The sequence below is a fragment of the Branchiostoma belcheri genome, unplaced genomic scaffold (genome assembly GCF_001625305.1).
Source record: "Branchiostoma belcheri isolate BF01 breed outbred unplaced genomic scaffold, Haploidv18h27 scaffold168, whole genome shotgun sequence".
In the NCBI taxonomy this organism is placed as follows: domain Eukaryota; kingdom Metazoa; phylum Chordata; class Leptocardii; order Amphioxiformes; family Branchiostomatidae; genus Branchiostoma; species Branchiostoma belcheri.
This window is the reverse complement of record NW_017803135.1, coordinates 4,790-76,878: the sequence shown is the minus strand read 5'-3', so window position 1 is coordinate 76,878 and position 72,089 is coordinate 4,790. Positions and strand designations below refer to the sequence as shown.

The window sequence follows — 72,089 nt, the reverse complement described above, 5'->3', positions numbered from 1 at the left end:
TCAAATGTGTGATCATAGTATACATGATATTCTTGGAATCTAAGTGCCAGAAATTTTTTTATCTTTGTTGTAGTACTTGTTTAAGATTTTGAAGTTAGCCCCTATTTCAGATTTAAGCTCAGAAGAGGAGCATTCAGATCTGTCATTAGGGTTTGTTTTATATGGTACACCCAAAAAGTTTTTTCTGCACCTAATTTTTTAGGTTGGGTGCACCAGAGCACCTATTCTCAAAAATGAATTTCGAGCCCTGAAACTGCCTCTGATTCTATTACTATGACTGCCTGCGAAAATGTCAGGTCTTCACCTGTGGCCGTGCATATCAATAAGCTCCTTTCCGGTTGGCTGGCTGAAAGCTGTTGGTCCAAAATGGGTCCCAAGTGGACCAATCAGGGCGTTCGGCACACCTGCTCTTGAGTGAATTTTGAAACCTGATCTGCCATCTCCATATTGCAATTTTATTGAAAACTGGTATAGAATGAAATTGAATGTATTATTTATGCTTTCCCTGTCAATTGGAGAATTCTGTAATATCATAACTTACAGTAAAATATGTACATCTCACAATGTGATTGATGCTTTATGAATATGATTTTTAAACAGTGATAATTTTTATCTAATGCTGGACAATCCTTAAGTGAAACAGTGAAAAAAAATCAAGACTTCAAGACATTGTCTTGCAACAAAATAAGGGAAAACACGAAAAAAAGTACAAACTATACTGAAAAACCATAAAAGGATTAAATGATAAAATTTTCTTGAAGCTCCAAGGAGCAAAACCTTACTGTGGACCCTTTCTTCAAGGTCAGTGAATTGGCAGGTTCAAGGTCGAGTGTTTGTTTCTATCTGAGTGCAAACGGAATCGTAGCAGCCTATTGTAGATGACTCCTAGAGTCTTATAGCTGCACTTACCCTTCCTTACAGCTTACATTGAATGATCTTTATCGGCATCAAAGCTACTGTAAATTCAGAAACATTTCGGATGATTTTATTTTGCAGAAGGAGAGGAAGTTTTTAATTTCCAGTTGAAACATAACCTTAAATATGATAATTAACAATAAAAAGACAAAACACTAGCATTACCTATACATACTATAAATGATACAATAATAGTAATATAATGATACTATTTCAAATGAACATGTTACGTTAGTAATACAAGGAAGGCATGTTCATGGTGTCATTAATTTTCGGTGGGGAGGTCATGACGAAAATAAGTCCTCAGCAAAAGTTAAACGATTTACAGTAGTAATATATTTTCCCGCTGCAGCTTTTGCATCACTGATCTAACACACACACTCAATATTGCAGTACTTTACTTGGATTTACTAGTACATTGTAGTTTACCACAGAAATTCACTCACGTCTTCGTCTTAACCTATTTTCCACGTTGCCCGACCATAAATCTACCCGCTCCTTCCTAATTGTGGTAAAAAAAAACTAACCCATTAAAACAACCACATAACGACGTTGATAACGAAGATCGTTTCTCGGGAGGCATAACCGAAAACGATTGCCTTGTAATGCCGCGATCATAATTGACTTTCCATCGAAGCATCTGTGGGCATTCTGCCAAAGTGCATGGTCCAGTGTAGGAGTGCAGCTAGCAGTCTTTCTTGGGGCAATTATTAGACTAACCCTCCTGCTTTGTCTGGACAGAGTAGGTTGACAGCACATGGGGGGTAGATTGACTGGCAGAGTGACAGAAAAGTCCTATGCGTTTGTGGGCATCCTGCCAAAGTACATGGTCCAGTATGAGAGTGCAGCATTTACTAAAAGAAAATTTGGCTAACCCTCTTGCCTTGGAGGTATTGTTTTGGGTGGCTATACTGTGTATTTGTTTGTCTGGCAGAGTAGGTTGACAGCACATGGGTGGGTAAAATTGGTCAGACACAGGAAATAGGGTGAACTAAAAAGTCACAAAAATCTAAAATGCTCGCCAGAAGTCTGGAATCTCCGATTGAATACAGAAAGACACAAAATACATGTACATGTACCACAATAACATAATACAAGAAGAACAGTGAACAAAATTTTTTTTACTAACTTAAGATGGCAAGCTCTCTTCAAAATTTGATCAGCACTTAAGCAAAGAAGGAAATTGAAGAGCTTTAATCTGTGGAACAGTTCAGCTTTTTCTCTACCACACATTATGTAGAAGTGATTTTTGATAGGCCATTACCTGCAAAGGAGCATCATGGGAATTTAATGTTTTTCCCATTATATTAATGACCACTAACCTTTTTGACCCGTATACAGACTGCATCGAAAACCTCTCACTAAAGTTTCAAGCACAACCAAGAGAACTGTTGTGTGATAATTTTATGATTTGCACCTTTATCAAAATATACAATACTGTAAATCACAAGTTTTTTTGTGGTAATTTTATATTCACGTTTTTCGCCATCACTTATTGCTGTACCTGCAAAATTTAATGTTGTTCCTTGAACATGTCCATTTTTCTCAGACCGCAAACTTTTGCTACTGCAAACATATAGTGATTTACAGTACCGGTATATAATTATGCAGAATAATTATTTTTCTGGGAAGAATTTGACCTTTCGAAAGTTTAACGCTGTCCACCGCCAACAGTAGACACGGTATAATTATAGTGATGCTGCACATCTAAGAAGGATGGATACCTTTTATCAGATACAATGTGAAGTGCATAATAATTATTTTTCTGGGTATAGAACTTGACCTTTCGAACGTTGACGCTGCCCATTGCCTATGATTTGCCAACAGCAGACACAGTAATAGTGAAGCTGCATCATCTTGAGATCCCAGAAAGGCCTGTTATACTGCATGTTGCCTGGTCCTGCATATTAAAGACATGTTCACCATGTTTTATGGCGTTGTCAGCCTCCTGTAGGCTCCTGCTGGGGTACAAGGAGGGGGTTTCTTGTCGGCCAAGAACGGACGGAAAATTTATGGTCTTGGATGAAATCTGAGACTCAATTTTCTTTCGTTAAATCAAGTAAAATATTTGGACAAAATTTCTGTATCGTAACATTTTGGGATCAGTAACGATTTTGCATCGTCTGGCATTTCAGCGCTGATATCACATTTCAAAATTGCTACCTCTTACATGCATGCTGGGGCCTGACCATAGATCAAAATGATTCTTGTCTCTTAATGTTAAGAGTCAAATTGTGTATACCAAATAATTTTCAAGTTTCACATTTTTTACGTTTGAATTTGAGAACATTTACAATCATCTAATTCAGTAAAAAGATTATTATAAATTATTAAGATATCATTTTGGAAAGTATGAGTTTTTTTGTGTGTAACTTGAGAAATTTGAGATGGAAAGAATCACTTGAGGCACTACCAGCATCGCCGGTGCAATTTGACCCCAACTTGCATACAGAGTAGACCTGCCGCCCTGCGCAGCATACTAAACGGTTTATAGCCTCCTTCGCAGACTTGTTGGGCTGCAGTTTTATTTTTTTTTTGGTGAGTGACGCAAGTTATTCTGCGGAGGGATAATTTTGCCGCCGGGGGAGTTTTGCCACCAAACCTTCTCTCCGCAGCAAAACTCCTTAATTGGCAGCAAAATCGTCCCTCCACGGAATAACTCATGTTGCTCACAAAAAATAAAACAAGCTATATCAGATTTCTGTATCTGTATAGCCGGTATAACCACCCTTCGGCGCAACACACCAGCTTCTGTATCTGTATAGCCGGTATAACCACCCTTCGGTGCAACACACCAGCTTCTGTATCTGTATAGCCGGTATAACCGCCCTTCAACGTAACATACCAGCTTCGCGGGCACGCGGCGCGGCGGCAGCTGGCTATATCACACCGATCGACTTGTTACACCTAACCCGTGAACATCTAAATCTAGACATTGTTTAAAGCTATCTAATGACAATGCCCCTACTGCCTGCGAAGGAGGCTAGCAGCTTCCGTGTCTTACAGGTTTTCTGCATTGATCCTTTGACAGCAAGACGAAATGTCAGGCCTCTTAGGGAACCTTGTTCTTAAAGCCCTCAGCAACAATGAATATACACGAATATAGAAACCCAAACAAATTATAGGGCCACACTAGTATTATAATAATTCTTTGTATCTCGCGTTTCTGTCTAAGAGAAAAAATTACCTAACCCAACCAAAATTTGCCAATATGTACTGATGTACGATCATGTATATCATGTAAGCTCTCCATAAACACTATACACCTTGAAGAAAACAATGTAAAATTCTATTTTATCTATTTCAGAGTAAAGAGGGGAGTATCTAGCAGGTAATGTTTTACATCAAACTAGGTTCAAAATTCTGTGTCAGGAGTAATATAACATAAAGAAATTTTCTTTTGAACACTGCAATTTCAAAATCCAGAACTGGTTAGTCAGCAAACCAACCATACAAAAAATTATACACTGCCGAGGCTTGAGTAATATACACATTATGTTATTCCTCCGGTATTAGGGAATTATTTTCTTTTATATACTTCAATTTCATGATTTAGAACTGGATAGTCTGCGAACCAACCATAGAAAAATTATATAGTGCCGAGGCTTGAGTAATATACACATTACGTTATTCAAAAGCCTGTGCCAGGATTAAGAAAGAATTTGTTTTCTTTCATATACTTCAATTTCATAATTTAGAACTGGATGATCTCGGAACCAACCATAAAAAAATTATATACTGCCGAGGCTTGAGTAATATACACATTATGTTATTCCTCAGGTATCAGAAGCAGTGAGGGTTTAAACCACAGCGGTGGACAGGATAATACAGCATATTGATTGCACCTCTGACCCCACTAGTGGTTAATATGCTGTCAGAGTCATTCCATGTATGTGGCAGCAGCACTGGGCATAATATATAGCCAGCATAGAGGGCCCTTGCGGATGTTTTGATGTTGCCAGTTTTTTTCCGGCTTACTGTTTTCAAAACTGAAGACCATTGCTCATCGAATTTTGTGGTCATACTTGATGAACATATTTACTAGGCACAAACATCTAGAATCTAGTTAATAGATCTTTAATTTTCAGTTTTGTACTGTAAAATCAAAGGAAAACAGCAGTAAGGAAGGAATAAAAAGTACAAAGAAGAGAAAAAAATTGATTAAAATGTTTGGATAGGTTTCCAAATTTGTAACTTTTCAGGTATTTGCTATTCTTCTAGAAGCACTTTGTTAGGAAATTTACTCAGATAATCCAAACCCTGACCTGAAAATAGGGTGTTCCACAACTTCTTTGAACCATATATTATATTATATTTACATCTAAAATTAGCTAACTTGCACTTGACTCGCTGAAAAATCATTTATTATCCAATCCTGCTGAACTAATATACTTGCAAAATACTGATAAACCGCAATGGGTCTATGCCACATGCATACACCCATTCTAGAGTGTTAGTGAACCATCCCTAATAAAGGACTTCCCCAGATTAATAACAGTTACACAGTTCTGTGCGGTCCCTTGTGAATATCATTGTTCCATATCCCTGGTTTATATTAGCAAAAGTTATGCCACACTATCAACAATATGTCACAATATGGAGATGGCAGGTAGAATTGATCATAAAATTTAATATACATAAAAAGAACAAATTGTTGCCGCAACATTGTAGCAAAACAAAACAAAATATTGCAGCAGTTGTAATTTGTAGCAATAACCTGTTACAGTCGGAAAATACAACCACTGTAGTTGGAAATTGATGGCAAAAACAAAGATTGGTGCCTCGACATTGTAGCAAAAAGTGTTGCAACAGTTGTAATTTGTAATATTAAAACCTGATACAGTCGGAAAATACAGAGACACTGTTGCAAAATGGTGTCAAAGAGAAAATTAGTCTCCTAAGGTTGAAGAGTTTATTGCCTTTTTTTTGCGCATTTTTGTGCACCCAATTTTTCAGGTTGGGTGCACCAGTGCACCTGTTCCCAAAAATGAATTTGGAGCCCTAAAAGCTGTGCTCGGTGTACAAGTCTTATCTCCCATGTGCAGCCCCTAACTACGTTACTACAGGAACGTCCAATTCAATACATCTCCGGAGCAAAGCAGGTCTAGAGGGAGCATTTTAAAGACAGGGGAAACATGCTATAACTGTTAGATAGTGGAGTACAAAATAAACCTCTCTGCAGGAGTTCTATAAACACTATGCTGATTATTTACTACAAAAGGTGGCTGGGGACCTCGACAACTCATTACAATATGAGATATGTGGCATATTCTGGCATGGGATCAGAGGCTGAAATATTCACAGCGACTTTGAAAATGAAACATTTTTGGAAGTGCTCAGTAACCAAAATTGGTCTGTAATGATGTATGGACAAGATGGTTTTATTTTTTAAACATTGACGATACAAAAAAAGGATACAATTAAACCAATGGTGAATTGTGCTATATACTATATGTATTTGAATTCTTATAGAATTTTGGTACAAAGACAACGTTACTGATATTTTCATGAATGTGTACGATGTTGGAGAGGTTCTGGGCATTGCAAAAAAGGCAAAAATAACCAATGGTGAATTGTGCTATCTATAATATATGTATTTAAATTCTTATAGAATTTTGGTACAAATATGACACTACTGATTTCCATGGTTCACACTGAGTGTATGTTGTGGGAGAGGTTGGGCATACAAAAGCATGTTTATTGTTGTTTATGTTGGAATATTTTATGAGGTACGTTATGAAATCTACATGTACCGTGCCCAGCGGGGGACTCTCGACTGCGCCATTAAAATCATATTTCATGAACCATAAAAAGCGGCTGTGCGACGTTGTGACATTACGGAGCCGTGCGGATATCCCCTGCGGAGGCCACACCAAGTTAATTTGTTGGTTCTCGGATTCGCCTCTTCATTTTTTTCTGATTAGCAAAAAAAGAAAAAAGAAAGATTCTGGTTCTGAATCAACTCAAAAATGCTCATATTTTGCCCCCAACAGTTGAGTCTTTTTCTTCCAAGCTGTACAGTTTGTCTTTTCCATCTATCAATGCAGTGGTTTGATTAGAAGTTCAAAATTCACTGTTTAAATGAAATGAACCCAGCCTTTTGTGTTGACTTCATGGCTCCTATCATAGCATTTGAGGGTATAATAGGATGCCTAGACTTGTTACTATTATTTTTTTTTTCTTTGCCTTGTCGCTTCATATTTATTTTTGAAACATTGACATTACAACAAAATAGCAGCACTTTCTGAAATATTCACAAAGACTTTGACACATGAAACATTTTTGGAGGTGCTCGGTAAATTGGTCTGTGAAGATCTATGGGTCTATGTGAAGATTTTCTGTGAAAAAATCCAAGAATCAACAAATTGAATTGTTGTGACATTACGGAGCGGTGCGGATATCCCCCGCGGATCGAGAGGCAAAAGAAGTCTTATTTATCATGTTGGGAACGTTATGTTTCATTCTGCTGGTAGATTGCTCCGTACGTGTGAGCTGAATAAACAAGTGAGACTCACTGAAGGAAGAATTTTTCTCTATTTTCTTGTTTCTTCTTTTCTTTGAATTGCTAAAATAATGCTGAAATATACAGGTTTAGGTCACACTTGATTTAATTTGTGTGTTTCTCTGATTCATTTTTATGATTTTTTTGCAACAACAATAAAAAAACCATGTATTACCAAGGAACATTACCATTACCATTCAAGCTCTGAATTAACCACAAAATGCTCATATTTTGGTACCAATAGTAAAAGTTCAGTCCTCATCTTTCCACTTGTTACAGACCCTATTTTTTTCAGGACTGAAAAAATAAAAATAAAAAACATTTTCCCCCAGGCCATCATATTCCAACCATAACCATTTCTCCATGGAGGATGAAAGACAGACCTGCCCACCCCAGCATTGCATTTCAGATTTACCTACCGACCCTCCCTATTTTTTTCCAGGACTGTCAACTACCAACGCTCCCTATTTTTTTTTTCAGGACCAAAATCGAAAACACAACAATTTTTTTTCCTAGGCCATATCATATTCCAACCATAATCATCCTGCCATGACTGACAGGCAGAACTGACCCAGCGATGCATTTCACTTTTTACCCTCCCTATTTTTTCAGGACGGCACCTACCAACCCTCCTTACTTTTTTCATTTTTTTCCCAGGCCATATCATATTCCAACCATAATCATCCTGCCATGCAGTATGACAGACAGCCGAGCCCGACCCAGCGAGCGTGACACGTCCCTCATGATAACTACACCTTCTCCCATCTGTTTCTCCTGTCAGTCCCACAGGTATTACCCATCATCCTCATAAATCATGCACTCTGGCCGGCCCAACAGGCTGACAGCCAAATTCTCCTCTTCTCCATACGCTTTAGCCAGCAACCGTTTTCCCGTCAATTGCTTTTCGGCGTGCATGACGGCAAAATTTGAAAACCAATCCGTCAACCTAGATGGACAAAATTGATAAAAAAATTTGGGTAAACATATATTTATAACATCCGAAGGCCAACCACTTTCAACTCCATGATTTGCCTCGGAAAATGTGGGAAGTTTTAAGGTTTGGAAATCTAAAATTTGTCTCCGGATCCCCCTAGACTGCAAGCAATCATGAACCTGGCCTGGAAAAAAAATTTGAGTTGGCTAGAGCCCTGGTCTGGTCCAACAGTCTGACAGCCAAATTCTCCTCCTCTCTGTGCCATTAAGCATGGCACTTGTGTTTGTGTGGCCATCTGGCCATGAACGCATTTTAATGTTGTCGTTACACCTATAGCATGCTGATACTTGCACAGATTTTTTAAAGCTTTAGGCTATATCAATTTGATTTGTTGGTTCTTGGATTTCTAATTCTATATTATACATGCAAATGAGGCTTATATTTACATCATCACAGAGAAAAATGTGATCGAACGGTTAACATGATTTGGCAAAGGTTTGAGATCGTGGAACTCTTGTTTTTTTCTGATTTGCCAAAAAGAAAAAAAAATGTCCTTGTGACATCTTACCATCTTGGCCCTCCTGAATTTAGCATTAAGCATTGCCAGCCCTTCTAAATTTACCATTAAACATTGCGAGGATCCCCCCATGCAGACCTCCACACCACAGTGGTAAGTAAAGATGGATGATGTTTCATGATAGTTGGGAATTGAATGGTCTGGAAGTCCCTTTGAACCTCCTCGCTGAAGTCATTCATTCTCCCTCTCTTGAAGCTGCCCGGCTCTTGAAGCTTGAAAGGAAACTCTACACAAAGGCATCCCCTATCCCGGGAATTCATGAATACCAAAGGAAAAAAAATCGGCAATTCCAGGTCCTCACAAACTCAAACCTTCGGGGAAGCTTGAGGCATCTATATCTGTATAGCCGGTACTGTATAACTGCCCTTCGGCGTAACACACCAGCTTCTGACTGTATCTGTATAGCCAGTATAACCGTCCTTCGGCGTAACACACCAGCTTCTGTATCTGTGTAGCCGGTATAACCGCCCTTTGGTGTAACACACCAGCTTCTGTATCTGTATAGCCGGTATAACCGCCCTTCGGCGTAACACACCAGCTTCTGTATCTGTATAGCCGGTATAACCGCCCTTCGGCGTAACACACCAGCTTCTGTATCTGTATAGCCGGTATAACCGCCCTTTAGCATAACACACCAGTTTGGCAGGCACATGGCACGGCGGCAGCTAGCTATATCACACTGAATGACCTGTTACACCCAATCTTTGCATTTTTAAATTAAATAATTTAATTGCAGGAGTTGTTTAAAGCTTTCTAATTTTTGTAATGATGCCCCAACTATGCTTGGTGGCAATGAGTTTTTGGTTGATAACTCTGATATATGAGGGCACGACTGTTTCTTGTCATTTTCAGGGATGGTATTAGATAATTAGTGATTGGTATGTCCACCAGATTATTAGCCATATTGTACATCAGTCAAGTCACATCACACAAAGGCATCCCTGTCCCACGAATTCATGAATACCAATGGGAAAAAAAATCAGCAATTCCAAATGCAAGTCCTTTCAAACCTTTGGGGAGTCCTGAGGCTTCCTCGCTGCAATCAAACCATTGCTCTGGGGAATCAGCGCATGTCGTAAAACTGCTGGCCCATTTGTGCTTCGTATCAAGCCGTTTATCATCCGATGTTTCCACCAATCATAACACACCTGTCATGTGTGACTGGGTTAATTGGGCTGGTCCATTTCTCAGACTTCAGGGGGTTAAAAACTTGAGAAGACAACCCTTTGTGGACATTATTCATCATTATGCAGTGGCAGAGGGGGGACAAGGGGGGCGGCCGCCATCCCCCCAAAAAAAATTATGATGGGGGGGCAACTTTTCTTTTGTTAGGCAGGATACCAGAATAAAAGCCACCAAAATTGAAAGTTTGATTGAATCGCCTTTGTCCAACAAAACGTCTGAAAAAAGTAAATACAAGCTTTTAAAAAAAAGTATCAAAGCATGCCTAACCACTGCTTGGAGCTTAAGTGGTCTGACCCTTACTTAAATTTCCCCATTCATTTTTAATGGCTGCTCCCATTCCCCCTTTTCGATATAAAAGTTGTAGTATTTTTAAGGTATCTTATTTCTTTTTCATGAAACCACCAACCACCTTTGGGAGGGAATTTAGCAACAGCCACCAACATTAGCTTCCTGTGACCCGACACTAGATGCTCACATGCTGCGAATTCTTCTCAGAGTAAAGGTTCATCAAAAATTCATGAGTCATTATCGATCATTAGCCCGGACAAAAGCCGCTGGCGGGATGAGCTGTGGGAAGGAAATGTTAGGCCACACCATTTCAATTTGTTGTTTCTCGGATTCGCCCTGTCCATTTTTTTCTGATTTGCAAAAAAAACAAAACATTTTTTTGTCCTAAATCATCTGCAAAATGCTCAATGAAAGGCCTAATTTTTGTTGTTGTTTTTTTCGTCCTATAGCTTCATATTTTTCCTGAAAAAATCCGAGAAACAACAAATTAAATTGTTGTGGCCTTATGAATGACATCCTCCACAGACACCAAATCTTATGCAATAGGGGCCAAGGTGAGCCAAAAAAACAAGATTTCTATATTTTCAAATTTTGAGATCATAAACCTTGTTAAACAATAATTTTTTTTTTATTCAGCAGCAACATCACATATGAAGGAATGAAATACAGCACTGTAAACAAAGTAAAAGACAAAACAATAAATCAGAGCCTTGTCTTGTCTCTTAACATTTATCTGCCATCCAAGTAGTTCCAGCATGGCAACAGACATATTTGCCCATTTTTGGCATGTTGACCACTGTCAACGGGCAACAAAATTTCTATTTTTCCAAAATCAGGCAAAAATTAATACGCGAACTGATGTCATCCATAAAAATTACTTGCTGTGGCCTTAGCTTGGACAAAAGCCCCTGGCAGAACGAGTTGTGGGATTCAGGAATCGGGATGCGCGGTCTTCTCCTTGTCTGGGACTACCGTAAATTGGTACCCGGGAGTCCCTTATCAGTTTTCAGTTCGCTAATCAATTTCAGACACGGTTTGTTGAAGAGGATAATGACGATGATTGTAAGAGGAGAGAGGCATGTGGGAAGGCCACCCAGGACAGTCTACTCTCCAAGCAGAGGTTTAGGTTTGGCTTATTTTTAGTATCTGCATTGTGACATTGATAGTGACACCTTTTTTTTTTACAAAGATACCAATGCAAAAAAGAAAGCCCGATAAAAAAAGCCTAAAAATAAGGCAAAACCCAAACCTCTGCTTGTAGGGTATTAAAGGACACTCCTCATTTTTGAGGAGGACAGACTTGTCCAGTTTTTAGATTTAGTCTCTACCAGGATAACAGCTCGGATTCAAAAACAGTAAAATTTAGCTGGTCAACCTTTTCTAGCTCCATGATCTGACACCTGAGTGATAAAACGTTGTACAATTGGTTTCCTAACATTGACATTGAAAATAAAAGTGTTCTCATGCAAGTTTTACTTTGATAAACTGTATTATATAAGTTGGACCCCTATATAGATATCACTGAAGTCTAAAAAGAAAAAAAAGATAATCCCTACCTACCGACCCTAATTTTTTCAGGACGAAACAGGAAACAATATTTTCCCCTAGACCCTGCCCACTTTCCCTTTTTCGCGAAGGTAAACAAACACACTATATCGGGGGAATCCCCCGCACAGGTATTCAAAAACATATTAAATAAAAGTCTTATAAATCTATAGACAGATTATTTATTATTTATTTATTTATAAGACAGATTAACACAGAATGACTATTAAGTCAGAGATATCCTGAACTGTTGGCAAATGTTTTTTTTTTTTTACTCGCCCACTTTCCCTTTTTCGCGAAGGTAAACAAACACACTATATCGGGGGAATCCCCTTCATGCACATTCAAATTTCCCGCCGCGGTGACGTCACGACTAAATTTGCATACGAAAGCCAGCCCGAAGCTCGCCCGCTTGTTGTGGAGCGGGTGTGGTTGTTCCGCTGAGCGGTGGCCGTGACAAAATTCCGGTTGGACCACGACGAAAAAAAGAGAGAAACCCAAGCCCCAGCCTTGTGCCAACAACGCGTGGAAGGTTTTCCTCGACTCTGGGATTTTTTTAGGAGGTGGAGGTGATTTTAGGAGCGAGAGAGGAGCTAGGAAGAAGGAGCGAAAATGGGTAGGTGGCTGCTATGGCTGTTTTCGGTAGAGAAAAATGGATAACATGTTTATGTAGCGCTTGCAGAAAAAAAACGATCGGTGCTTCTTCGTTCTTCCCACGGCCTTGCCGACATTACTTCGCCCCCTTTCTCGGCGTCTTCGGCAAATTTACGTTCCGTAGAATATTCTTGATGTTTTTGTCGTGTTTTGTACCCCAGAAATGATCGCAAACATGACCCTAAAATAGGACACAACGATCAAAATAAAGGCCAACAACGTCTACAGATGTGCAAGATCTGGTCAGTATGCAAGCTCAGTCATAGTCGCAAGCAAGCTGTAGGTCCGGTAGCCATTTTTTCTCTGCTTTAGGGTGGCTTCTTTACCGGATATTTTTCACCTGTATCGTGTATGGTATCATCTAGACGGCCACTGATTTGGGGAGAGCTAGATATGACTTATTAGTAAGATAGCGGCGCCCTGAATATTGATGAAATTGACTCCCTCTGTTACAACACAGATCCAGTGCTAATCAAAATCAAAACATATCCTCAACAGGTTGCCTTTGTAATGGTTTGATTGCGCTTTTTATTATATTTTCATGCATCCCGATCATTTTTATGGGGTTAGAAGCTGATTGTTCTGTTTTTGTGGTGTTTTAAGGTAGGGGGAGGAACCTTAATTTGTCCGTACATGAATATGAATAGTGTGGGATCAAGGCTACTGTGTGTGTGTGATGTGTATTGGTATGCAAACAAGTGGGGAGTTTCATTGTTGAACATGGTGAGAGGGTGTGAAAGAGGGGTCCTATTGTGAGGGTTCCTAACACTTGTTCAACCACCAGCTAGCCAAGGATATGCTCTGATTCTCTAACAAAAGGACGAATAAAAATAGGGAATTTTTGAAATTGTAGAACCGAAAAATAATGCAATGTCAGTTGCTGTCTGTCCCAACATGTGCAGCTGCTAGTAATCCAATGTTAATTGGGCTTAGCAGTACTTAAGATGACTAGATATTTGAAGAATTAGAAATACTGCAATGTTATATAGTGCCAACAAAATTGCTGATTGATAATGCTAATTTTCTTTTTAGCAAAAACTGTCCCAAAGATTTGGACACAGTCCTTGAAAATAATTATTCATGTTGCCCCTTTCGCCCATTATTTTCACTCGGCTAGCAAACCTACGTACCCCTCCCCTATTCCACATTACAATATTGTTGCGCCCCAAAAGAATGGATTTCAGAAATTGTAGGTATGAGAAAAGTTCAGGAATAGACCATAGTAGATTTCTAGCCTTTCGACCAGCCGCATTCAATCAAAATCTGTCCAGAGCTGTAGATAATCCTCAACCTAGAAAACATGAGTGATAGGGACTGGACTTTCCGTGATCTTTCTTGTGAATGCAGCCCCCCCCCCCCTTCTCCAGCAGTTAGTGGAACATCCTAGAATATGGATTGATGTTGTCCTCCATCTTTGATTTAGAGAAGGCCTAAGAAAAAAGATGTTGTGGTTCCCATTTCAGTCCCGAAAAAAAATAGTGACGTTAGGAAAGGATTTTCGTGATTAACCCAAATACTAATGGCTAGGGTTGGCAGGTTTTTTGCTGTCTGGAAACCTAGATGGAAACACAATCATCATGACAATGTTTTTTTTCCAAGGCTATGCATGGTTCATATTTCCTGTTAGTCCAGGATATTTCCAGTTAATACAGGAAATGTCCATTGTTCCTATACAGAGTAAGTTACCAGTAATTTTTCAGAAATGTCTGCAAGATAGCTAATATCAATGGAAAATATTAGTTTAATTCCTGATTTTTTTTACCGTACTGTTATGTTGACTGTTTTCACTGTCACTGCTGTACCGTGAACTTATCATTACAGTTAACATATAATTCCTGGACTTTCTTTTCCCTGCACCTGTGGCCACCATGAATATGTAGTTCTGTGAACATGTCCATTTTTCTCAGACAGTGAACTTTTGCTAGCATGAACATAAAATGAATTACAGTATTTATCATGTTTTCTCGTGTTGTATATTGACCTTTTGTAATGCCAAAGAAGTAATAAATTACTACCCCTATACAGGGTATATTACCACTATTACCAAGTGTATTTATATCTAACACATGCCATACAAAGACTAATTATGGAGAGCTATTTTGATCACGATAGCCGTATATTAAATGACTATACCAGTGGTGAAAGGCAGTGGGTAACGTGATATGTTTTTCTGTCAATCAATCATTGGGTCGAGAATTTGAAATGCAGCCAATGTTAATAATATGCTTTCCAATGGTTTCACCTTTGGTCTACTGATGGTTGACCTTTTACTAGTGGTAGACACAATAGTGTGGGAACGACAAGTTACTGTAACTCAGAAAACTTTTGTGTATGTGATAGTTTTATTTCACTTAGGAGGGAAAGGGTTGTTTTTGACAGTGTTATAGATTCACAGTTGAAACAATTCTAACATTAACATATAGTTATACAAGGAATCTGTATCTGTAAAGTCGGTATAACCACCCTTTGGCATAACACACCAGCTTCGCAGGCAAGCGGCGCGGCAGCAGCTGGCTACATTACACCGAAGAGGAAGATAGTTGCGACGTCATGAATTCATGTTTTCCGCAAAAAATTTAACTGTTACAGTTTCATGATTCACATAACTGAATTTCATGATAAATAGATACAAAATACAAAGTTGAGTTTAAGCAATGGGAATTTCAGATGGAAAGATATGAGAAAATAATTTCCAACACCATATATATATATGAATGCACATACTGTTTAAATTACGCAACACAAACACAAGATTTGTCCCCTTGCCAATCCAGTGTGTCCTCCATGTTTTGACCCGGCGTTGATTGATTTCGGAAGCCGGTATTACTGAGGTTTGGAGGTCAAGGTCAGCCGTGATGAATGCCCTTGGCAGCACGGTTGTCATGGTGATAGATGATGGTTCTACTGCTCCCTCCCTGCCCTGGCCTGTGTCTGTTTCTGTCAGCAGATTGCAGGCAGATATGAAAGATGTCAGCTGCTATGAAAGGTTTCGGGATGGCCTTTGATGTCAGTGAAGAACCAACTTTTCCATGAGAAACTGGAAATGTCTGGGAAAAAAAAAGGAAATTCAGCATTGATTGACATAATTTCGATATAATTTCAACTCATATAGTGTCAGAGCCCATTCAAACCTGGCTGGTATATTAATTTTATAATAGTTGACACTGGAATGTTGTGGTTGGCTGGCATAGTCAAATTTCTTACATATACATAAATGATTCAACAAACATTTTATGAATTATGACACCTTTGTTTGACTCTGGTCTTAGGTGGGTTTATATTATTCTGGACAAATCTGACAACACTCTGTTAAGACTTCTCCCTTCTATTTCACCTGCCATCAGAAATCAGTACGCTTACCTGAAGGGTTCCTCCACTGTTTTAGCCGCCGTCAGGATGGTTCACACTTGGCTGACAGCTTTAGACTCAAGACGTCATGCAGCAGTCCATGCTTTGTTCGCAGATATGAGTAAAGCATTTGATAGAGTGAACCATGCAATTCTCCTACAACGTGTGAACGATGTGGTGACCAACCCACGCATGGTAGCCTGGATACAGAACTATCTGCAAGGTCGCACTCAGAGAGTTGTTGCCAACGGCAAAGTCAGCGAGTGGAGGGTACTTACCTCGGGTGTACCACAGGGAGGAGTACTATCGCCATACCTTTTCCTCCTGTTCATGGGTTCTCGAGACACAGTCCACAGTGACACCCTTGATGTCGGCTACGCGGACGATGTGGGTTTGTCCAGGTTAATTCCCCTGGGGAAGGGTGACGCCGACAACAGTATGAGAGAGGAAGCGCAACAGCTTGACTCTTGGGCAGAGTGTAATGACATGTTGCTGAACGGCAAGAAAAGCCAGTCTCTGTTGATATGCTTCAGCAGAAACACTCCACCATTACCACTACTGTCTCTTGGTGGTGAACCTGTACCTTTCACAAGCGTCGCAAAGGGCCTTGGGTTCACCTTCGACTGCAAGCTGTCATGGCACGACCATGTACAATCCCTCGTCTCAAGAGCCTCGAGCAGGCTGCACTATCTTCGACTACTGACTAGACAGGGGATGAGTGTTGTTGACCTTGTTCAGATTTACCTGTCACTTATTCGCAGCGTTCTTGAATACGGCCACGTACTGCTGGTAGGTTGCAGCAAGGAACAATCGGACAGCATCGAACGTGTACAGAAACGGGCCCTCCGTATCATCTCTCTTGGCGGTAGACGATCAGTTCCTAACCTACCCTCCTTGAAGGAAAGAAGAGATGCAGCAGCTGTAAAACTCTTCAAGGACATGTTAAAACCGGAACATCCTTTGCATGACCTTGTGCCGCCCCAGAGATGTACAGCCACTGGCAGGCAATTAAGGAACAATCAGGAGTTTACGCTTCCGAAGGCCAGAACTGAACGTTTAAGGGGATCATTCCTACACATTGCAGTCAAACTACACAATAAGTCTGTTTCCTAGACTGAGCTTTGGATTCAGTGCTCTGTTTAATGTTGTAGCTAGCATTTGTGGTAGCCGCCTGCATTTTGTTATCCAGCATACTGCATAAGTGTTGTAAAAAATGTACGCAATTCAGGGTATATGTATGATTGTATGTATCCCTGCTGATTGTATGTTTTGAGGAAGAAAAAATAAAAATAAAAAAAAATAAAAATAAAAAAAACTGTTCACTTCTCATAAAAACATTTACCTTTTCACCTATAGAACACTATGTAAAGTACAGGTCGAAATAAATGCAACCCAGTTCTCACTTCTTCTTCCTTGGGGGTAGGTTTAACATATAAACAAGATTCAAAAGGCTCAGAACAAGATGGCCACACCTGCAGTAAGAAAACTCACCTGTCGTAAACCTGCGCGAGGGTTGGGTGTGTCCCACAGCTGTTCCAATACTCACCTTGCATACCCAAACATACACTCATGGAATAAGCATTTCCTATCCAGAGAATCAATGAATGCTTCAGTGCTTTCCGGACTTTGCTCGTAGGTATGACCATCTGCCCTTTGAAAGTTATCATTATAATTCTTGAAAAATACAGCCATCTCACAAGCAGCCTATTCTGCAAGCAGGTCTTTTTCTAAACATATCTCTTTACGTTCCAATCCTACTGGTACCAGTTGAATGGTGAGTCAAATTGTAGTGTGGGAAAGAAGAATAAAGAAAAACTAGGTGTGGCTGTAGCCTTGAAATTCCACTGCCATTATCCTGTTTTGAGCTAGGAATTTAGGTATGCTAAATCCGGGACATAGGATTTTTTGTGAAATCACAGCTGTCCAATATTATATTATAGATACTTAAGTTAGTTATTTCTCAGAACTTGGTTATTCGAGACTTTTGCCATAACCAGTGGATGCATAAATTACATGGTGCATGGTAGGGTTATTATGATTTGTATATCCAGGTGTAATCTTTCAGTATTGAATGAATTTTGAGGGAAGCAACATTTTTACCATTTTTTGGTATATAATAGTTTTTACCATATAACATTATTTGTTTATTTGGATTTTTCACAAAGTGAAAGGGAGGGCAAAACAGGTGCATACACACCTTTGCAAGTTGCCCTCCCCCATACAAAAACACATATACAACCGAAAATCATAAGACTGTCGGCTTTAGGGTTAGTTCTAGCTTCAAGAAAGACATCCGTTAACTAGCAGTAAGTAGTTTTCAAGCTGCTGTAGCTTACAGCAGTGTAAGCAGCCTCTAGCCTCCATAGCATGCCAAAAACTGGGGGTTTGGGGGGTCTTTGAGATCTTTTAATAAGTTTCATGTGCTATTTTGTGATTGCATATAGACAACATAGCTGGCCTGGTTGAATTACCCCCGTTTTTTTAGAACTGGGTTAATCAGAAAACAGCCGAAGACCACCAAACCCCCAGTTCTATAAGCCTGCTACGGAGGCTAATCAGAAAACAGCAGAAGACCACCAAACCCCCAGTTCTATAAGCCTGCTACGGAGGCTAATCAGAAAACAGCCGAAGACCACCGAACTCCCAGTTCTATAAGCCTGCTACGGGGGCTAAGCAGCCTCATCCATAGTGATTTTATCACCTGAGGAAGTGAACTTCCCAACATGAGAGCTGAGTTAATTGAAAGCCGCAGAAATCAACCACAGAAATGAAAATTTCATGACAAACGATAACGTTACCGGACTGAGCTACGGAGATAAGGGACTAATCAGTAATGATCCATTAGGGGGGAGGGTTACTCCCCTGCCTGGAGGCATGTTTAATTATTCATCCCTCTCACCAAATCTTGCAGCAATTGCAGATAACGTCCTAAATTAGTGGTTCTCGCGGAAGATTATAACTTACCAAATTAGTGGCTCAAAATTGGTGTGTTATCGTGAGGACTGTTTTAATTATTAATCTTTACAGCAAATTATTTTGCAGTGATTTACACCATAAAATACTTCTATTTATTTCAACTTTATTACATACAGGTAAAAGGCCAAGGGAAAACAGGAGTGTCCTTTTAAACTCCTTGACCAAATTAAGATAAAAATGACAGAAGGACTTAACAACTTATAAGAAATGATAAATATCAACAGAATTACAATGATAATTCCGATTTATTATATTGCGTGAAGTCTAGACTCTGAATCAATAATAACATTCAATTTGAACGTGATTTGTGTGCAAAATGATGTATGTTATTTTGATCACCATGTTTTTAAGGAAATTATGGCTCACGTAAAGTGATTTATTGTCTAACTGCATGGCTTGCCGAGGAAGCGTTATATTTGTCTGTGTGGACTGTGGAATAATAACCCCTCCATTGTACAGGGCTCGAAATTCATTTTTGGGAATAGGTGCACTGGTGCACCTAACCTAAAAAATTAGGTGCACCAAAAATTTTTTAGGTGCACCATATGAAACAAAACCTATGCACAGATCTTACTGCTCCTCATCTGAGCTTGAATCTGAAATGGGAGCTAACTTCAAAATCTAGTACTACAACAAAGATTTTATTATTTTTCTGACACTTACATGCCAAGAATATCCTGTATACTATATTTCATTTCATATGAACAAAATACCTACAAAAATATTTGGGTGCACTGCTGCACCCACAGAAAAAAATTAGGTGCACAGCTCCAATTTTGGGTGCATTAAGGTGCACATGTACCCAGTATTTTGAGCCCTGAATAATAGCGTCTCTGCTGTATCACTGAGGCTGATTAATGACTTCCCAGGGCTATTTTCGATTCCATTAACTAAAGCAGCTACTGAAAAATCAATTGTTATTGTAATCTGCCGTATTATCCAAGGATTTTTGTCGCTTATGTTGGTACAATAATGACGGCAACACCGGTTGGTTAGGTGGACAATAGGCATTGATGGTGTATAGTTAAAGCCTTGCTAATGGTACCAAGTGGATCAATACACAATAAAGCGAGAGGTAAGGGAGTTATAACATTTTGAGACAGGCGCCAGAGAAGTTGGATCATTAAATGGTATATTGTGCATCAATATCTGCATACAAAGGAGAAGAGTACTAAATTATAGCTACAGTCAAAGACTCAAACCTGTATATTAGTGACCACCTCTACATAAGGACCGCCTGGCCATTCCATTATGAAAACTTTTTCGTAGTCCATTTGTTACTGGTAGATAATTTTTCCCGTTGAATTTGATACAACCTTTAAGAATCCTGTATATAATGACCACCTGTCCAAATAGACCAGATTTTTACCTTCGCCAAGAAGGTTATGTTTTCAGGGGCGTTCGTGTATGTGTGTGTGTGTGTGTGTGTCAACACGATAACTTGAGAAGGTCTCGATGGATTGTCTTGATACTTGGTAGGTGGGTAGGTCTTGATGAGACCTCAAAATGATTAGATTTTAGGCCACCTGGCGGCTTGTCATGGTACTGCAGCAGAACTTCCGGTTTTGATATCTCATGATCCAGACATGCTAGGGTGATGAAATTTAGATGGTAGATAGCTCTTGTGCTGGGGATAAAATCACATGAGATTGAGCCCCCTAGTTGCTTGCTCTAGAACTGCAGGGGGTTTAATGGACAAATGTTTAAAGGGGGATAACTCAAGAACCGATTGATGGATCATCGTGATTTTTGGTATGTAGGTAGCTTGAGTGGAGCTTGACATAATGATATTACAATTATGCAAATATGGATGTAATTTGCATAATTAATGAGGAAATTCTATTTATCAGCTGCATTCCATAATAGGAAGTTCAAGCTTGTGACATATGTTATTAAGAATGAGAGAAACACAGGCAGATATCGATTATGCAAATGAAGACTTAATTTGCATAATTAATGAGAAAATATTATAATTGCATAGTGGTAACTGCCTGGAATTTTATACTTGGGGTGTTTGAAAGTTAAGTTAAGGTGAACATAATTAAACATAACTTATTCAAATAAGGACCTCATTTGCATAATTTATGAGAAAATGTCATTGTGGCATTCTTTGTTAAGATAAGACTGTCTTTTGGTGGAGAATATGATCAACAGATATAATTCATGCAATTGAGGATCCTATTTGCATAATTAGGGGGACTAATATATAATTTCTTAATCATAAAAGCTAACATCATTTGGCGAAGGTATGAGATCGTGGAACTCTAGTATCAGTCTGAAATGGTCTTCTTGGCAGTTTTGACAGCAAAGTATTTTGCATATGTTTCCAATCTTGAAAACCCATTTCATAGGCTTGAACTTGCAAGAGCTAGAACTTGATTTCATCTGTGAAAACTGCTTTTCAGTAAATGTGAGGTCTATCAATTGGATTGGTTTACTGTAAAGTGTTATGTAGGTTTATCCTTTTTACTGCTATCTCAGAACTGTAACAACAACAAATTTGCCTAATTTAAACCAAACAGAAACCTTAGCAGTGGTTAACAGGTTAACAGTGTCATTTAACTGGCTTCAAGTGTACTACTAGTGTACTAGTTAGTTGCAGATGTTTACCACCACTATGTGCATGTTTCTACTTTACAGTCTAGGAAGCCATGCATTCACACAGTGATGTGTTACAGACCTCTGGGTCCTTTAGCCTCCGTAGCAGGCTTATAGAACTGGGGGTTTGGTGGTCTTCGGCTGTTTTCTGATTAGCCCAGGTCTAAAACGGGGGTAATTCAACCAGGCCGGCTATGTTGTCTATATGCAATCAGAAAATAGCACATAAAAGCTCCCAAAGACCCCAAAGACCCCCAAAACCCTGAGGTTTTGGCATGCTATGGAGGCTATGGGTGCTTTACCTACTCGAGCTAACCCTGTTTTCCAAACATGTAAACACAATTACACATGAGACAAGCCTGTAGCCCTGTCAGGGAGTAAACAGTGGTGTTGAGGGATGTAAACCATTTACCCAGTCCCACTTTGTCGTTATCAACTGATAGTTTGTTCTTAAAGGGATGCCAGGCCTTTAAAACTGTGCACACAAAAGCATACTACCTCCCTGAATGTATCGAAAACTGTCAGCAGGTTAGAACTGGTTTTTTTCTTAGGCAAAGGCCAGGAAATATCTCTTAAGTGTGATTTTTAAGTGCACCCCAATCCTTTCGATTTTTCTTACAGAAACTTTTCCTAGTGGAAACCAGGCCAGACAATCATAACAACATAATTGGCAAACGAATAACTAATATAATGGAAGTTTAACTACATGTACATGTATTTTGTAACAACAAAGCTAACTCTAGATTGAAAACAGGCATATAAATCTTTGCCCTTGACTAACTTGAGATTGTGACCAGTTGTGAGGTGTACTCTTATACTTTGTTCCTATTACCTGGTCACATATTGTATATCTACTTTTTACCCTGTATGTATTTCAACGTTATTAGGTTTAAGTAGAGATAGTAGGTTCGATAAGTATATCGTACACGTAGAAGTTGTTAGCAAATAGTCTTATATCACCACATTTTTCTTGTTAATGTCTGTATGCAATTAGCCCTCGGGCATGAATTTGCAATAAACATCAACAATATATAAACCTGGTTTTCCATATACTGGACTTCCTCCTTAGGTTCTATTTAAAATGAAAGTAAGTCAAGATTTAAAATTGCTAAAATAACAATTAGACATTTAATGTACCACCAAATGTGTCCCCAGACACGCACCCAGAGGTTATTAAACAGGGATCAAACAAGTCCATCCTGTTTAAGTGTTTCCACACACACCACAGGAGCATGTCAAACATAAGCTACTGATAAATAATGTCAACACAGCAGTCTCAGGGGACAGGGGGGACCATCTTGCTTCTGCAAGTAAACTGAGTGAAGGGCACAGGAACATAGAAATTATATCCAGACAGCTATGTTGAAGCCATATATGCAATTATTGAAGGTTTATCATGAAAAGGAAATCTACATGTAGCTGACCAGGTTTATTATCAAAATCTATGTTTAAGACTTAAGTTTGTTAATGTGTATTTCTAAACCCACTAGGCCAGAGTGTAAAGTAACAGGTGCATTTGATTTTTACCTCAGCCTAGATAGCTTAGTTAGCAAGGAGGTGAGGTTTTTGACCAAGGCTTCTTTTTCTTCTTGCAACATCAGGATAGCTAATCACTTTCTAGTTGGTTAATCTGCTCCCCCCCCCCCCAAGACTTGATACCAGTTAAGTCTTTCAGTTTTAAGTGTGGCAGAGAAATTTAAAGTCTTAATGGCTCTACAGCCCATCTGGCTTGGAGCCATGCATGTTGGCAAGAAGTATTCATCCATGGGGGCCCGCATTCCTTTTTTCGTAAGGCGTAATCAGGCCTTTCTAGTCTTTGTAATCTGTATGCAGCCTCCAAAAATATCAACGTAATTCGTAATAGTACATTATAATCAGCTGCAAAGCATTAAGTCGTAATCAGCTCTGAGACTTAAATGTAATTCGTAATCGGCAGCGAAAATTTTGCGTAATTCGTAATCACTACCCCCCCCCCTGCAGACCCTCATTCAGACATGTCTAGAATGTCTGGTAGACTCTATTAAGACGTTACGTAGCCTGTGTGTTATGGGAGAGAATTTTACACTATTTCAGATATGTCAGAGGAACCTAGTTAACAACACTGTTATCAGTTGGTTTTATCAATGATAAGATAGCTTGGATTTAGTTATCGATTTTTATAATCATTATGTGGGTAAGCCTTGATGATAAGGATAAGGTGGTTGAAATTTTTGGGAAAGATTACTATAAATACAAGTGTGGTTTTTCTTTTTGCTTTTTTTCTGGTGACCTGTCCCCTGCAAATTTATGACACCCCAAATATATCTTCCTTGTATGACAACTATACTACAGAATTGTTACAACTGTGAATTTAGAATACTGTGAAAACCACTAGTACTGCTTCCCTCCTACCTTGAAAGAAGGCCTGCATGGGGGGGAGTGATTATGAATTACGTAAAATTTTCGCCACCGATTATGAATTACGTTAAATTCTCAGCTGATTACAACTTTACGCTTTGTGGCTAATACAATATTACAAATTACGTAGATTTTTGGGGAGGCTGCCTACGGATTACGAAGACTAAACAGGCCTGATTACGCCGTATGAAAAAGGTTATTCGGTCCCTCTTGAAATGACTAAAACCACTGCCAACATAACGTTCTAATTTGTACTGCAGTTGGAAAGACCTGGGTCCAATTCTTGGCATTATCCTGAAAAGCTTCCTTTTGAAATGTGATTACAAGTGTGTAAATCCTACAGAGGAAACTGTGATGCCTTGGGGACGATCTGGCTTATGCTGACTGTGTGTAGTTGGAAGGCCACACCAATTTGGTTTATTGTTGCTCAGAATTTTTCAGAAAAAATCTGAAGTGACAGGAAAAAATCGAAAAAATGAAAACAGATCTTGGCATCCTATGAAAGCCCAAACCACTGCATTGATAGAAAAACTGTAGCAACTCTGAAGAGAAGGGATTTTCTTAAACTGTTGGGGCCAAAATATAAGCATTTTTTTTTTTGATTTTGGAGTTCATTCAGAGGCTGAAATTTTTTTTTTATTTTTTGCAAATCAGTAAAAAATGAAACAGGCGAATTGGTGAACAAACAAATTGAGTTGTTGTGGCCTAAAGATGTAAATCCTACAAAGGAAGCTGTGATACCTCCGGGACACCCAGGCTTACGCTGACTCCTCGCATGTAAGATTAAGGTTCAATGTAACACATCTGTTGTGTAGTGCATGTTGCAAACTTAGCAACTTTACTGTCTTTGTGTGTTTAGTCAGCAGATGTTTCCTACTGTCACTTCAGAGCAACGAAGGACTCTCGAATAGATGTGCTGTTGACAATGTGATATTAAGAAAAATCTTCTTTTCTTTGGATGTAAGCATAGGTGTAGAGTGATAAATATACAGTTTGAAATATGTTAAGCTTGACACTGATGACAGTGCCTAACATCTAAGTTTGCTTAGTTAAATGTTTTGAGCAATTTACTCGTTTATTTCTGTTTTGTATTTAGATGAGTAAGAGTAGAAGACTACAAGTTCATTGAATAGACATAGTTTCATTGTTTAGAATATTGTTATATCAATTGCAGTTCTTTCTCTCCGAAGCTCAGATGGCAATTTTAATAACAAGAAAGAAGCATATTCATTCCACACATGTGTGACCTGTAAGCTACTTTTGAGATTAACACTAAGACTTAATCCTTCCTGTTCAAATCTCCTTTGAAAGGCAAAAAGCTCTGTCTCCCAGCTTGATTAAACCCTCGTAATGGATTAAATCCAGTGTAATTATCTTTCTGAGGCCAGAGTTTGCCACCCTAGCCATTTATTGACCTATTTATGACAGTTTTCATTATATCTTTGTAGCCTGCAACTTTGAACATTCATAATTGGCACCCACTTTCATAAAGACTATTTTTGTCATCTCTCTTCTATACTATTTATTACACATTAAAGACATATAATTAGGTCACAGCAAGTAACTTTATGGATTACATCAGCGTGCGCATTAATTTGTACCTGATTTTAGGGGAAAACATATGCCGCAAATGCTGTTGTGATGCCAGATTTACAGAATTCAGTGTTAGAAATACCTGTCTGCAGTCTGCATTTAAAAGAGACATAGTTTTAGTTTCAATATTGCAGCACACTGGAAAAAAAGTATTGCGAACACTGGAATTAAATCCAGACATCCCGTTTATTTGTCTAATAAGGTCATGCATTTGGATGTCAAGCAGGTCACTGAACTTTGCGCAGAAATGGAGGCATAGAAATGCCACCAATGTCGGGGGACCGCCCGGTAGCATCACGCAGGTATTGAAGTTTTGAACATCTTACTTTAGTTAGCAAATATATGACCAAGGGCACCAGTGTGTTTGGATATCGTAAAAATGGATTTTGGGCAGCAGCTCATGGATTTTATTCTGATAATTCCCAAGCTATTTATGCCTGCCTAGGGTTACAACTACCAAATGTGACATAACTGGCAAGAAAGTCAGTAGTGATGTAGTTTTTCTCTAAATTGTATTAGGACAAAAGACCTTTGAATGGAAGTAAAATGGGGTGGAAAGTAAAGTATAGTTTTAGCCTCTAGTTTATTGACTCAATGCATCTGTATCTGTATTAGTATAGCCGGTATAACCGCCCATCGGCGCAACACACCAGCTTTGCAGGCACGTGGCGCGGTGGCAGCTAGCTGTATCACACCGAACGACTTGTTACACTCAATCTTTGCACATTTAATTGCAGTCTAGTGATGATGCCCCAATTGTGCTTGGTGGCAATGAGTCTGTAATGATATTGATAATAGTAATAGTGAGTTGTTGGCATTGTATAGCCTTATGTGCATTAACCTCATAGCCTCTGTAGTACTGTCGGTAACAGGTGCAGGATAGAGTACAGGACCCCCTGCCCAGAGCTGGTGGTTTTATGTTCAAAGGAAAAACATTTGTGTTATGATTTATGGTTATAAAGCCACATTTGGGGCGCGCCAATCAAAATTTGATCGGACCAAAATCGTTTATCAAGTATCTAGCATATAGAGGCAGCTTGTCAACTGATGATAGATTGTCCTTAATCATTGTATTAATAGGTTTGGTGAGAGGGTGTCGTATAACTGTTAACTGCTTCATTTACATTTCTAAAAAGGACAAATATTAATTTTTGGATTGTGGATTGGTAGAAGAAGGGATGTATCAATATTAGTGTTGATTTTTTTTCAACTCAGAGTTTGACAAGTCTTTTTTTCGAGGATGGCAAATGATTGTATTCCAGTTAGGCCACCCAAAACTGTTGTGAGCATGCAAAAAAAAAGTGGTCCAAAAAAGTTAAACTTGCCTTCAAGTTCATTTGAAATCTAAGGGTTCAGGAAGGTTGAACAAATGGCTGAAAACACAAGCATGGTATACAATACAATGAATTCTTTATTTTTGGTCTTTCATATCTTATTTGACACCATTCTCTCTCTCTCTATTTGGTTTATCGTCTGTTGTTCCCCGTAACGAGGGTTAGACGTGCTTGCACACTGATGCTGGGGCTTGATGGTAGCTCGCCATTTGCCTCTGTCCTGTGGGTTCTTGGGCCGCGAGTCAGCAAATTTCAATACGCCTGTGGGTTAGAGTCTCAAGAACCACTATTACACATCACAAACCAGAAGCCGCTAACAGAGTGACAAACACTTGACAACTGTGAACATCTGTCGCCACCAGGCTGGCTCCTCTCAGCTGTTCACTCCTTCCACTTGTCAGCGTGACCTTGTGTTGAAGGTCGCGCTAATGTTGTGGTTTTGCAAGTCCATATTGTAATCCGAGAACTCCCTCCAGAGAAATTGCCCGGTCCTAAGTGGCTCAATTTGAGTTGTGGGCTGTTGCATCATAAACACAGCTAAAATATTGGAGTCATGTATCGTTACTGTAAATTGTGAAATGTTTGTGGTGGTTGTTATTTTTGCCATCCTCTTAATGTGAAATCGTGACACCACGAATATGTATTTTGTATTTTTACTGTATGAACTTCAGACACCACAAAAAACTTACATATTCCTATAAAAACCACTATGCATTGATGTCGTCCATAAAATATTGATAACAATCATCATGGAAGATTGGTTGAAAAATTTTACTAGTATAACCATAATAAAGATTTGCCATATACTCAATATATCAAGAAAATTGAGATGTAGATTTGTTTTTACAAGAAATTTCAGGATACTGTATTCTATTTCAAATGTCTCATTCTGTGTTTCAAGAATCAAACAATAAAACATGTCAGCTATTCATGAAGAGAAGACAATAGGACTGCAGTGTTATGATATATGGAATCATCAGACCATTTTCCCCATATAGCGCATACTCTATCCATCATCTGATTCATTTGGTTTGCTTCGTTGCCTCAAGAGAAAGAACCCGAAATATAACCTTACAGGGTCATATATCATGAGAAAAGAACATACACAAGAGCTTTCTATGACAAAGTGTATATATATATGTACAGTCATGTTTGCGTTACATTTGACGGACTTAGATAACGCAACGCTGTCGCAACGCAGCGATAACGCTGACGCAACGCAGCGGCAACGCTGACGCAACGCGATAGCGCAACTTGCGGTAATTGACCCCGGCCGCACGAATGCGTTACAGCGTTATTTATCCTGCTACCGAGTGCGCCATCGCGCTATTGACGCAACTATAATGAGCTGGATAGGGTTTCATGTTTGTTTGTCTACTTTGTCATTTAAATTTAGAAACAATACTGAGTGTTATGGCCCCCTTTCAGCGGTCATAGACATGCATGAGTGTTGGAATTGGATGGCAGGAATTAGTTTGAGCACGTCCTTGGTTTGAGCATGGATGTAAAAATGGTTTGAGGCATTTCCAATGAGGTTATTCATCAGCCTGTCTAAACATGTAACGCCCCAAAAATACGTTAGATATAGCAATAATTTCAACTACACTTCACCCCAACATGTCGCAAACAAAATATAGCAACTCCTCCTCCGCTACTTTTCAACACGGCAAGGTCAGACAATGTTTGGTGTTGCCCCGGCGGCCCGGAATCTTACTTGTGCAGTCAAGAGCGTAATGAGCCGGCGCATGTTGGCGATGATTTTTTAAAACCATAGAACGCATAATTCAGCAATCAAAATTGAATTGTCAAAAGCTTAGGATATATCCCGCCAGCGAAATGGATCTTGTAAAGAAGCTGTCTTGTTTACCGTCGGTAAGCTCTGGGGTACTTTGTCGGATCGCTACCAGTCTGTAGCGAGTACGTGGAGAGGACTGTTTGTATTCGGCTGACGAAATGATCTTCGTTTCACATTCGTTTCTTTTCGGTTCTTGTCGTCAGCGAATGAGTGTGTTTGGTATGCTCACGAGATTTGCCGATCAATTCACCAGTAATTTTCTAAGGGGAGGAAAGATCACGATTGCAGTAATGGAAAACATCACATGATTGACTGCAGTCCCTTGCACTTGGCACAAAAACAACAACTTGTTGGGAAACAAAAAATAAAATAAAATTTTTGATCGTAGTAATTTTTTTTAAATTTTGAATTCATGTATGTAACCATGGAGTTAGAAGGAACCTCCCAGGTGTAACACAGGAGATCTTTTCTCCTTAGAGTCAGACAGCTTGGCGCGACAGACCTGTCAACATTGATTGATAACGTCCGCCCGACACAACCTAGATCAAAGGCGGCGGCGGCGGTCAGTTTGAATGTAGCAAACTCGTTTCACCAGAAATTCTCACGCTGGTGGATTCACAAAATCACGCTGATAAAGAATCCAGAGCTGTATGAATCTGACCAGATCGTCTGTATTTCTGCCGAGATTTCACGCTGTACAAGCTTTTTCAATGCATTCCTTTCTTTTGACAAAATATTGACGGCGCGGAGTTGCAGCAGCTCTACGTACATATTTATAAGATGACGGGTAACGTCATATGGCTCCTTGATCAGTTTCAGCGACATTTTTCTACACGTGACTTTTCTTCGTTGAATGGGCTAAGCATTTCTGGGATAAGCTCGCATAATGTGTATTGTAAACGAAACAGATAATAGGCTATTCAGCCAACAATGAACAAAAGGTGTGAAATAAACACTAATCCATTCGCCCATCCTTGCCACTACGATGTTGTTGATTAACTATTTTGCAAATGAAAGCGCCAAATTCCACGATCTAATCTCTAAATAACCCAACAGTTCAGTCAATAAACGAAATGGCGAAGCTGTATCAGTCCCGCCCCTGACAAAGTACTTCTCTTTTTTTGCAATATATAAATGTTCTTTTGATGTGTTTTCAGGTTCATCCTCTAGTCTTTGATTGAGTTACGAGACTGTGCTGCGTGAAACATGTGCGGACTTTGCAGGATCAACAGGATTACATTTAAGTTTTTTCTTTAGTTTTGGCGTTCGGTTGACTAGAAAGTTACGTTTGGTTTTGACGTTGAACTTCCTTTGTTGACTAGAAAGTTCTTTTTCTTTGTTTTGACGTTTTTTCTTTCGTTTTGACGTTAGGTCGTTGACTGCGTTTTTTTTTTCGTTTGAAGTCGATTGAAGTTCCCCAGTTTAGACGTTCGTTTGTTGACGTCTGTTGACTCAGTTTGATATGTTATTATTACGTTTTGGTCTTCTCAATTCCATTGAAGTTTTTGCTAACCACACTTTACTAACTGATTTCGCACAACTAATAACTCATATCATTGGATATTTTAGGATACGTACACAGGTAATGTGATTAACGAGTAAGTGCTATTATATTTTATCAAAGAAAACGAGGGAATTGTTAGGAAATCTTCTTGTGGGAAGTGTTCTTGTCTATTTTATTACCGGAAGCAAACGGAAGAAATGTTGCGAATGAATGTAATTACGTAACATCTGAAAAATGCCGCACCGAACCCTTTCGGCCGAGATGTAATATAACAACGGATGGTTCGTATGCCTAACTCAAAATAGATACATCACAAAAGTTTTTAAAGATTTGCAACGGGACGAAAAGATATTGAGGAATATAGTAACTGTTTACTCACCTTAGACAATACCAAAAGGACGATCACGAAGTAAACGATGGTCTAACTACATTATACCGGTAGTCTGCTGGAAGATTGTCCAACTTGGCAAAATATGTCAGTTCAAGACATATGGCGCACGTTTGTCCGACGTATAATCTTGTATTATATTTTCAGCTAAGGGTGAGGTGTATGGTGTTTGATGTCCAAACAAAAACATTGACACATGAACATGTGAAGAAAACGCCGTTAAACAGTAGTTTGTTGGGAAATCAATAGTTCCGTGGTGTTTTCTAAAGCCGACACACTTTAGATTGTTGGAAAAGCTTTCTGTAATATGTCAGAGTGTATAACATTCCAGTGTGTCATTACAGACAGCGGGTAAGTTGTAGAACGTTTAAAAATAACGTCCAATCAGAAATAATGATAACGCAGATTTGATACAATGCATTGGGAGCGTCTATTGAATTGTCTTTCATCGGAAAATCGAGAGTTCCGTATCATTCTTGAAAACTGAGAACACGACAGATCCCTATAAATGCATATTGTTATACAAGAAATATAACATCCTAGTAATGTATATAACTAAAACAAAGAGTATTTTGTGGAGGAGTTAAAAAATGACGTCTACATAAAAAGATTGGCAGCGCAGTTGAATTGACGTCCTGATAGATTTGTATTCCAAATGGTCTCGTATTGGAAAATTTATGGTTCCGTGTTGCTTACTAAAGTTTACAACATTGTAGGGGGATGTAAAACTTGTTGTACCATCACTAGATAAACAGAATTTTAGTGTTATATTTCACGCTAAGGGTGAGTTGCAAAGCGTTTAAAATTTCCGTCCAAACTGAAGCATTGACAGCGCGGGTTTACTAGAACACGTAAGGAAACGTTCGTTTTCAATAGTTCCGTGTTGTTTTATTAAACCGAGACCATTTTAGGACTTTTCAAGAAGCCTTCTTTAATATGGCAATAATAGTACTCTAGTAAATCGTTTTAAAACGGGTGGTGTGGAGGATTTTAAAAAATACTAGAAGTAGGAAGATTCACATACATGCAGCGCAATGGAAAGGGGTGAAATGCAATGGGCCGAAACACGTTACCTGAATGAACGGTCTCATACTGGAAAGTTGATGAGTCCGTGTGTTTTCTGAAGTTAAGAACACAGCTGGCAGTAGCAAAAAACATCTTCTACTATCGAAAGATAAACATGATTCTAGTACCATAAAATACGGGGGTATTGTAGAGCGTTTGAAAATATAGTCAGAAGAAAAATATTGACAGCTCGGGTTTATAGAACACGTACTGAAAATTTCTGTTGACCAGCTTCTTCGCAAAAGTGATGGTTCCGTGTTGTTTTTTAAAAGCAGGAACATCGGTTCCTCAGACCCTCGAAAGAAGCATTCTGTAATATGGCATGGTATTGTCGTATATAATGATAGACAACGTGTGACTGGTAATGCGTCTGTAAATGATGTCGAACCGGAATATTGACAGTGCGGGTTTCATTCACAGCATGGAAACGTCCATTGACCTGCCTTTTGTTTGAAAATTGATGGGTTCGTGTTGTTTTCTTAAACTGAGAACACTGTGGACCCCTCAAAAACCTTGGTCTAACATGACAAGATATATAGCATTCTAGTAAATCGGATGGTGTGTGGAGGATTTGAAAAGAAAAGACTAGAAATAGGAAGCTTTACATGTATACCCCGCAATGCGAACGGAATGAATACGCGCGCCGGAACAGTTTTGTAGGATAAATAGTCTCGCATTGGAAAGTTGATGGTTCCGTGTATTTTTCTGAAGTTAAAGACGCATTGATAGAAAAAAGGAATTGTTGTAGCATGAAGAGCTATACGGAATTCTTGCATAATAAAGTTGGCTACGGAGAAATTATAGACGGTTTGGAAATAAAATCCGAACATCGGAACAAAAATATTGACAGCGTGGGTTTCATGGAACGCGTACGAAAACGTGTCGAATAGCCTTTTTTTTTGCAAAAATGAAAGTTCCGTGTTGTTTTCTCAAACCGACAACGCCGTAGGGCCTTACAAAGCTTTCTGTAATATGACATGGTAAGTAGGAAGTTAGTATATTATTATAGGCAACGGGCGACTTGTAATGTGCTTGTAAATGATGTCCGAACTAAAATATTTACGGCTACATGAATACGCCTATTGAACAGCCTTTTTGCAAACAGACTAGTTCCGTGTTGTTTTCCAAAACACCTTATGCTCTTGAAAAGGCTGTCTGTAATATGGCATGGTAAGTATCAAACAATTACTAGTTAGTATATCATAGGGAAAGGATGACTTGTAATGTGCTTGAAATTGACGAACGAACCGAAATGTTGACAGCGCTAGTTTCATACATGGCATAAGCACGCCTGTTGAAATTTTTTTTGCTAAAATTTTAGTTCCGTGTTGTTTTCTAAAACCGAAAACGCCTAACGTCCGTAAAACAAGTATTTCTGTAATATGCATAATATATAGGATTTTAGTATATCATCATAGGTAACTGTTGACTTGTAAAACTTTGGTACATGGCGTCCGAACCGAAATATGGACAGCGCGGGTTTCATTCACAGCGTATGAAAACGTCCATTGACGTCCTGCCTTATATGAAAATTGATGGTTTCGTGTTGTTTTCCAAAACCGAGAACACCTTATGCCCCTGAAAATGCTTTCTGTAATATGGCATGGTAAGTAGCATACAAGTATATTATAGGCAAAGGATGACTTGTGTATAAAGGTACTTGAAATTGACGACCGAACTGAAATACTGACGGAGCAGGTTTCATACATGGCATAAGCACGCCTGTTGACCTTTTTTTGCAGAAATTGTAGTTCCGTATTGTTTTCTAAAGCCGACAACGCCTTAATCCCTTGAAAAGTTTTCTGTAATATGGCATAATATGTAGAATTCTAGTATGTCATCATAGGCAACTGTTGACTTGTACATGGCGTCCGAGAGAGAGAGAGAGAGAGAGAGACCGCTGAAAGGGAGCTGGTGTGGTATGGTGTACATCTTAGCCGAACGGTCCCGCATTGGGAAGTTGTTGCTTGCGAGTTTTTTTTCCAACGTTAGGGACAGTTGGAAGTAGAAAAAACTTGTAACAACGCAAGTCATCGTCAGCAAGTCCCGGACCTCTGGCATGAGGATGGAACAAGGTAAAGGTTACAACACAAGATTGTCAGGCTATACAGGTGAGTTGTAGAGCGTTTGTCAATAGTGACAATTCACGAATTCCCGAACTCCCCGCAACCATGCTTTATTAGGTGTAGGTTGGCACGAAGTCGGCTTGGTCTTTGGCGAATTCGGCTACGAAATGTTTCAAAATGTTCTGGATAGCTGTCGTATTTAACCCTCTTTGGTCAAGAATACTGTCATTAATTTTCAGACCGAAAACCAAAACAAAGGTCCCAAGCATTATGCAAATTGACATGGTAATTGACACCTCAACGTGATATTGGAACTTCACACCTGAAGTGAATATCGCAAAACGAAGAAGACGCGAGAAGCCCCGAAAGTTATTCCCAGTCCGGTCTGCTGGCATTTTCATATGTACTAGACTACTAATACATGTAGTATATTTGAGGTGGAAATTCTGAAAGGTAGTAACGGATGTAGATAAGTTTAAATTAAGCAGTGAAAATAAAAGTATGGGTTACGTGTAAGGATTTTTTTGTAAAGATCACATACATGCAGTCATTTCTAGTACAATGTATACCGTTTGATAGATATTTAAAAACTTTTTTTACAATCAATCAATCATCCGCGGGGTCAGGTTCAGCAGTGACCAGTTTACAATCTTCTAGTTCATTTGTCCGATGTGTACTATGTATAGCTTTTTTCGTTTCTTGTATGTATCATACTTAAGAATATCGTTAACATCGTTTCGAGCTTCAATGTTATGAAATTGTTAGTTGTGTGAAAGCCAGTTACTAGTAGTAAAGTTTCGTTAGTAAAAACTTATATGGAATATAATATCAATAGATAATACAAAAACGTAACAAATACATAACAAATCGGTGTCAACAGACGTCAACAAACCAACGTCAAACGAAATAAAAAATCTAGTCCACAACCGAACGTCAAACCAAACGGAACAAAAAACTTGCTAGCCAACAACCGAACGTCAAACCATGGAGGTAAAAGAGAGAAATTAAGCTAAGGCACCTTTTCCAAATACTATGCAGCACATTGTTAGCCAAAAATTGTTACAAATTCATGTAACCAACGACCTTTATGGACCGGCAATGGTATACACTAGACAGGGTACAAAACAAAATACATGTAATAGAAATTAATTTGATGGCCGTTGTAGCGTTGTCTGCACATACATAACCAAAAATTCAGGTCTATCTTTGGCGCGAAAGTTAGTCCAGGCTTGGAGGGACATGGTTAAGAAAGTACAACTAACTTTAAGTTAACCTACGGAGACGATCTGACCAAGGACATTATACAATGTCTCTGATCTGACTCAGGAAAATAGGGCGATGGGTATGTAATCATATTCAGCTTCAAGTAAATATGGCCGGTATGAAGCGCTGCTTACAGAAATGGTACAAAAAGTACCAAAGCAGGGTCTAGGTTCCGAAACGCGGGGTCTAGGTTCCGAAACGTTGAAACGTACTTTAATGACCTTTGACCCATTATACCGCCGGCGGTGCGGGGCTGGCAGGCGGGCTGCCGTGCCGCTGATCTGCCAAGCTCTAAGCTCCCGGCCCGGGTCGGGCTTCCACTGGAAGCAGTTCTGTTCACGGCCGCGATTGCCGGATTGGGGATTTATCCCGCTAATTAGCAGACAATGTACCGACGTGCTTCACCGTGCATAACAATACTGCATAAATTACGGATTTTCTAAAGTGTTGCACTTTAGTAGACCATAATGGTAACAGCAACAGACATCTGCGGTTAAAATTTAGAAGACTAGTTAAACGTTTTACACATGATTTTACTGGTTCACGTGGAGATCTGATTTATACCGAACGTCGAAAAAATTTGATACGTGGTTCTTTGCTCACCAAACAAAGAAACAAGTAATATGCGCTTAATCGAGATTTGAATAAGATTTGAGATTTGAAGCGAGCTGAGCTATTTGTTTTTGCAAAAATTCCAGCAAAGCATAATTTTTTTTATTTACGATTGCAACAGTAAAGCGACACAGACGACTCTAGTAACGCAAAGTAATGCAAATAAACAGTCATGGACTTGATATAAGATCGGGCCGGGAATCTACACGTGTATGAAGCATTTATGTCCGGACATGTTACCGGTGCGTGATTCGAGTACGGTCTGATGGTATAGTACTGGTATAATGCCCTTGTTCCCAGGATATAAATTGTCCTCTTTTTTTGCCAAAATCATTTTCCACATACGTCAGTGGCGTCAATCTTAGAAAAAAATAAAAGCCCTATTTTGCTGGGATCGTAATTTCATATACCCTTCAGCGTGACGCTGTCGGTAAAATTTACAGTAACAAAGGACCTTGGTTAGACGTATTTTTACCGAAAAAGTGAGTGTGGCCAAGGACAATATTATGATAAGTAAAGTGTCGGGCTAGGTTGTGCCGCTACCTTTGATCTGAAACTCAGACCGCCCTGTCGGCGCGCATTTGGGTCGGAGTTCATCAATCAATTTTGACAGGCTTGCGCCGCCGCGCGCAGTGCCTGTCGCGAGATTTGTGTGAATTTTGACTTTAATTATCGTCATTAGTAGTCCATTCCTCAAGACTTCTGATTTGACTTAACATTCGAAACTACTGTTTTGATTTACAGAGTTTTGGTGGATGCAATTAATCATGAGATGTTTGTTCAATACTTATATTTCGCGTTGCCTTTCCTCCCCGTAAGCAAATGTGTATTCCGCTACCGAATTTTCCCGGTCGGTCCGCGTGGCTTTGCTGATCGGGGCACACGTCCTAGTGTGCTCTAAAACTTACGTTTTCAAAGTTCTCTTATCCTATACCTAATCTTATCTGTAACATTAAACGTCTTGATTTTGACAAACGTCAGTAAAACCTAGGGAAAAAAACAAGGTATGAATATGCTTATTTCAGTACCGAAAACACGGGAATAGCTGAATATAATTGGTTACTTCGGCACGCTGTGTAGGCGGGGCACTAATCAACTCATGACGCCCCCCGTGCATATGAATGGATAACGCGACCGATCACTCGAGAAATAACGCGGGTGACGCGGGGCTACCTATGAGGCTCCGGCCATACAAACTGCGTTACCGTAACGCGGTATCGTCGCGATATCGTCGCGACGTTATCGCGCCGAGGGCGCGCCAGTATCGCGCCGCTAACGCAACATCCGTCAAATGTAACGCAGACATGACTGTAGGAATGCTGCCTTGAAATTAAACATGACAACATTCTTGGCAGAGTCTAGCAGTACATTTCCACCAAATTGCTTCCTGAATTTCCCTATGTCAACTTCTAATACCTCCCTGCCTGATCTGAGACCTCTTGACCTCCAGTCATTCTGCCTGTCAATCTTCCCTCCACCCATGTGCTGTCAACCAACTCTGGACAAACAGACACACAAACCCACACCTCGGCCACCCAAAACAATACCTCCATACTTGGAAGTAGAGAGGAAATCCCAAATTTCATAGTGTACAAACAAGGTACACAGCCCGGATTCAAGAAATTGTGTACAGTAATTTTTGTGCCATCATTTCTATGACGCTCAAGTTTTGTATTTTACAGTATAAAGTATATATTATGCACTATGCACACAACCCCTCAGACATTGTGGAATTAATGATGCTTAACGTGACAATACTGTCTAGAGGTATTTAGGTACCGTGTCTGGAGATATTACCATTGAATTGTCATTCTGCAAGCGTTGCAAAGCGGAACTTTATGTCTGGGAGCATGAAGCCTTAATATATCAGTAACCCATCCTTAGTTAATTGCCTGACATTTACAATCCCCAGAATGACACTACGGGTGTACGGTTCGGTACTGATTCGGTACTGATGCTTAGAAAGAAATGAGCGCGAGTTGAAAAATTTATATGATATGCACATGAAACATTTTCCAATTGATCATATCAGCTTCGTTAGCGTTGCAAGTTAGGGAATATGCCAGTTGGAAACCTGCTTGGGAGGTGATTAATTTTCATGAAAGAGTTTCAATGATCTAACTTAAGAAATATATTCAGAGAAAAGTTGCAAAGAAGATGTGAAAGTACGAAAAGAAAGAATTTAAATATGGTTGGTATACCTGGCCCTCTGTGTTCAGTCATTCGTCAATCCTCCTGACCACTGAGATTTCATCATCAACTTTTTTTTGCCTGCTTTTTTTGCATGTGTAACAGTGGGGGGTTTATAGGTGCTACCAACTGACCTTTTGAGGGGACTAGACCTTTTAGCCAAATCGTTAGAGCGTCGGTGTCTGAAGCTGGTGCACGGGTTTGGCGACTGGGTTCGATCCCCGGCCCAGGACCAGGCTAGGAGTGTCTTTCTGTTTCTTTTCTCCTAATTCTTACACATGCTTTGGGGTACCAAGAGGATGTCCTGCATATCATATAAAGTCAGTCTGGCCTCACCTACTGTTGATTTCGTGCTGTGGGGCAAAATTGGGGCAATATACAATCTCCTAAACACAACGCCATCCTGTCTCAAGTCATTGGGGCTTGACATGGAATAATATATATAATGATTAGGGCATAGAAACACCTTTCTGTCTTGCAAATTTTTAGCCTGGTTACCAGTCCTATTATAGCTCCTAAGTCCTACATTTGCGGAGAGGATGTGGGACTCGGGAGCTATAATAATAGGTCTGGTAACCAGGCTAGCAAATTTCTGGTTGCACAACCCTAGAATATTCAACCTTCTCACTGCTGCCTAACCTCATAATCAATATAAATTTGATGCCAAACAGCTACCTTAGCGGGCTGAAGGTTAAAGGCTGTAGTAACTCTCAGTAATTTTTGTTGACAACAGAAAAAAAATCGATGAAAACAAGTTGTGATGGATTCGGTTCATCACATATCCTGGACCTCAGAGGCTCATATGCATACTGTAAGTCACAAAACATTTGCAGTGGTTTAATTTGGCTGTATGATTGAAATGGCGATTTCTACAGTGTTTTAAATTCGCACTGTTGAAACAATTCTACAGTACAGTAGTTATACAAGAAAGACATACATCGCAGTGCCATGATTTTGCAAATCTCCAAGCAGATCCCTAGGCTTTCAGTGGCAAAAAGACAGTATCAAACTGGCCAGGCAGTATCCATTAGCCAGAGAAGGTCGCCAGCGGGGGTTAGCGACAAAAAAAAAACGGCCATATATAAAAAGCTAACGATCATTCCCCCACAACCTCTGCTTGGAGAAAATAAAACTACTGCAAAAGCTTTGACATTTACAGTAACACTTGTGGGCTGTCGCCAGTCTAGATGGTATTTCATTACACAGAAGTGGATTAGAATAAGGCCATCGGGTCATCTTATTGCCTCTTGGGGCTCACATTACTGCTTTATTGACATATTTAAAAGTCCATTGCGTACTATTATATTGACTTTGTTAATGTACCATTATGGCTGTCATATAAAGAGAAGTTAAGTTGTATTATCATATAATGTTTTTTTAATAGCCACTCATTAAATGTAAGGCACGTATAACATATAACACTAGTAATTGCCTCCAAAAAAGAAGTCAGGTCCCTCATAATATATGATTGTGCTATAATGTAGAAACACCAGTTATATTTTAAAAAGAAACTAAACGTTATTGTACCTCTTTACAATAAAATTGTTCCTCAGACTTGATTCTTTTGCCTTCTTCCATTAAGACCTACCTCCTTTCTTCCCTGAATCACTACCAGTCCCTGTGGACCACTCTTAAGACCCATTAAGGTCCCTGCTGTTTTGTTTTTCTAAGGCGTTAATTTCCCTAATGGCACTTCTTTGGGAAAGACTGGTAACAGGTTGCCTGTGCATTTATTAGCCTCTACCAGGCTTCAGAAGCAGCTGGAAAGAGCAGAAATTGGCCCAATAGAGAGATAAGATGCCAGCCAGAGGATGTTGGTCTGCTAAAGGAGTTCAGTTTAGACCAACATCCTGATATGTTATCTGTCTATTTGGCCAATTTTTGCCTTTCCAGCTGCTTCTGAAACCTGGTAGACCAGGCTATGCATTTATGTGACTCTAATTTAACACAGAACACTCGTAGTCGTTTTATCTCATTACTCTGCCCTTTCAGACACACAGGTAACAGTAAAGTTCTAACAGTAAAGAGTACAGTTTGCCACTCTGAATTTTAAAACTGCACTATTTGGCCAATTTCTATTCTATTCTAAAGCCTGATATAAAGGCTATGTATTTAGATGTGACTCTAATGTAACACAGTCCTTTCCTCAGATTCTCATTATTCCGCACACACCACGGACACACAGGAAACATTAGTGCGCCCCTGACAGTTGGAGTCTGTTCACAGCTCGTTCCCTTAAACCCTTCCTGACAACCTCTGCACAGCTCTAACGCCAAAGCGTCTCCTTGTTTATTCAACCTTTGCTAACCCTCCGGCACAGGCCAATTTCCTGGGGCTGTTTGCCTGCAGCGGAAACGCAGACAGAGGCACAATCTCCTCCCATCAACCTTTGCTTAGGAGATGCCCCAGACTTCGCAGAATTCTGCTGATGTGTCGCTGTGACAGGAAATGCAGCAAAAAAAGCACTTGTGGATTCTTAGGTCAGAGTATTAATGCTGCTTGGCAACTTCTCAAAGACTTTACCATCCTTGTTTCAGATTTTGAATTTTGAATTATAAGTGAGTGAATAAAGAGATGTTTCTTCTGACTTTGCCAGAAGTATTTGACTTAGCATGAAAGATTATACTATTTTATAGCGCATATATAGGGGTAATTTAGTAGAAGTTATGACAGAAGTTATGACAGAAGTTATGACAGAAGAACAAGGGAGAGAATCTCCTCCCATCAACCTTTGCTTAGGAGATGCCCCAGACTTCGCAGAATTCTGCTGATGTGTGGCTGCGACAGGAAATGCAGCAAAAAAAGCACTTGTGGATTCTTAGGTCACAGCACAAATGCTGCTTGGCAACTTGGCTTCTTAATTTAAAGACTTTTCTGTCCCTGTTTCAGAAATGATTGAATAAAGAAATCTTTCATCTGAAGCACTTTGCCGGAAGTCTTCAATCTAACATGAAAGATTCTAGCGAATAGGTAGCTAGGAGAAGATGTATGAAACGACAAACCTGCTTTCAATCCGATAGCGAATAGGAGGGCCTGCTTCATGCCCTTTTTGTAGGGTGTAATCAGGCCTTTTTAGTCTTCATAATCCGTAGGCAGCCTCCCCAAATCATCGCAATTCGTAATCAGTACGTTAGCCGTAACGTGTAACTGTCCGTAATCATCTCTGAGAATTTAACGTAATTGTTAATCGGTGGCAAAAATTTTACATAATTCACAATCACTATATATGTAGACACCCCCCCTCCCCCCATGCGGGCCCTCGAATAGGTAGCTAGAAGATACAGGCATGACAACAAAGCTACTTTCAACCTGCCGCCATGATCCGAAGCGAGTCTTGCAGAAGGAGCTGCCCTGATAAGAGACAGGACAGATCATTTGTCAAACGATTTGCGAGGAAATGCAACACCGACCACGGCTCGGCACCGCGCACTGATGTTGCTTCTGATTTGCATGAGACTCAGCCAGAAGATAAATTAGCCCCATTTGTGCATCTTGCTTCATGCTTTTATTGTTTGTCCTCTTATTCAGAGCTAAGAATCATTATAGATGAGGTATTATACTGTATTACATATTACCAGTTATACATTTCGAGGGATGTCAGTGAGCTCAATTTCCATAATAATGTCAGTGCATCAGTGCAGGTAACATTAAAATTCATCTGCACCAGACAAATTTTACCTGGACCACTCTTGCACAGTTTGGAGGGTATGGATCATGCTAATAACTGTTCAAAAAGCATTGCCACTATTCCTTTGCACTTCACACACAGGCAATTAAACGTTTGAATGGGAATTGGTATCAGGTCTTAATCAGTCCAAAGAAAAAGTACTTGACGATTGAAAATGGGTATGTTAATAATGGGTACTACCGTACTAGTTACTGCAGCAATATTTTACAGTAACCATTCGCTGTGAGAATGTTGGCAGGGAACATCTTTATTCAAACAGTATATAAATCCCCAGCAGGTCATTTATACTCGACCTTCTCCTATAAGGAACACAAATCATGTGCAGCAGCTTAAGCCCCTCTCCCATAGAGCCTGGCATCTCAGACAGATTCTGACAAGCAAAGAGCTGACGTGATATTTTCGGAGCGGAGGGAAGGGCAGGTTCTCTTGATTGAGTGACCTTGAGGTTGGAGTAGAGGAGACCTCAAACGTTCAGACGTCTTTAATCTTCTGTCAGTTGCTGATAGCAGAGGCAGGGATCAGCAAGAAACGTAAGGAGATTTTGTCTGGGACTGGCACTGCACACTATGACTATATACATATGTAAGGGTTGGGTACTGTAAATATGTTAACTTTTGCAGTGGGTTTTTTTTCAGTAGGAGGAAAAATTATGTTTGTATCTTCACCTAGAATTCAAAGGTTATGTTTTTGTTAGTATTAATGTTTTTGGTTTAGTAGTACTAGTAGGTGGATGGTATGGATGGATGGATTGTCGTGAAATTTGGTAGGTCTTGGCTGATCAAAGAAATGATTAGATTTTAGGCCCCCTGGCAGCTTTCCTTGATACTGCAGCAGAATTTACAGGTTGCATAACTCGTGTTTTTGACTGGCACACTGTATAAGGCCTGCATACTGTAAATGTATTTACTTTTTCAGTGGTTTTATTTTGTGGTATCATAAGGTATGATTAAGGTTTCAGTGGTGTTTTAAGATTAGATGTTGGACCCCCTGGCAGCTTTCCTTGGTACTGAAGGGATGTCCTATGCTGTGTTTTTTACAAGCTATGGACACAATTTCTAGGGGGTTTGTTGTTTTTTTCCTATTGTTTATTGCCTTGAAGTTCTGCACTGCAAGAGAAGTCCAGTCTCCTGCACTTCTGTTGATAGATAGAGATGAAGGTTGCCCCTGATTGGTGTTGGACATGAGGCAGGACCAAGAAAAACCATGAAAAATCTGTGTTTTTGACAGGTGCAGTACATTCTGTGGGCATGCTTGCTCCCCTGGCAGCTTCCCTTGATACTGCAGCAGAACTTGGGGGGGGGGGTCCTATGTCCTATGCCAGTGGGGTTTTTTTTTGCGCTGTATGAGAAAGTCCAGTCTAGAGCTGAACCCTGTTGATAGATGGAGATGAGGGGTCTCCCTGATTGGAGTTGGACATGAGGCAGTTGAAAGGTTGCCAGGGTTAATGGTACTGTAAGGTGCACCATCAACTGCCAGCCCAACACATGGTAGATATTCCTTCATCTTCTAAAATTTATAGACCAGCAGTGGGGGAAGTCATAAATTTCATCAGATCCTGAATGTGTAGTTGTGGACTTCAGGAAACAATGGTAGTCTTCGTGTAATGCCCCTTAAGATATTCTATTAAAGCCTGCAGACCACATGGTAGATATTACTTCATCTTCGTTTATAGTGGAGGGAAGTCATGAATTTTATCAGATATCCAGTAGATGTGTAAACATCTAGACTTCAGAATACAATGCAAGTCCTTGTGTAAGGTCCTTAGCAGCATCCATGTACCAGGCTCCATGTACAGCATATCACATAAAAGACTAGTATGAGAGCCTGCATCTGCTGAGCTTAACAGTTCAGGAATAAAGTCTTTTACTATATGTGTGTGAAATCAAAACTGTCCAAGGAGACAACCAAGAAAATCTGGTCTACATTTATGTGGACAGGTGGTCACTATAAACACTGTGTCAATGGGGAAAATTATCTTGCACCAAAAAGTGGTTACATTGGCCAGGTGGTTCTTATGTACATGTAGAGGTGGTTACTTGTACCATACTTTGCTGTATGTGCGTGTTTGTTTGTTTGTGTGTGTGTATGTATGTATGTGTACCATCCTGTATACTTTCTCAAATACTGCATCTAAGTATCCTTCAACCTTTGGTCATTAACTTTTTTTTCATTAGGCCATGTTGATTTGATTATATGGATGACATCCGCGCGCGCATGAATTTTCGGCCGTTTCCAAAAAAAAAAAAAGTTTTCAACCATACTGTAAATCGTGCAAAACAGTTGCTAAATGAGCAAAAATATACCATAAGTTGCAAGGAAAACATTTAGAAACGATACCAATGTCGTAGAATGCCAAAATCAAAGGAAAAAAGACAAAAATGTAAAGAAATGAATTCGAAGAGTAGAGTATTCGCCATAACATATTCTGTGCCATTTGTTCAACCTTCATGACCACGTAGATTTCATAGTGAAAGCAACTTTTTTTTTTGCAAAACTTTTTTTTTTTATTCGCACGCGCGCATTACTTTTGGGGTTCCCAGAGGATGTCATCCATATAATCAAATCAACATGGCCTTAACTCTAATGTCTAAAGAGACTGTCTCTTAGTATTTATCAATCAAACTTCCCTGGCCTAAATGCTCGTCTACATCTGATCTTGTTGTTGCCGAACTGGAAAAAACGATCAATATTTATACCATCAGGGGCTTCATAATATCCAAATTCTATTCTCGGGAGGATGATAATACTGAAATCAATGGATAGATCAATAATTTCTGCATTATAGTGTGGTCATCCTGTGGTCAAGGTATGAGAATCGTATGTGACAGTTAGGCCAAAACAGTTCAGTTTCCTGGTTTTGATGTCTATTCAAGAAAATGAGGGAACTAAATTTTAAACTGGGACTTAGATAGCTAACTTAAGTATTTTTTCTATCACTATAACGCATTCTATGATTTGATATTTTGATACACACATTTGAAAAAATATATTTTCATTTGACTGTTGCCTAGACATTGATTTTTCAACCCTCATTTGTAGTCATTTACTGGCAATAAGATTTCGAAATCAGTACTACTTTTGACTGTGTAATCGGAATGATTCAGTTGATATGGTAAATTACCGTATATTGGTTTCTTCAGCCTATTATTAAAAGGTTGTGGTTCAAAGTTGTAGTTAGGCTATCCGTGCTGTGAGGACCCCTAGCAGACAAGAGTGGCAGTGCAGCCATGTCCTGCAAATCTTTAGCATGTACGTGTACGTGTCCATCATAAAATTTTCTGCTATTTGCAAGAGACATATTGAGTTGAAAAGTGCAGTCATACAAGAAGGACATATTTGTGGTGTTAGTGACAAATTAATGGTGGTCCCTTAAACAGGGACAGGGGTGTCACTACCTAAAACCTCTATATGACTGTCTCTTGTCACGTGATTATCCCATCATGATCAAGTCACGTGACAAGAGAATTCCAAGACGAGATCTTAACCGGGTTGAAGAGGAGACAGAGTGCATCTCGAAAGTGTGTTAAGGTATAAATATTTGTCAAAAAAAAAGGTGGAGAGGTTACCAGGAAAAATGCAGAAATCAAGCTACGATTCACGAAAGCTTCACAGTACCCCGGCTAATATGTAAAATTACAGTATGACGTGACTATTAGACTATTATATGTCTACAAATGTATATGAGCCTATATATCTAGAACACAAATTTGTATTGGCTCAAGACGGTGACCAGACTGTGTTGTCAAAAAAATCAATGGCGTTATGTAGGAGTAGGCTAAAGTGGGTTTTACATAGAGATGGCTTCAACTTCCATAACCGATACATTCTCAGCGCTTTCAATTTCATGCCAGAAATGTCGCAATGCGCCGGGAAATTGCAGTTGCCCAAAGCAAATCATTATTAGGCCACACCAATTTATTTTCTTGGTTAACGGATTTTTGTTGAAAAAAAATGGAGCGGGCGGGCGAAAAAAAAATAAAAATAAAAATTTGATACTACCTGCCATACAGCCATGTAGTGTGAAATCCAGACTGCTTTAGTTACGAAAATACTGGGAAAGAAACAAAAGACAAGAGAGGATGTACCGTATTGTGTTTTATTTGCTATCCACACCATTGGGTTGATAATCTTTTCGTACACGAGCAAAATGCAGAAAACAAGTTTTAGCATGTTACTTCCAAGTTCCACCATCATCATATGTACTCTAAAACATGACACGAATGTTAACTCTCACAAGCAATTTTAACTTTAAAGGGGACAAAATTTATTCAATTTTACATGTACTGTACCTAGATTCTGCCTTGATCCAAAGTTCCAGCTTTCTCAAACAATTTAAGCTTCCGCCACAAATTTTGTCCGCCATGAGGCTCCCGCCAGGCAGGAGAACAAAACAAATGACTGAGCCAACATGGTTCCAGAACATCGCATCTGATTGGTCAGAAAGTAAAACAATCCACGATTGGCTACTTTACGTCATGTGACTACGTGTGCAGGAGCGCCTCTAGCGACATTGGTATGAACTGCAGCAATTTCATTGGAGTCTCCCTGTTACCGGCCTGTGGGGTCTAAACTATGACGTTTTTTATTTTTATTTTCATTCGGCAAAAAAAGCAAGCGGCGAATCCGTTAACCAAGGAAATAAATTGGTGTGGCCTTATGTTTACCAAAGGAAAACATATTGTTTTTGCTCTATTTCTTCTTCTTCTGTTCCAAGCACTAACCTCTGACCTGGCCAATGGCCTCTTTTGTTGACGTCTGTCACCATAGTAACTGGTGTTGGGTTACATAATGTTGCAATTTCATAGTAGGCATTTAGACTTGTATGTGAATGTGTTTGAGTAAGAATTAACAGAGCAAACCATATCTGAAGGTAAACATTATGCATTTGCTTTGCATAATGTTTACCTTCAGTTTCTAGTTTTTGTATTTCTAGTTTTTCTAGTTTCTGTATATGTTTTATTGTCGAAAGACACAGTCTGCACCAATTTGATATTTCATCGATTTTTTTTCTCTCGAATGATGAGAAAGGAAGAAAATGTTCAGCATCATTTATGAAACAGGGCGTTAAAAAAAGAACGAACTGGCTACTCTTACCTCATTTTCACTTATTTATGTCCCTTTCTTGTGCACTTTAGTATAAATTTTGAAGCATTGAAGCTTCTTATCCACTTTGGGGTTCTGCTACATTCAATTAAGGTATTTGGGTTAATTTGAATCCCTCAGTAACACATTCCACAGTTCTTTTGTGGCATCGCTGGGGCAGACCCGCTCTTGAGGTTAGGAGAACAACTCTGAACCGCCCCCCTCACACTCACACTCTGTGCCCAATTTGCCGAAAACAACTGAAGGACCCTCAGTGACAAAGCCCCACAAGTTTCCTACTATTTGTGAGGAGCACAGCTGTGAGATCGTGGTACAAGCAGGAACAGGTAGTTGTGATTGGCCCATAGCTTGAAAAGAGAATTCTCCAAAGATTTTAGTTGTATCTATTTAGATTTAGTATACAGATCTGGTATTTCATAACAGTTGCCTCATAGTAAAAATTCCTTTTTCCAAGATTTTTTGTTAGATCTTTTTTTCTTGCTTTTTTTTTAATTCAAAAGCATGTATCATACCACTTGTTCCCACCTTCAGGGATCATTAAGAGAAAAGTGTTTTGATTTTTATGTCTCTTTTGAAATTCCCATGCACATAGATCTGATTTGCTTGGAAATTTTAAGGCTGTAGCCATCTTGACACTTTACTTGAAAGTCAGCAGAAATCTTTCAGAACAGAAGAATTTGTTATTTTATTACCATTGGTGATAGTATTGTTGACAAAGGCTTAAAACATAACGTACACAGGTGGTCTAGCTACCACCTTGTAGCAGCAGTGGGACGTCTTAAATTGGAAAATGACTAAAGTGAAAAAAAATCCACTGAAGCGGAGGAGAGACTTCGCGGCATTAACATGAGCTCTTCTGCACATACCCGTAGAAAACCTCGGGGAGCCCCAGACCATGAATATGTAAGACTACTGCCTAGCAAAGAGGCTTCTCGTGCAGTAGAGCGTGGCAGTATCCACAGTCAGGGGCTGGGAGTGAGTGAGTATGCATGCGAGAAGAACTGATTTAGACACGACAAGGAAAGACAGGCTCTAGTTGTTTTCAGTCGGAAGTAAAAAATGACGCGTTACGAGTTGCAAACTGGGGAGACAGAAGGTGAGAATTTTTCTCTCGTACTCCTCTCACTTCTCGAAGTAGTTTCAAGAAACTTGGAAGAGTGAATTGCCTCCTTTGTTGGCATACTTGTTCTTGTTCTGTGTTTTTGTCTTTCAAGGAATTCTCAAGGTCAACATTGGTATGTTGAGGTTACTTATCCTGAGAGGGTCACAGAAGGCACCTGTTGTTTTAGCTTAAATTTTTGAGACATTTTCCAATTTTTGTCCAATTGTAAGGACTCCTGTCACAAAGTGAGAGTAAAATGTTTTTCTGGTCCTTCCTAAAAAGTTGTGTGTCGTGTTGTTTTTATTTAAACTTATATGCTATTTCCTCAAATTCCTGATGAATATCTTCTACGTAGTTGGGAAAGAATTTTTCAGAGCTCATCAAATGGGATTGATGTTCTTTAAGGTACTTCAAAACTTTAATCCAGAAGAAGGCTTTGTAACTGACAGTTAATGTGTTGTTAGAGCTAGCATTTTGCTGTCAGGGCGTGTAGAATATAAAGGCAGAGTCTTGTAGTGTTTCCCAAAATAAACAGAAGAATTCAAACATGGTGACAACATAGCTAGCTGCCCTGCCCAGGTTCTTAGAGGATGAGTCCATTTTGAAGACAAAAGGGGTGTGAGCATCACAAATTTTGTCTTTTTCTTGATCAAGAGATTGTCATTCATGCTATTAACTCGATAGATTCAAAAGAGTAGAATCTAAGAACAGTACTGTAATAGAATTTAAGTATTTCAGATAAATATTCTATCCTATTTTTCAACAATAGACCACCTGACTGTATAGCGGCAAGTGTTTTTTTATAACTTAAAGATTTGAGACGAATTGTAAGAAAGCATATACCTCATAATTACATCAATAAACTGATTATTTGATCCTTATTAAATTTTTTACGTAAGAAACGATACATGTTGTTGACCTAGATGTTTCCAGTGGTGCAGCCCCGTGCCTTAAGGTGTTGGGCGGTGTTGTTTTCCTAGAGCTGTTTTCTTCTTTGCAAGGCATGACATGCAACTGGTGTCAGGAGACCTGTACTGAATGGGCTACTGGGTTACAAGATCAGGACGTGTTGTTAGCTTTTAAGGTGTTGTTTCTGTTTCTTGTCTCAAACTCAAACCCAGACAAGGAAGACCAGGGCTCAAAATACTGGGTGCATGTGCACCTTAGTACTAAATTTGGAGCTCAGGTGCACCCAGTTTTTTTCTGTGGGTGCACTCAAATATTTTGGTAGGCTTACGTATGTAAAAATGTCAAATGGTATACAGCATATCCTTAACATCTGTGTGTCAGAAAAAAAGTTTTTGATGACCTTCTATACTAAGTTTTTTGTGTACCTAATTTTTAGGTTGGGTGCACCAGTGCACCTATTCCCAAAAATGAATTTCGAGCCCTGAAGACCACTTGAAGGTCTCAGCAGCCTTGTCGACGACTGTAAACTGTATCATTCTATAGAACAGAATTCTTACCAAGTTTCTTATTTTTCCTCTCCAGGGTGCTGTGACGCATGCATCATGTGTTTAGGGCCAATCCCCTACGTCTCGCTCATCCCCACTATCATACAATACAGTTACAGAAGATCTCAAAACACCTCCTGGAAGTCTAAAATCTCTGAAAACTTACCGATTTCCTTGTTTTTCTGTCTCCAGGGTGCTGTGACACGTGCATCAGGTGTTTTTATGCGGATCCCGTATGCCTTTCTCATTGCCATGGTCATACAATACATCTCAAAACACCCCCAGAAGTCTGAAATTAGTTTTTTTTTTTTTTATTTATTTATGACGATTTACCACATTTGTGGAAGGATTGACATAACAGGTGACTATCACCTCTTCAAAGATGTCAACCCCGAGACCAGACTGTAAGGTCTGAACCACTCACACCGGGAAGGTCCCCTACTCTTTTCGATAAGTGCGGTGGGTTCTTTAACGTGCGTGGGGTGTGGCTCTCCCAAACACGGGACCTCCATTTAACGTCCTATCCGAGGGACGTCCCTAGCCGAAGCTAGGTACTCATTTACACCTGAGTGAAGTGAGGAAAGTCGTGTTGTTGATTTCTTACCGATTTCCCCATTTTTCCTCTCCAGGGTGCTGTGACGCGTGCATCAGGTGTTTAGGGCGGATTCCGTACGCCTCACTCATCGCCACAATCATACAAAACATCTGAAAACACCTCCTGGAAGTCTGAAATCTAAGATTTGTTGTTGTTTCTTACCGATTCCCTATTTTCTCCCTCCAGGGTGCTGTGACGCGTGCATCAGGTGTTTAGGGCGGATTCCCTACGCCTCCCTCATCGCCACGATTCTTCTGGCGGCCGGAATCGCCGTGTTCTGCGGATCCTTCTACACCGCCGTCATCCAGACACGGACGCTCTTCAGCTTCGGTGATGCTAGAGCCGTTACAGACAATTTCAACAACCTGTGAGTAGTTTTTTGTTTCCAGGCTCTATGTTCTAATTCTTGTATAAATACAGTTTTCCATGTTATGTTACAGATGATTTATAAGTACAGTTCTCCATGTTACAATATGTAGAAAGACTCTTTTCAGTTTCGATTTTAGATCCGTTACAGATGAATTTGTTTCCGTGTTGGTAGTTGTAAAAAAAAAGTGGGTTAACTTATGGCAGGAATATTTGCGGACTTCAACAATCAATTGTGCTACCAAACATATAAACAGATGGTAGCTCTCCTTGGTGCTGAAAGTCATTCTATCTATGATATTTCAAGCCAGCAATGTATGATTTCCTTATGATAGCAAATGCTGTCAGAACAACAACACATTAACTCACTGTTGTTTTCCTTTTCGCCCCCTAGTGTTGAAGCCCTGAAATGGAGTGCCGTGGGCATCACTGCGTTTATGGGCGTGTACGCCTTTATCCTGCTCCTGATCGGTTTCCTGGCAACCGGCGCCAGCAAAGAGAAGAAGTACTGCGGCTTCGGCACCGGCCTGGGCAGCAGGATAACTGTCGCATTCGTAAGGCTTCATTCTCTTTTTCTTACACTAGTGTCGTTGTTGTAGTTGTAAGCAACCTTACATGTAAATTTTGATTTATGGATTAGTGTGGCTCTCAGTTCATTCAGTGACGGATGTCACATGAACTGTCTGAAAGTTACCCCCGTTATTTATCCAGTAGCAGACTTTGATAATTGTCTTTGAATAATTGTTTCATAATTTTTCGTTAGAAAATCCTTTTCTCTTAAAATTTGGGAGGTTAGAGAACATGGAGTTCTATTGTTCTTGGAGCTAGAGAGATATCCTTCATTCCCATATGAAGTGCTTTTGCTTCAGAATTATTTCCTGAACGAGACGGTCGCTTAAGTTGAGGGTGTGCAGAATCAAATTGAGACCCAAAATAAACTGGGGTGTGCCCCTCTTAACTGGTAAATAGCTGGTATTGCCTTTGATCTTTGACCTTCAACCATTCCCGCAGTTTGACCTTTGCTCCTTGACCTTTCCCACAGTTCCTTGTGCTGACGTACATCATCTTCATCGGCTGGCTGCTGATGTCCTGCATGGGGGTCATCCCCTCCCTCTTCTTTTACCTCACCGTCATCGTGAAAGCCAAACCCTACACCGTCAATGGCAACAACTGCCTCAATCTGCAGCAGTTTGGTAAGTCTCTTCCACATCTTGGAAGTATTGGTTTGAGGGGCCGAAAGTTTGTGTGTTTTGTGCCATCCCATCGCTGTTCTTTTACCTCACCGTCATCGTGAAAGCCAAACCCTACACCGTCAACGGCAACAACTGCCTCAATCTGCAGCAGTTCGGTAAGTCCAGATCCCTTCTGCATCATTACTTCCGTATCCAGAAGTAACAATGAGCTGGAAGTATTGTTTTGGGTGGCTGTGTTGTTTGTGTGTTTTGTGTCATTGTGAAAGCCAAACCCTACACCGTCAATGGCAACAACTGCCTCAATCTGCAGCAGTTCGGTAAGTCTCTTCCACATCTTGGAAGTATTGGTTTGGGTGGCTGAGAGTATATGTGTTTTGTGTCAACCTGCAGCATCATTAGTTTAGAGTATTGTTTTGCAGGGTGTACAGAAAATGCAACATGGAAATGTGAAGTAGATTGCAAATAGTGAAAAGTAAGGAAAGGGAACTGAGTAGAAACCTTTCGAGTACTAACCATGTGAGAGACAACAGCCAGGACCCTAAACTCATGACTGCTTAGTACAAAAGCAGGGTCACTAACCACTGGAAGCTTCATTCTCTTAGATTTAAGTGCAGTATTGATTTGTAACGCCCTATACTTCTTCTTCTAGGCTTGGATGTGGTTTTCAACACCACCGGCACACCAACCGTACCGGCTAATACCAATCTTGGTACCAACATGTGGGAGTATTGCGGCAATGACTACAACAAATTCCAGGCCGACGTAAGTCCAGCTAAGATTCTGTTTCAGAAAAAACAGGAGTTCTGCATTGCCATACGTTGTACTAGTTACAATTGTTCCTCAATAAAGATGGTTAAAGATATCAAGTAATGATGTCTCTTTTGTACTGGTGGCAGAAAGTCTACGATAGCAGCCTGACTCTGCGATAGTCCTACCAAAAATCTCCAAGCAGATCTTTGGCATAAAAAAAGATACCAGTACTAAAAACACTTAAAAACATTTAAAAAATAGCTTGAGCCTAAACCTCTGCTTAGAGAGTACCAAAAAAAAAAACAACACTTCAACGCAATGTCGATAAAAATATTGAAATTGAAAAATTGAAAATTGTTATTTCCAGGGATTCCAGCTGTTCAACTTGTACATCGTGGCCTTGGTTGGCGCCCTGGTCGTCACCATCAGCCTGGTACGTTCTCTCACATGTTTCCCCTCTCTCTCTCTTCTACGCTCTTAACACTGCTCCAACAATGGCTCACAGTTACTCTGCTGTGCTGTGTTAAGCCTGGTCATTTTTGAGCTTGAAATAAAAAGGTTTGAAAATGGCCAGTGTTGGATTAATTTGAAGCACGTCGGCAAAATGTACTGTGCCTGTACAAAACCTGTAACAGTAGAATGTTTTGGTCGCATTTGTATACTAAGGATGACAGCTACAGACGGGATGTGTCGCAAAAGATGTGGTCTACAATGTCTACAAGGTTCTCATGCAATATTGACCAAACATCCAATGAAAATCATCAAAAATGTAAAATTTGGGTTTCCAAATGAAAACTTTAAAAAATAGAATATTTGGGTTTATACACAGGCGCAGCACATTCTGTGAACATGCTGGATTATACTGTACAGTTACTGTATATCAAACTGTTCTTGTTCTCATTGTTGAAATGTGCAGGGCCTCACCAACTACTGTACAACTCTATCTGTCGCTTGGAGCTAGTTCTTCCTCAGTCTCTGCAGTGTAAAACTAATTAACATGATGATCAACTCAGTTCACAAACTGTGTTGAGCTTGGTCTGTGTATTCCAACTTTTCATGATGCAAAAGAAATCCGAAATTTAAAGAAAAAAAAATCAGACTAAGTACTTTCGGTCAATGTCCAAAGAGAGTCCAAAAAGTTTACCAACAATGGATATCATTCGTATTACTCAAAAATACTTTAAAAAAGGATCTAGAACTTTCTACGTTGTCTAAAACTTTATACGTTGTCTACAACTTTATACGTTGTCTAAAACTTTATACGTTGTCTACAACTTTATACGTTGTCTAAAACTTTATACGTTGCCAACCAAAAGGAATACTGCCAGTTTGTCAGTCTGACCTTTACACTGTCTATTTCAGTGTATTTAAGCACTATAGGGAGTATAGTAGACATTAGGGATGGATTACAACATTCTAGGTTTCTGGTGTTTTCAGACATCTAACACTGAGACACTTTCTTGGAAAGGTAGTGCAATTTGGTAGCAGAAACACTCAGCCATGTGCTACAGTACACATGCAAATTGTATGGCTCTAGAAAAATGCTACCCTGGTTCGAAAACCTAGTGTACCAAAGGACTTACAACTGTTACAGCATCAATGACACGATACCGTTGAGTCAAAAATTCAACCTGGTTGGAAAAACAGGCCCCAAAGCCATACTATGTGTTCTCCTATGTTGCATTGTTATTGTCACTTTTTTTACCCATTTCTCTCCTATATCCTCTTAAGTTGTGAAACTTCATTTCATTCTCCATGTTTAATGCTTGTATGTACCTAGATTTGAAAAAGTTTTGAAGCAAAAAGTCTAAGTACCTGTGGTTTAATGTACAAGTAAACAGCTTCAAATTCGACTCTGTTAAAGATTTTTGGAGCTGATTTCTTGTGTATCAGACCACAGTTGCTGTATGCTCAATTAGTTCTGTACAATGTGTAAAATAAGCATCACAAATAGACTTTTGTTTTCAAAGATATTTATAATGATAACAAAGCTATGAAAAAAAATGTATGCATAATGTGATCATCCCACAGTTTGGCCACAGCAAGTATGCCATCACACATTTCTTAAATCATTATATTTTAAGCAATTTGCCACAAGTAGTCCTACTTTACCTTGTGTTAATTAAAACTTTGGTTACGTTTGTGTCAATTTTCTTTCTCCATGTGCTCATCCATCCACCCACCATCTCCATCCAGATATAGCATCAACAGCTACCCCCCTCCAGGGCTTGAAATTCACTTTTGGGAATAGGTGCACTGGTGCACCCAACGTAAAAATTGGGTGCACAGAAATGTGTTGGGTGCACGGGTGCACAAAAAATATGTTGGCTGCACCATATAAGATAGAATAAGTAGAACGTCAGCAAAAGCTAATTATGTTTCATTTCAATTGTAAAGAAAAGTACTGCAACAGTGATTTTAGTATTTCTCTGACACATGAAAGTACAAAAATATTTGGGTGCACCCACGTCATGCAGGAAAAAAATGGGTTTTTGTGCACAGCTCCAAATTTGGGTCCTAATTTGGATCCATTAAAGGTGCACTTGCACCCAGTATTTCGAGCCCTGCCCTCCCTTCCTTCCTTCCTTCCCTCTCTCCAGATTACTGTACGTCTCCTTTGCACTTTTGTGTTTTCCTGTATGTGGCTAGTTAGTGGCAGCCTTTTCCTTGTGTCCCATGCCAGGTGCACTACTTGACCTGCTTGTCAGTGAATTACGCGCACCTGAAGAACATGGCAAGGAGCTACAAGTATAAAGACACCAACAACTACCACGAGGAGCAAGAACTGCACTCCTACTGATGACCGTTCGATGTACTGAGTTTTTCCTTACCTACCTTGTGTTGTTGACATGCAAGTAGACAATCATACAGGGTGTAGCAATCTCTCGCTGTTGGGGTCTGATTTGGCCTCCTCTCCGAGACTGTGTTACTCTCTTGCTGTTAGGGGCTGGTTGAGTCTCCTCTCCGAGAGCTTGCAATTGTGGCCATGCACCTCTAAATCTGGAGAACAAGATTCCCTTTCCCAAAACTACCAGTTGCCATCACCATGCCCCGACGCTGCATGTGCCCTTGGGAAAGGCACTTCCCTCCCTGTGACATCCACCAAGCCTTTTTGGCTAATCTGTCAAAATATGTGCCAAAAAACACACTACAGATTTTATGAGAGCTCAAGATTCTCTGTCAATATGGAAAATGGAAACAATGCTATAACAACAGACAGTTCTTGAGCAGTTCATGAGCAGTTCTAAAATACTTGGTCCATGTCAGCACATATTATGCAGAAATCAACAGAATCAAGATGCTCCCAGTTCTCCTGACTTAAGAGATATTGGCCATCAAGCCTCTAGGGTCCTAACCAGTGGAAGGGCTGCTAAAAGTAATCAGGCCAGTAGTATGACATGGAGAAGAAATTCTGTGCCTGTCCTTGGTGCTGAACGTGTTATCAGACTTAGAGGTGTTGGCCATTGAGCTTCTAGGGGCCTGACCAGTGCAAATGGCAGCTTTGAATTTATGAAAGGCAAAAAAGCTTACATTAAATGCCATCATATAGGTCAGTATATATTGGTGTTATTTGGCTTGGCTGCCCTGTATGCCAAGTATGGACTTGCCCATGCAATAACACGGAAGCTACTAGTGTTATTTACAAAAATGTCTGTTTCGTGTGTCGTGCTTGTGTTCTGATGATGTAATAACCCACATGTTCTGATGACACGTGCCATGTTTGTGTGTTTCCCCTCTCTCTTGTGCAGGTGCACTATCTGATGTGCTTGTCGGCGAACTACGCTCACCTCAAGGATTCTGGGAAAATTTACAAGTACGAGGAGACCAAATACCGGGAAGAACAGGAGTTGCACAACATCGTGACCAACTCCAAGGAAAAGCTCAACTACTGATGATGTCACTGATGATGTTCCTCACACACACTGATGATGTCATCATCTGTTGCTGGGCTCATCATCTGTTGTTCTAAATGATGTAATATTTGAATGTCATGCCCAAATAAGGTAATCGGTAGTGTCTAGTAGGAGTTTAAGTGTTGTAGTATACAGTTCCAGTATTAAATCTGTGTGAATGCCCACAGTGGATATAAAGTCAGTCAAAAGTAACGGACAGAATAGATGTTTTAACAATTGGGGGCTTCGATGCTGTCATGGACTCTTCACCTTTAAGTTTGTATAATTATTGTGATGCCTGGAAGACTACACAACTACAAGTACTGTCAGTTCTTCGTGAGAAACAATGGTAGAATAACTGTTGAAAGACAATTTGTAATAGAAAATTTTGGTGGTTAAGGGATGGAGAAAAGACACCATGGTTTAGTCCTGGCATTATAAAACTGGTTTTAGGTGGACCATAGTATCTCTACCACATACAGTATTCTTTGTAACACTACCGGTAGTATGTAGAAAAATAGTATCATTGTTACTGTCATGAGCAAGCTCTTATCCCAAGATGAAAATGAATTCGAATATTACACATTTTGTATCAGTAAAATTTTATCTTGTTTTAAGAAGAAAGTAGTGCCACATTTTTGGTTTTGTGATCACAAATGAAGGTGTTGTTTTGTATTGTAGTATCGATAGTTGACTGGAATGTGGGTGTATGTTGTGGCATCGCATACCCAAACCTGTGCTAGGAACAATATGGGATCCGTACGTAATTGTACGAAACACGAAAACAAGAATTTCACAACTCGATGTAAAGATATGAATTGTTGATATCCGTACGAAATATTGAGAACTCGATATTATGTATTCAGATGATGTAACACTGTCTGGATTGATGTTTTACAATATCAGCATGCTAAAGACTGAAGTGGGCCAACTAAAACGTGTGACACTGTTCTCGTAGATAGTCAAGAACTTAGTAAAAGCTTAACTGTGGCTTTATAATGAAACCTTCGAGAAAAATTTTTGAAAATCTTTGTGAGAGTGACTTTGTATCTAATGTACTCATATACAAGTACAGTACATGTAATAGCATCAGATGTTCAATAGCTAGGGATGACAAAAATATAAATGTTTTTGTAGAGAAAATTGAACTGTAGACTTGTCTTAGTGTGCTAAGTTTATTATGTATTATTTTGTTGTAAAGTTACTTTGTAAGAAGGATATATAAGTAGCTATATGTACAACTTAAAGTAAATTTACTTACAATAGTTATTATATATAATATTAAAGTGTATTTAACCCGTTGCTGGCATATTTGTCAAAAGAACTTAAATCTCTGTATTCGTGTATCTTACGAGTTTTGAACCTTACAAGCTTCTGCTTTGTATATCTAACAGTTAGTGCAGCTGTCAATGAAAACCTTGAGGGGTTTACACAGATCACTGTCAACCCCAGTGGGGGCTATGCGATGGGCCCTTGTCTAGCTAAACCCCTCAACAGCGTTTACATTGACTGGTGTATGTTATTGCTTCTACAGCTTTTGTACTGTAGCTATAGTTAAGTTCGGACCAAAGGCTGCGCGTGAAAAATGGACATATTTTGTAAGATGTTTGTTGTACAGATGAACAAGCAGCGATCGCTGCCGACTTTTGTCCCTAATAACCCGCCCGTGCACCCCTCCTTTCAAGTTCACTGGTCCATAAACACATCAGTCACTAGTTTAAGTGGCACTTCAGTGGTGACACCCAGTGTTAAGCAACTGCAAAATGTTGAAAATGTCTGTATACTTGCATTTTTGAGAGGCAAACTAGTACTGGACTTGTTTTAAGTTAAAACTTTTGATCCAGCACAAAGAAGTTTCCTCACCTAGAGCTTTTGACCAGTCACTCTGGTCTTCCTCAGTAGACTGACCCAGTGAGACTTGTCACTTGGCTTCTTTGAAGTGTGATGTCAACACTTGACAAAGGTACTGGACTTTACTAGTGCACACTAGTAAACACAAAATAAATCAAAAATCTTTTTTCAATAGCTTAAATCCGGCTGATCTTTCATGCTGTACAATCTTCTGGAACAAAAGACAAAATTTCCATGAAGATACTCCTACATCTATATATGATGTTGTTGCTCATATTCCACATACAACACAAAAGCGCCACCTGTTGGCACCAGTGAATATTGCAGGAGGGGCTGTGGCTGTCTCTCGTGCCGTGTGTTTGTGTGAACCAGTGCCGTGTACAACTCCAAGCAGATGTTGTGAGTGTCGTGCATCTGTTTAATACAGTAACCGCGCTGGTCAGATCCTGTGTCTTGTACGTACCGTTGAATTCGGATTGTAAGGGTATGGATCGACTTGTAATGTGCTGTAGCTAGTCAAGCTAAACCGTGTTAACAAAATGAAATGGAGGAGACACATCATGTATCCTTTTCAGAAGAAATTTACAATTGCTTCTTTTCTTCAAAAAGCAGAAATTCAGCAAATTCAAAGGCAGAGCTTAACCTAGAGTTTTATTTTGGCATATTTGAATAACAAATTCATTATTAGAGATGACATATATTTTGGCATATATTATCTAGAAACTTTAATTTTGATCTGACTTGTAACGTTAAAGACCAAAATGGAACTGCATTGTGTGGTACAGTTTCAACATATTACCACATAAGTAAGAGAAAAGTCTTCCCTGGAACATATTGTTCACTGACCCTTCCCCAGTGGGTTACTCTAAGTTTTTAGTGAACATTTTATTTTCAAGAAAATGTTGTAAAGAAAGTTCAATCACACTTTGCAATTTTTAACTATTATACTAAGATACGTTGAAATAGTTCCTATAGCTAATGTCATACTGAATCATGACATGCTTAGCTTGTTTTATTTGTCAACCATGTTTTGAAATTGATATTATATAGGCTTCCATTAATTTTAATTGAAAGCTTCCCATGACTTGGTCGGTTAGTGTTGTATAGTTTGCACAGTGTCTCCTCTATTACATCCGGTAATAGACCGATCCAAAGCCCCGTCCAACACTTAAAACTTAGGAATAGAAACCCAAAATGAAATGCAAATATTTGTAGAAACCCAAAATGAAATACAAATATTTGACAGACACCAAAATAAAATACAAATATTTGACAGACACGTAGCTACTCTCCCATTGGTTGAACCGTTAATTGCCATCATCTCATTGGTCGAACCGCAAATTGACATTCTCTCATTGGTTGATCGGCTATTTCAATTTTGAAGGGCAGTCAGGATCGGTCTGTACCTGTGGGAGATGGGAGTATCGTACCCAAAATGGCGTACTGATGAAGTGTGGTGAACTGCGTACTTGTAGTGGAATGATTTCTCGTGCAAGAGGAGGTTTGTACCGAGGTTGAGACCAGTTGTACATTTTGTGATTGTGAGTGAAGAATACAACATTGTGCTGGTTATACCTTTCTGTCTGTGGTGTGCGTTTTTGTGTCTTTTGGTCTATATACTAGAGGGGATTCATTCCTCAAGCTAACCATTCTCTCACACATGCAGTCATCCCTCAGTTAGTTCTAAACGGGAACTATGCAGCTCCAGATGTCATACAACCACTGTGTCGTGTGACAGGCCAAGTATGTCAACATTACACCACCTCCTTAATTCCTCCACACACTGCCCACATACTCCCACCCAAAGAACAAATGTACAGTCAGTGACTTTTGTAAGGCGCAGCATTCAATACACTCCACACTGACAGTTCCAACCACACTCAGTGATTCACAAAACCAAGTATACCTGTACAACGTCTTTAACAAAACAATCTTGATCTTGATGGTCACCTGGCCATAGTGATCACTTTTAGTCGGTCTCTTGGATTTTTCCTATTCACCCATAGCATTAATAAGAACCGAAGCAAGTTAAGCAACCGTGTTGACAGCTACTCCTCTGTCTTAGCGAGTCTACAGATAACCAGCCAAACTCATACTTGGTCTTCCCTTTCTTGATGTGAGCTGGCATGTCCACAGAGAACAACGAGAAACCCAAGTCTACCTGTCATAGGCTGCAGCGGAAACAAAAGTACTCAGGTTCTTGTTTGACGGATCGATGTTTTGGTTTCGAAGTTTTCCCGCGAAGTGCGGTCAAAAGTCAAACACGCGCATGTGAAACTTTTTGCAAAGATACACGATGAAAAACAGCAACTGTTACTAAACCCGAATCAGCTTGAATGACATGAGAAATAAATTTCATTTTTGTCCAGAAGAAGTCCGTTAATGCGACAAAAATTATAAATTCCGAGCTAAACCCAACTTTCTTTACGTCATTTCCGGTAGTTGCGTATCCGGTACTTCCTTATAAGGAAGTTCACATTACATGTCAAAGGTGAAGATCCTGAGAGGTAAACAGAACGCGTCATGTCAGATATTTTATATGTCTTTATTTTGCTTTTCTACGTTTAAACTGAGATGGGCGGGACTGTCTTTACCCTCAGGTAACCTCCGCTCGACCTTAAGCCTGGACATGTGCACGCACTAATCTAAAGACTAAAGCTGGAAATGGGCACGCTATCGACAACTTTACAGAAAGTTTTTATATGCTCAGCTGTATAACGTTAAACGTTCATATGGCGTTCAACGCAAGGCCAGCCAAGGAATATTGCAGAGGTTTCTTGGAAGTACAGGCTGTACTGGTAGCATGGAAGGAGAATCCGGAAAGATTATTGAAGGTATTTAAAGCTTCCTTAAACTTAAAGCGCAAGTTGAAACACCAACTGCAACGTGCACGTGGCCGTTTTGTGGTGATTCTTTGGGTTGGTGGAAAAAGCAGTCCGGTCCAGACTGGTTAGGGGGGTCCGGCCCAGTAACCTTTGTATCAATCACTCACTTCCTCTCAGCCTGTGGGAAGACCATTTTGATCCCCAACCTGCAACCTTCTTGTCAGCCTGTGGTTGTACCATTTCCCCCTCACTTCCTACCATTAACTCTACCAGCCATATTCAAACATCACAACAACCAGCAAACATACCAGTGTAGCAATGTGTTTTAGAAGACTGTCTCCTGTTGCAGAAAGTTATCATAACCAACACACTGGTGTGGGGTAAGATACTGAGCCTTGCAGAGGTTCAGTGGGACGATCAGTGACATTGCCAGAACTTCTGAAACAGAAGTGGTACTGTGCTATGCTAACTAGTGGAGATTCATTCGTAATTTTCTGTCTTTCAGGGACAAGGAAGTCACAGTATGATGAGTTTGCTGAGAACACTCCCCACAAAAACTGCAAACATCAAACCACCAGAAATATTTAATGATTCACAGTACTTAGTTTCACTTTCGTCTTGAGACCATCTCAGTGCACAATTATTCCAATTAACACCCAGAGTCAAATCATCATATGACAGTGGGAAGAGGGGGGTTTTCAGTACCTGTCAAACTTTAGTAGACTGTAGATCTGTACTTTCCTGGCAGATAGAGATAGAGATTGTACCTGCCCTTGGTGCTGAACAACAGTCACACTGACACAGTAATTGGTCAGGTTCAATGATTTTGCATTGACAATTGATTGAAGTTAAGATTCTATCTTCAGGGCCATTGCCGGAACAATTGTCAAACATTGAAGTAGACTTAGTAGAGTCAATTCCGCGTCACCGAGTGGGTTTTTTCTCCATGTTTCTAATACGTTTGAATTATTTAGAAGAAAAGAATACCCCAGTAACAAAAGTTCTAAATTTTTCAAAAATTTGACAATGAAAATTTGAATATATTTGAATTCATTTATATATTTCTGAAACATTTTGAATGTGACTGTACAAAGATCTCTTTCTTTAGAATAAATTTGAACTACCCATGTGTTTCTTTCACAATTCGAAATATTTAGAACTATTTCAAACAAATAACCAAATGGTAGATGTGGGTAATTGCCCCCATAAAAGTAGGTGCTAATCCTACTCTTCTGTCTTCCTCTGTATATTTTTAGATTTCACTGCTGGACACTGGTGGCTCTTTTGTTGTAAGGCATCAATGCCTGACACCCAGGCAGTCTGCCCTGTACTTCACAGGGATGTGTGAATTACTTCCTTCCCATCCCACTGACCTATTTACAAAATGTTAGAAATAATTCGAAATAATGGTAAAAAATGGTAGAGTGCTGTTAGAAATATTTAGAAACTATTGGAAATGTCATAATCCACATCAGGAATATTTCAAACGTTTTAGAAAACAAGGGAATTATTTAGAATATTGACAAGATGTTCAAAATATTTCCAAATTATGAAATTTCTTAGACAAACAATTACAAAGAATTCAAAACATTTCGAAATAATGACAATAACAACCCACTCGGTGACGCGGAATTGACTCTACATCATTGTCAGAACTTTATGGCACCATATTCATTGGTTTGGACATTCTATCCTTCAGGAGCTTGTCAAAGTGCACTAGACACAGCGCATAGTGTGACAAGATTGCTGTGAACGTTTCCCACAAAAACTGCACCAAACCACCACAAATATTTCACAATTCACAGTACTTTGTACTTTTTTTCTTGAGGCCATCTCAGTGCCCAATGCTCATTGTACCATGTAATACCCAGAGTCAAATCAGCTTGTGGCAGCCAAACTGCTAGAAAAGCATTGTCCATCAAGTCAGTTGAGGGTGACTGCTTTATACTTTTCATAGCCATACCATCAAACAGTTAAGTCAAAATGCTATAGAACTGAACAGCAGACATTGTACCTGCCCTTGGTGCTGAACAACATTCTTTCAGGGACAAGGAAGTCACAGTGTGACGAGTTTGCTGTGAGTGCTCCCCACAAAAACTGCATCAAATCACCACAAATCTTTCACAATTCAGAGTACTTTGATTCACACTACTTTTGTACCTTTTTTCTTGAGACCATCTCAGTGCCCAATTGTAACATGTAATACCCAGAGTCAAATCAGCTTGTGGCAGTCAAACCCTTGTGCATCAAGGCCAGTACCTTTCATGGCCATACCATCTAGCCTGTGTTACACAAGCTCTCTCAGCCGGAGGTCAATGACGGGTCAACCTTAGGGCGGCGGCCGCCAGGAGCGTGATTTAGTCATGCTACATAATATCAAACAGCAGTCAAAATGCTCTGGCTGTCTTAGTGTCTATACACCAGAACAGCATGGACTGTACCTGCCCTTGGTGCTGAACAACATTCACACTAAAACAGTTGTCTCTGAAGTTGAGACCAGACTAGGCTTTGCTTGCAGAGGTTCAGTCGTAAGATACTGTCATGCCCTTGTTTATCAAGTCAGTTGAAGATGACTGTTTTATACTTTTCATAGCCCAAATGCCCATACCATCAAACAGTTAAGTCAAAATGCCCTGGTTGTCTATAGACAATTGTACATTGCACATTGTACCTGCCCTTGGTGCTGAACAACATTGAATAGGTTGAATGAGCTGCAAAGGATCAGTGGTAAACTTCACAAACATAAGAAGTGGTACACTGAGATTCAGTAGTACCTTTCATGTCATTCAGAGACAGGGAAATCAGATGACTTCTGTTCACAGTGGGATGAGTTCACTGTGAATGCAAACATCAAACCACCACGTATTTCATGATTCACAGCACTTTGTATCACTTTGTACTTTGTAATTGTACCAGAACAGACATTGCTTGCAGAGGTTCAGTGATACACTTCTGTTGTCCTGGGACATTGCCAGAACTTGTCAGAAAAGTGTAGATTCACTTGGTTACCATAACTTTCCGTCTTTCAGGAATGACGTCAGAGTTTGCTGTGAACGTTTCCCGCAAAAACTACAAACATCAAACAACCACAAATATTGCACCATTCACAGTACTTTGTACTGCTTTGCTCACAGATATTCAAATTTGGTTTGAACATTCTATCCTTCAGGAACATGTGATACAATTCTTTGCTTGCAGAGTTTCAGTGGTCTGTCATTTGGGACATTGTCAGAAGAAGTGGTGCTTTCCTAGTGGAGATTCAGTGGTATTTCTGTCCTTCAGACACGACTTTAGAATTTGCTGTGAACACTGCCGCAAAAACTTCAAACCACCACAAAAATATCACAATTCAGTTTTTTTTTTAGGCCTTTGCCCATTTGTTCCATGTAACACCCATAGTCATTCACTGGGATGATGAAAAATTGAATGTACATGTACTACTAGAGAACATTCTGTCCTTGCGGGACATTGTCAGAACTTGTCAAACAGTTCATAGCAATTCCTTCATGTGAAATTATGTGAAAAGGATCCAAGGTATCACTCAATCTGAATAGGTAGAAGTTTATCTACATGTAGCTCGCAGGTCTTTGCCACTAGATAGAGCACAGCAAAAGAAACGAAGTCTTGGAAGACAGTCTACAGCTTTCTCCACTTTTCACGGCTTCTGCTAGTAAAGGAGCTTTGCTCTCTGCAGTTTATTTATTTGTTGCACAATTCCTCTCATGGCTAGTACGGCCGTTACTAGACATGAGAAGATAGTGCCACATATTACTAGATAAAACATTACAATTGATTTTATTTAGCTCTATAGTGAGCGCAAACTGGATCGCTTTCCTGTCCTAAGTTTATCAATTTGTTTAAGAACTTGAATTCTGATGAGTTGGTCATTTTTGCCTCAGCAGAGACGGGGCCAATACCGACTGCTGGGCCACTTTGATCTACTGTAAGTTGCTGACTTCACCATGACTTTCACTGTTCACATGACTCAAGCTTTGAGTCATCTCAACTCGCACAGGACAGGGCTCGAGAAAACTGACTGAAAGCTTGCTGCAACCGGTAAGCACTTTAACTATGTTCTTTTCTATGTTGTTCACCATCACTTTTGTTTAAATGTGTTCCCAATAATATCACATTTTTAGGTATTACTAAGCAGTGTCTTTTGTCAGCAGAAATCTTACTTCTGACTTTCACATAACTCAAGCTTCGAGTCATCTCAACTACTCACACAGGACAGGGCTCGAGAAAACTGGTCGAAAGCTAGCTAGCTGCAACCGGTAAGCACTTTACATGTCTATGTTCTTTACTGTCAGATGAACTTTCATTTTAATATGTTCCAAAAATATCACATTTTTAGGTAGCAGTGTCTTTTGTCAGCAGAAATCTTACTTCTGACTTCCACGTGACTCAAGCTTGGAGTCATTTCAACTTCTACAGGACAGGGCTCGAGAAAACTGGCTGAAAGCTAGAAAGCTGCAACTGGTAAGCACTTTGGATGTCTAATGTTGTTCCCCATTACAGATGAAGTTTCATTCGAACATATTCCATTTTTAATGTAAGCAGTGTTTTTAGGGTTTACTAAGAGGTCATATGTCATCGGAAGTCTTCTTTTCATTTAAGAATTATGACACCCCATAATGATTCATACATTTGTGCTTTGAGTAGCTTCAAAAAAAGAATCCTTTATGAATATACAGATGACGTAGGCTAAGTCTTTGTCGATGAAGAAAAATAATTAATTGTAACATGTTAACGCATTCAGATCCTTCTGAAAGATACATTGGATCCAAAGATTCCTCAGACAAAGAAGCAACATAACAGTTACTGTTACAGTAATAAGATACTCTTTTCTTCCTAGAACTACCATAGAGTGAAACTCGCTGCCACCAATTGCAAGCACAGAAGGGGCATCCTCACTAGAAAACTTTAAACAATGTTTCGAGTTAAATTTTCAAAGGCTACATGTAGGTGTAACAGGTCGTACGGTGTAATGCAGCCAGCTGCTGACACACTGTCATTGCCTGTGAGTGTGAAGCAGGTGTGTTATGCAGAGGCCAGGAGCGGTTACATTGACCATACAGCCAGATACAGAAGCCGATGTGTTACGCTGAGGGGCGGTTATACCGGCTATACAGATACAAAATGTATAGAAGCTGGACCAGGTGCGTTACACCGAGGGGCAATACAGAAAAAATCCTTGCTGTGTCTCTCTTACACAGCATCACTAGTACTTAAGCCAAATCCGTGATATTGTGTTGGGGCAAACCAAATCCCCTGGTGAAGCATACCATCTGTTATTAGCGTAACACTCCTACTGGGTCTGCCTGTTTCACTGTGCGGGGGGAAGCTATAAGAGCCCCCGAAGACACAACCTGCCTGAACACCCTAACACCCCCAATCACGTAAGACTCAGGATACCAGGCTGTGGTCTACCTGGCCAAGGCAGTTCAAGCACTCAAACTTCGAGTCAAAAGAGTCTCTTAATCAAGAACCAGAAGACATCCAACTCATTAATTTCTGTAAACCTTTTCCATCGCAAGGTGTTGTCCTTAACCCACAAACCATTATGCCCCTTAACCAGCATGTAATAAAGCACCTTTCAGATCCCGGGTACACAAGGCTAGGGTAGCTTTGGGGAGAAAGGATCATTGGGATAATTGTTACCTTGTTGGACTTACTCTTGTTTAAGTATCATAGAAGTATGATACTGTCGGGTTTTTTTTCTTGGGGGTTAGGGGATGTCAGAGATGGGGCTTTTTGCAAGGGTGATGAAATAGATAACCCTTGTACAGCGTGCCAATACGAGATGGGGTCCGCCAGGCCTCCATTCGGGTGATTTGAATCTAATCACCAACTTGCCGCACAATAGGAATCGGTTCAATATGATTGACTGAGCTTTAAGTTTAACTGACCACAGAGTGATGATTCATTATTACACATTATTGTCATTCGTAGACCTACATGATTGTATACCTAATCTGTAGACTAACCAATAAAGAAGTTAATTAACCTACATGTATTAAATAACCTATTCCCTAACCTACTGACTTAAACATATAAGGAAGTAAGCTGCTGCTTGGTGAGACTGTTGTTGTCTTTTTTTTTTAACTGTCTATGCTACACATAAATAAAGTGTAACGATTTGATTTTTTTAGGCAATTGTAACTAAGTTGCTAGCAGCTACTTGGCGAGACAGAGTCTTGGCTATTACCTATCCTATAAGTAAACTAACCTATTAACTAAGTTATTACCTATCAATTAACCTGTAAGTAAACTAACCTATTACCTAACCTAACCTATATCCTAACCAATTAACCTAGTTAACGGGTCAACTTATCTATGTCTACCTTAGTTAGAAATAAAGTTATGATTAACAAAATATCAATTATGCAAACATTTTTGGAAGTTTATCAACTTGAAGATTAAGCGAAGGTACTGCTTTCTTTTCTGATACATGTAACACACACACACAAATTAATATTATGCAAACTCGGACACTTTATCAAGTTCACCAACTTGAAGGGATGTCCTGTGTCCTTTTTTTTGTAACACACGCACAAACATATTCACGCACATACTTAAAGAGAGCAATAAACAGTTATGCTAGACCTTTCACAAGTTAATCAACTTCAAGAAAGGTCCTGCTTTGTCAAACGGTTGACTTAACACTACAGACATTCGGGAAGAGAAACAGGCAAAAAATGCCAAGCATTCAAATTAATGTTGTCATTTCAGAGCTTATATCAAACTTCACTTCATCCTATAAGAAAGTAAACAGCTACTTGGCGAGTCATGGCTACACATACATGTACAAGCGTATCTTTTCTGACTTTTTTTCAGGCTATCGTAACTAAGTGGCAATTGCTAGTAGCTACTTGTCCAGACAGTTTTTTTTTTTTTTATATATAGTCTCGGCTACAAGTGTAACGATTTTATGTCACCTCTAAGTTGACACACATATGCTGCTTTGGGACGTTTGTATTTTTTTGCTTTTTCTTTTTTTTCTTTCTTTTTTTTTCTTTTCTTTTTTTTTCTTTTTTTTTTTTTTCCTTTAAGCCACCTCCCAGGTTTGTGTAGTGTTGAAGCTGGTCTTACCCAGTATGTCTTGATCCATCTGTGTTGTAGCCAGTTGTTTGAGTCAGTTCCACTCAACTGTGAGGCACGAATATGGCTCAGTCTCAATGATGCAAAATGATGTAGATCAAGTGCAGGAATTTTTCAGTACAGTTCTTCCTTTGTAGGCTGATGTTTCCACGGGTTTGTTTAGAACAGGAAAACTTGTAACATCCGAGGGTAAGTTCCACTCAACTGAGAGGCACGAATATGGCTCTCTCCAGGATGTAGGTGTAGATTGAGTGCAGGAATTTTTCCATGGATTTGTACAACTTCTAACATTCGAGGGTAGGTTCCATCTAGCTTGTTCACCAGGCTTTTCGTCCGGATCCATGCTGCAAGGTACATTCCAGGGCGGCATCACAGAAGATGGTGAACAGTTCACAGAGTTCTGTAGTAATACGTAGGTTTGGCCATAGAGATAAGTTAGAGGGATCTTAGGCCCTACTAGGGTTCGGGTTGGCGTTAGGAAGGGCATCCAGCCATAAAAAGTCTTGCTTCAAAAAAAGCACGTCTAACCCTTAGTTTCGGGGGGAAAAGACACCCCGAAATTACCGAATAGTCAAAGGTTGTTCCCTTGCTGTCTTGAGAAGAGCTTGCAAGACTGTCGTGATGGTCACCTTCAGCATTCGGAACAGTACAGTTCTCTTTCCCATTTTAGAGGTTGAAACTTCCAACACATGGCTGTGAAGACAAGTTGCAGTGTATCTTCTGCAGTGCAGCTGCCTTGTGCAGAAATCCCAGCTTTTAGAATCCTTAGATTTGACGTGTGGACTCTTACAATCCTGTCAAAATGGTCACCTTCAGCATTCGGAACAGTACAGTTCTCTTTTCCATTTTACCAGGGATAGAGACGGCTTCCAACACTTTGCTGTGAAGGCAAGTTGCAGTGTTTCTTCTATAGTGCATGCTGCATTGTGCACCCGCCTCTCTGAATCCTTTGATGTCGTGCTGTCTTGTGCTTCAAAAGCAAGATGAGCCAGTTCTCTGAACGCTGTCTTCAACTGCAGCCTGAGGAATGAACAAGAAAAAGAACTGGTTATTATTTGATCACACATTAAAGAAAAACAAGCTCAAGTCAAGGGCTAAATTGCAGTGTACTACACGGTGGATTGTTATAGGTCAGAGCAGCTACAAAAAGAAAACATTCAGTTGACTGTCACTCGGGGAAAATGTGTTTTAAGTCAAATCCATCCGAGTTGACTTGGAAAAAGCATGACTGTGTAAATCGTGCCTATGTAAAATCAGCTCAAAACATTTACCTATAATGACTGTGGCTTCATCTCATTGTCTCCAGGACAGTTCTCTTTGCTGTCATTTGACTGTATCGTGCTTGGCATTGCTGGTATCGTGCTTCCACCTCACTGAAGTGATCCTGCAATCTTGGTTGGAGCAGGACGGACCGAGTCCAAAGCACACGGAGCCACGTCTTCAACTGCTGATGAAGAATGAAGAAGAAGAAGAACTGGTCATGATTTGATCACACATTAAAGAACAACCAGCTCAATTGCTGATGAATGAAGAAAAATGCATGAAAGCATGGCCCAATATACACAGTCAAGCGTTCTCCAAGTCTAAGTCAATGAAACAAATGAAAACCACAGCTTTGGTCTCTCATAGCATTAAGTTCAGTTTACACAGGAAAATGTGTCCTGAGTCAAATCCATCCAAGTCGACTTGAAAAAAGCATGTGGAAATTGCACCTAGGTCAAATTAGCCCAAAATATTTACCTATAATGACTGTGGCTGCATCTGCTCCAGGATGTTCTTTTCGCTGGCAGATGACATCCAGTTGACTCTGGTGACCCCTGAAGCTCGCTGGGTTTGCTGAAGACTTCTTCGGTCCTCCTAACTTCTTCCAGGGTGTACTGTAGGCACTACAACTGGTTCTGATGAGTTGAGCACCATGCACCAAACTGTTGCGTGTTTAGTCCGTGTGTTGAAATCCTCTTGAGAACATAAAATGGCCTGTTCCAAACACCCAAGCAGTAATCATCTCACGTCTTTTTTTTTTTTTGCAACATGTTGTAGACTCAACAGCTCGGGTCTCTCAGTCAGTGTCCTGAAAACTCCTCCTCAGAACGTAGGACTTTCTCCTTCTAAGTCCGTCACCTCTTGTTGCCTTGTGAGGATGATGTCTGTGCATTACACCTTTTAACTCGGTAACGTGATGTCTCTACTTCCAAGGATGCTATTCTTCTTTAGCCTGTTGTAACGAGTTGAACTTGTCGGGTGACGTCGGTGTTTCGTCAGCAACTGCTTGAAACTTTGGATACCAGATCCTGGGAGGTGGCTTTTTTTTCTTTCTTTTCTTTTTCTTTTTTTTTTTTTCTTTTTTTTTCTTGTCCCTTGCAGCATTTACATTATGACACAGCTTTTGTTAATGAACCATCACACTTAAGTCAGAATTAAGTCAGACTCTATGGTCTTAGTTTAAGTCCAAGGTAAACAACTGAGGAAAGCCATAAGGAAAAAGGGATGGGAATCAGTAACTAGGAAATGAAAGGTGCAGGAATTACATACTGATAACACTCAACAACAATAAAAACTATCTACATTGGACAACTCAAAGAAATGGAAAAAGTTGACAGAAAGCTGGAATTTCCTCTGTATATTTTGTTGGCTTTTGATAGGGAGATTCTTTGATTCAAGGTTTCAGAACTGAAACTGCCTTTTAGAGGTAGACTCAAGTCTACTAAGGGACTATTAGTTAACGGTAACAGTCTGGAATGCCAGAAGCATTTGCTGAACTCTGATGCCAGATGAGAAAAATTGCCTTATGTGCATTCTCGGACTAAGCTGGAAAGACCACACACCATACAGCGTCAATCTTGCAGCATCTAATAACTGTATCTGTATAGCCGTTATAACCACCCTTCGGCGTAACATACCAGCTTCTGTATCTGTATAGCCAGTATAACCACCCTTCAGCGTAACACACCAGCTTCTGTATCTGTATAGCCGGTATAACCACCCTTCGGCATAACACACCAGCTTCTGTATCTGTATAGCTGGTATAACCGCCCTTCGGCGTAACACACCAGCTTTGCAGGCACCTGCCTTACCTTACACCGATCGACTTGTTACACCTAAGTGACCTAACCTTTGAACATTAAACTCTAGACATTGTTTAAAGCTATCTAATGACAATGCCTCTTGACTACTTTACTTCGTGACAGGGAGTGACACATCGCAAAATTTGTGGTGGAAAATGATGCTGCAAAAACATTGCCATCGGGCATCGTCAAGTGTTGGCCTGTTTGGTGATCTTTGACCACAGTTTTGCCAAGGTAAGTCTTTACATGTTCTCAAGCCAGGGTTTATTTTAAACAAGCCATTTACAAACTGTCTGCAGCTTTGAGAGCTTCAGGATGTTGCCACGAATGAAAGTTTGTTTTAAAAGTGCCACCCGCTGATGCCAAAACTGAAGCTAAAATACATGTACACCTGATAGTTCAAACAAATGATCACTATTCCGTGGGCTGCATATTCATCATTCTCACTAACAGTCAATTTTCACTACAGTTTATTTATATTTATTTGACTCTGTTTGCTTGTAGGGGAATCGCAAGTACTTCACATGATCTACTGGATAGAAATCTGATTAGAAATTTGGAGGTGCAGAACTTAAGATAAAGTATGTAGGATGTCAGCAGATCGGCTTTGCAAAGTTTCGATTTGGTTGGTGAAGAAGGTTGCATTTGCAGCCAGTATTCCGAGCCCTGCATGGTTCAAGTCACTCACTGACTTGCCCAGTCCAACAAGCCAAAACTTTTGGCCTAATGGTTAGCGCGTTGGGTTTGTAAGCTAGAGCTTCTCCAAGTCCATGCAAAGTGCTGACTTATTTTTCTGCTACTTTTCTTCTGCTAGTGTGTAACAGTGGGGTTCCAGCACCACTAATTGATTGGCCCAGTCCAACAAGTCCAAACCTTTTGGCCTAACGGTTAGCGTGTCGCATTCGTAAGCTTCTCCAAATCCATGCGAAGTGCTGACATATTTTTGTGCTTCTTTTCTTCCGCTAGTGTAACAGTGGGGTTCAAGCAACACTAATTTACTGGCCCAGTCGAATCTGGACCTTTTGGCCTAACTGTTAGCATGTTGTGTTCGTATTAAAGCTAGCTGCCTGGGTTTGGGGCATTTTCGATTCCTGGGAACCAGCTAGGGTTGACTGTACTACTCGTCCCTTGTTTCACTAGTGTCGGGACCACACACCCAGTACTCAGATGTTACTCAAGAACGCAGGCTGAGGAATTACATAGTTTAAGTGCAGCTCCTGAAGTGGCCCCTCCCCTGAGTAAGCGGCGCCTGCAAACTCAAGGTAGCAGCACAAAACTCTGGGAGCAAACACGATTGTCGTCCCTCAGCCGCCAAGATTGAGCACAGCTTCAAATGTATTGTCTGGGTGTCTTGACTCCGGGTTAAGTCTAACT

The 72,089-nt window shown here is 39.8% G+C and overlaps 1 protein-coding gene across 3 annotated transcripts; it reads left to right on the top strand.

Moving 5' to 3' along the window:
* The first annotated feature begins 12,333 nt into the window (after window positions 1-12,333).
* LOC109466493 (neuronal membrane glycoprotein M6-a-like) lies at window positions 12,334-57,002 on the top strand. Of its 3 annotated transcripts, XM_019764215.1 has the most exons (8): window positions 47,483-47,616; window positions 49,858-50,038; window positions 50,432-50,591; window positions 51,080-51,230; window positions 51,880-51,992; window positions 52,348-52,413; window positions 54,664-54,792; window positions 55,730-55,855. In XM_019764215.1, the coding sequence occupies exons 1-7, from the start codon at window positions 47,580-47,582 to the stop codon at window positions 54,778-54,780; spliced, it is 825 nt and encodes a 274-aa protein (XP_019619774.1). In that variant the 5' UTR covers window positions 47,483-47,579; the 3' UTR covers window positions 54,781-54,792; window positions 55,730-55,855. The 3 variants fall into 3 exon arrangements, with proteins under 3 accessions (XP_019619776.1, XP_019619774.1, XP_019619773.1); XM_019764217.1 differs by lacking the exons at window positions 47,483-47,616; window positions 54,664-54,792 and adding an exon at window positions 12,334-12,562 and having other exon boundaries at window positions 55,730-57,002; XM_019764214.1 differs by lacking the exon at window positions 54,664-54,792 and having other exon boundaries at window positions 55,730-57,002.
* Window positions 57,003-72,089: the final 15,087 nt, after the last annotated feature.

Excerpts from the sequence above, each read along its gene's own strand:
- LOC109466493 (XM_019764214.1), top strand. The coding sequence starts at position 47,580 with ATGACGCGTTACGAGTTGCAAACTGGGGAGACAGAAG. Across the intron at positions 50,039-50,431 it reads ACAGACAATTTCAACAACCT|TGTTGAAGCCCTGAAATGGA; the intron begins GTGAGTAGTTTT and ends TTCGCCCCCTAG. Across the intron at positions 52,414-55,729 it reads TGGTCGTCACCATCAGCCTG|GTGCACTATCTGATGTGCTT; the intron begins GTACGTTCTCTC and ends TCTCTTGTGCAG.